The following is a 58996-nucleotide window of genomic DNA, read 5'->3' as shown; positions in this document are numbered from 1 at the left end:
ACCAGACTGCTAGGAGAATGACTTCCCAAATGCAAATCTGATTATTTCACGTTTTGCTTAAAAATCCCTGCATATGCCCAGCTGGTGTGGCTCAGTGGTTGAACGTTGAACCATGAACCAGGAGGTCAGGGTTTGATTCCTTGGTCAGGGCACATGCCTGGGTGGTGGGCTTGATCCCCAGTGTGGGGCTTGCAGGAGGCAGCTTGGATCAATGACTCTCTCTCATAATTGATGTTTCTGTCCTTCTCTCCTCCCTCCCTCTCTCTGAAATCAATAAAAAATATATTTTTAAATCTCTACAAATCTCCTTAGTGACCCCAGCACCAAGTTCAGGCACCTTAATCAGGGCAAGAAAATGCTGTAGGATTGAGTGTTCTGCTTCCTTCCTTTCCTCTATTTTCTCCAAGGGCCTACACACCCACCGGAGGAATTTGGGTGGAGATGTGGTTGTCTCAACCTGCAACCCCCTCTCAGGCCTTAAGATGGTAGCGTTGTCTCCCTCTCCTCCCGGCTGCTGGCTTCCCGTGAATGGTGGGGATGCCCTGGAGAGGGCTCTGGTCAGGGTTTTGGGTTTGTCTTCTTCGCATGTGGCCTAATCGAGCTAAGACAAAGGACTGGGTGAGGGCATCACGGAGGGCACTGTGTTCTGTGTCTCCTTACTCAGCATTGAGCCCGCTGCTCTTCCCGGGGGCGCACACTGCTGGCACGCTGGTAATAATCAGATAGGGCCCACTGATAGGTTGGCATGGTAGCAATGACATCAATCCCCATTGACCAAGCCTGTGTTGAATGGATGTGCACTGTAACCCTCGGAGTTCATGTAGGTGAAGTGCCGGCAGGGCAGTGAGGAGGCCTGGGTGACTGGTGACGGGTTTCTGTATGGAAGAGGGACTCTTGGGGGTGGGAGCGGTGCAAATGCCCTGGGGTCAGGCTGAGTGGGAATGCTGTCGCAATGGAGAATTCCCAGAATAAAGTAAAAGGGAGACAGGACCTCAGAGGAGCCAGTGAAGTGCGGTTGGAGTGAGCTTGCAGGGAGGGACCAGGGAGTCTGACGCACCTGAGCTCCCCCCAGAATCTACCCCGTTGCAGCCCCTCCCTGCCACCTGGTGGGGTGAGCCCTCCAGGCAGGGCTACAAACCTTAGGGAATTTTAGGGGTGGGCCAGGAATTTATTCACCTTGCTTTCCTCTTGTGGAGCACTCAGGAGGCAGCCGATCAATGATTCTCACCCTTGGTGTTTCTATCTCCCTCTCCCTCTCTGAAATCAATAAAAATATATATTTTAAAAAACAAACAACAAAAACACACTAACGTCCAGCTAAATACTGTGTGGTTTCATTGTCGGCCTGGGGAATTCACTTCGTTAGAATTTCCTTCTTCCTTTCTGGGCATTAAGGGACCCTTCTCCTTGAACAACCCATTTCCAGTGGATTTTAGTGACTCGTGCTGTTTGTTCTTCCTGGGAAGCCCCCCTCAACCCTGGCCTTCATCTGACGGAGGCAGAGCTCACCCCGAGAATAGCCTTCCTGGGGGGTATTTCTTGAAAACAGTTGGTGGCGGCGATTGCTTAATTGGCCTCTGCCCGAGATTGCGCACCTTCTCTCCTGGGCAGATGAGAGAATCCGTCTCTATTAAAGCCAGACATCAGACTTGCAAAACAAACTGAACAATGCCACGCACATCACTAGCATTTATTTTGCTTTGCAAACCAGTCATCTTTCACAAAAGTATGTTATGCTCATCTTAATCCGTTTTTAGCTGTCATATAAATACAGATGGACAGACTTCGAAGCTTCTCGGTCCAATACAGCAAATATCAGCAGCAAAAATGAGCAAAAGCCCCCTGGGGCCTCGGTCATGTTTCGCGAATAAGGCATCCTGAGGCCAGGAGGCTGGAAACCAGCGGCCTCTCCGCTGGACCGAGGCCTCGCGATGAACTGGTTCCCTGCTCACCTGCTCAGCTGGGGCCTTAACCCCGGCCGCTCTCCGCGACCGTGACCGGTACTGCCCCCTCGATTTTGGCGGGGACACCTGAGCCAGGCCCGATCCCCACGGATCCTCGTCTTTCATCCTGTGTCTGTTCCGTCCTGTCAGCCTGGGAGCTTTGCTGTGCGGGCTGCAAACCGGGGGGCGGGCGGGCTGGACCTGCAGGTGCTGGGACCCTGGGCCCTCCTGAGCGGGCTCAGCCACCCGAGGGCCGGGCCCCTCCCAGCCCGCCGTCCCGCTTCCTCATCCCTGACCTCCAAGGTGGCTCTCCGTCCTCTCAGGTCCTGGGGCACCTGCTGGCCTCACGGCGAGGCCACGGTGCCTGGTGTTTACTCGGGTTCAAGGCCACACGCGTCACCTGATGCTACCGCAGCGGGCTCTCCGCCCGTGGCCGCCCAGCACTTTCTTTGGTTGGGGGCCACCCGGAGCCCTGGTGCCCCCGGGACTGGCCCCTGCCCCCTGGTGACCGGCAAATGAGCTGCTGCAGCAACTACCTCAGTGGGGAGACGGCCTGGGGTGCGGGGCCTCGGAAGGGGGTCTCCGATGTGACCACAGCGGGTGCATGGCAGGAGGGGCGGCCAGGGCTCCCCTACTCTCCTCCGAGGCCAGGGAACTGGTGGCTGCGCTCGGTCCCCGCCCCGTGCAGGACCAGGCCGCCCTCAGGCACCGGGACGCCCCGGGCCCCGGCGAACGCGGGGCAGATGGACAGGGCGCCGTCGTCTGAGCCCAGGCGGAAGAAGGGGCGCAGGGGCCCCGAGAAGGACGCGCGCGGGCAGGTGTAGAGGTGCGCGCGCTCCCGCGCGTCGTAGAAGGACACGTCCCCGGCCTCGTAGTCCAGGAACACGGCCACGCGGCGCAGGCGCCCCCTCAGGGGCAGCACCCTCTCGGGCGAGGCCAGCGCGCGGTACCGGCCCTCGAACATCTCCAGGGTCCAGAAGCCGTGCCCGGGGGCCAGTGGCCCCTCGCCCCTCCGCTCCGCGCCCACCGCGCAGACGCCCACGGACCAGGCCATGGCGCGCTCCACCTCCACCTCCCAGCAGTGCCGGCCTTTGGAGAAGCTGGGGGCGCCCAGCACGCAGGGCCGGCAGGAGAATCGCTCGGGGGTGTCGGGCAGGCTCTGCCGCGAGGGCCCCCGCCGCACGCTCCTCCGGTCCTCGGACAGGAAGAGCTCGGGGTGCGCGGTCTCGGGGTCCAGGACCACGTCGGCTGCGGAGGAAGCCCCGGGTCAGGCCGCAGAGGCGGGGACACGCCCCTCCCCTGCGCTGGGATCCCGGGGAAGGGCCGGATCCCAGGCCCCGGGCGGCCCCAGGCGAGAACTCCCGACCTGCGCGTCCACCTGCGCGGGTGGCCTGGCCTCGGGTGGAGATCGGGCTCCGGGAGAGGCGGCCCCATTGCGTGCGCTGCAGGGAGCGCTCCCTCTCTCTCCGCATCCTCGGGTCCCCACCCCCCCTTTTCTCGCCAGGACCTCTGACCTGAGACTCTCCTTAGCCGGGGAACTTGCAGAGACCCCGTCCCCGCCCCACCCCAGGGAAGCCATTGGGGCCCGATCACTCCCCGCACACACGCGGGCAGGAGCCCGGATGGGTCCTTGGCGTCCGCCGGGTTAACCGGGTGGCGGCGACTTAAGTGACGGACAAGAGCTCCCTTCAAAGGGCGAAGGAGGACAAGGCCCCCAAAGCCACTGCCCCCGAGAGGCGAGCCCGGCAGAGGCGGGCCCGCTCCCACCGGCTGTGCGCTAACACCTGCGCCTAAGGGACCTCTCCCGGTTCGGGAGGTGCCGAACGGCGCTCCGCAGACCTCCCCACCTGCCCTTCCGTGACTGAACCGGCCGGCGTCCATCGTGTTAAAATGCCTTCTCCCTCCCCCATCTTGTAGGTCCAACGGTGACAGCTGTAAATTCACCCAAAGAGGAAAGGTCCGGCCCTTGCTGGCTGGGCTCAGCTGTTAGAGCGACGGCCTGCGGACTGAAGGGTCCCGGGTTCCATCCCGGTCAAGGGCAGGTACCTTGGCTCAGGCTCGAACCCAGGCCCTGGTTGGGGGGTTCGTTTGGAGGACACCAGTCGATGTGTCTCTCTCACATCGGTGTTTCTCTCCGTGTCGCTCCCTCTCCCTTTCACACTCTCTAAAGGTCAGTGGGAAAATGTCCTCAGGTGAGGATTAACAATAAATAAACAAACAAACAAGGAAGGAAAGGGCCAAGCCCCCTGGTGTCTGCTAAAACCTGGTCTCTTTGGTGCCTTTGAGCAGAGGGTGCTGAATCACACACAGCGCAGGGAGCGCATAGGGCGCTGTGGGCTCCCACTTGCCCAGGCCCATTCCTGTGGGCTGCGCCCAGCATCAGGGCTCCCCTGGGCAGGGAGGCGTTTCTTGAGGCAGCTCCTGGCAGCTCCCTGCAGCCCGCCCCTCCCCGGTTACATCTACCTCAGCCAGCAGTGTCCTCCCGCACGTACACCCCGGGTCCAAAGAGTCCCGACCCCTGAACCATAGCCTCGGGGAGGTCCGCTCTGTGCCTGACCTGCTTGCCCTCCGTAGTCAGGGGTGAAATGACACTGAAAATCGAGGGCGGGAAGGTGGCTCCTCTCCCACTCCTGGAGGCAGGACAGCAATTTCTCTGCTGTTCATATTCCCCCTGAGGACCGGGCCCAGCCCTCGGGGACACACGAGTCACTCCCAGAACTGGTTTTCAAAGCAACTGCAGGCACACTGGCTAAGACTGAGGAAAGGGTGGATCCCTCATTCCTGGCTCAGGCCTGGCTCAGGGGTTCAGCGTCGGCCCATGAACCAGGAGGTCACAGTTCCATTCCCGGTCCCGGCACAGGCCTGGGTTGTGGGCTCGATCCCCAGTGCGGGGTGTGCAGGAGGCAGCTGATCAATGATTCTCTCTCATCATTGCTGTTTCTATCTCTCTCTCCCTCTCCCTTCCTCTCTGTGAAATGAATAAAAACACCTTTTTAAAAAAACGAGGGTGGGAAGAGTTGACATCAGCCCCGGGAATTCCTGTGGGAAGAGCTGGGATGCCTCATTGGGTGGGGGTGGGATGCTGCGAGTGAACTGACCCCAGCCCAGGCCCCCCCACCCCCCCGCCCTGCCCGCACTGTGGCCCTGGTGCCCCTCAGCGTACCCGTCCCTTTGCTGGCTAGTGGGGGAGGCTCAGGAGGTGAGGGACGGCCGGGTGCTCACCAGCATGTAGGAGGCCTCTTCTCCATCCTGCAAGGGGACAGACAGTGAGCTTCCCGAGGTGACCGAGACCAGCCGGAAGCACGCGGTGCACAGGGCCATTCAGGAAATGCGAGACTTACGCAATTCTTCCTGAAGCTGCTCTGAAAAAATAAACAGAAACAACGGACGCCCTCAACCTGTGTAGTTCTCTGCACGTGAGTCGCTGGTAAACAAAGGCCTAGCTCTTTCTGTGAATACCCCCTCCCCCACCTCTCAGGAAGCGCCAGGTCCCAGAAAGGAGGTGGACCAGGTGGCTGGACTGTCCTGGCTCAGTTAGGTTTGCTTTCTTTCATTCTTTCAGCAACAGGGCGCTCTCTGCAGCCAGGTGGGTGGATGTAACATCTGAGGAAGGCGAACGGGAATTGGGGGGGAGGACGGGGGCAGGGAGCTGCGGGGGGGAGGGGGGGGGAAAGGACGGGGGCCAGGACGCAGAGCCCCAAGCCCTGACAGTCCCGTTTGTCCTCTGTCCCCCAGGCTCCTGCAGCCCAGCAGGGTCCTGGGAACGGCAGTGAAGTGCCCTCTTACTCGTTCACTGTTTGTTAGCCGTTCTTTCTCTCTTTTCCCACACGTTCTTGCCCCTGTTCCTTACGAGCCATTTCTTTCTGTTTATTTTCAAGGTCTTTTTCCAGGGCCAGAGCTTCTTTTCTCCTGCGGAGTTTCCTGATGAGACAGATGCTGCCGAGGATGATGAGGAGGAGGAGCAGAGCAGGCAGGACAACAGCCAGGGCCTCCATCCAGGGGAAGGGAGACGAGCTGGGGACCAAGGGTTCTGGAAGGGGGGCCAGAGAAGTCCCAGTGAGTGAGGCCAGGGAGGCCCGGGCTGAGAACCATCACAGGGAGGAAAATCAGATTTACCCTCAGGGAAGAGGCTCCTACTCCTGAGTTTTGAGAATATTTGATGTTCCCCTTGTGATGCGGGGAGAGGCCTCAGCTCAGCTGCTGCCCCAGCTCTTCAGGCCCCAGGACCCTCCCACTGCAGCCCCTCCCCCAGCCTCACTGGGGCTCCCCTCTGTCTGCTGAGGACCCTCATGGGCTGGGCCCCCAGAGGGCAGGGAGCGAACCTGGAATGAAGATCACAGAGTCCTTCTCCTGGCCGAGCAGCGTGTTGTTGACAGAGCAGGTCATGTTCCTCACAGAGCTGTCCGTGATCACAGCCAAGGTGACCCTGAAGAGGCCGTCAGCATCCTGGGCGTAAGCCTCCTCCAGGGCCGGCGTGACCTCACCATATGGGTCCCTCCACACTGCGTGGGGCTCGGGGTACCACCCTTCCGACGTGCATTCCAGCCGGATGCCCCCATCCTCATGGTCCTTCATCTCAATGAGGGGCTTGGAGCCCAGGCCTGGGGACCGAGAGATACGTCTAAAGCCTCTACTTCTGAAGCATGTTCCTGGTAAAGACGCTCAGAGGTCTCTAAGAAGCAGCATCGGCACCATCTGTGGGGTTTAGGACGCATGGAACTGAGCATCTCGGAGGGAAGGTGGGGGAGGGCGGTGGGTGGGAGGTGATCAACCAAAGACCTTGTATGCATATGTGCATGGCCCACGGCCACAGACAATAGGTGGGGAGGGGGTGGCCTGGAGGGGGTCAATGGGAGGAAAAGGGGATATATGCAATATTTTCAACAATAAAGGTTTCTTAAAAGCTGTAGGGATTAAACTCTCTCCCTGCTCAAGGCTCCCGCTGTGTTCTGTGTGCTTCTCAGGGCTCCATGCCCACAGCTCAGCAGGGCAAAGCCACTGGTTGGGTCCTGGGGCAGGAGGAGGCTGTCCTCCGAGGTTGAAGGGAATTCTAGGCAAAAACCTACTGGACGGCTTGACCGGCGTGGCTCAGTGGTTGAACGTCAACCTATGGACCAGGAGTTCATGGTTCGATCTCCTATCAGGGCATATGCCCAGGTTGCATATGGGGGGCATGTAGGAGGCAGCTGATCAATGATTCTCTCTCATCATTGATGTTTCTTTCTCTTCCTCTCCCTTCCTCTCTGAAATCAATAAAAATATATTTAAAAATATATTTAAAAATATATATATTAACAACAAAACAAAAAAACCTACTGGGCTGCCGGGGGCCTAAGGTTCAGTGAGTTGCTCTGTGAAAAAGCCACCGAAGGGAGTGACACGACGCACCTGCCACCACTAGGTGCATGGCGGCCTCGTCATAGGACCTGCCTCGCTGGAAGTAGCAGCGGTAGACGCCGTCGTCGTGGGCTGTGACGTTGTGAATGATGAGGGCCACCCTCCCCTTGCTAATGTCCTCGCTCACAAAGGTGGTCCGTCCGCGGTACTGTGCCATCTGCTCCTCGGGCCTCTCGCGCCCGCCCATGTACACCAGCACCGCCGGGGAGAGCCGAGCCCGGCACCACCGCACCTCCATGTCCTCCGCGCTCTTCTCAGGCGACAGGTGGCAGCGGAGCACGGTGTGTTCTCCCACCATGGCCAGGATGGGCTCATCCGGTCCCACGACTGTAAACTGGGCTGCGCGACAGAGGCACAGGCTCAGGCGGGGCACCGGCCATTGGACATCGAGGGCAGGAAAGTGACAGGGGCCTTACAATCTGGCAGACAGAGCAGCTGAATTAATTGGAAAAGTAATCCTATTATTTTAAATCTTAGAACACAGGTACTTATGTGAACACTATAAGTATCTGGTTATGTGAACAGTATATAAGTTTCTTATATGTGAGCAGGGGGTTACATTTTTCTTGTTTCCCTTTCAAGCCCTGTGTGAAGTGATTGGGGAGGTGACTCAGCTGTGAGTCCAGGGAGCAGAAACCATAAGCTGGGTCACCAGGAGCCAAAACATCATCTCAGTAACAGCATCTTATAGTCTGGGGACTGAGGACAAGAGCTGACGTCTGAGACCCCCAGGGCTGCACACAGCACCCAGCCCCTTCCCCTTTATAGTCCTGTCCCTGCACCTGTTGGGAGACAGGGCTCCATGCTTGTAAGCACCCTGTCTGCTGGGTGGGCCGCCTTCTCAGTAAACACCTTATGGGACTCAACCCTGCCTTCGTGACTGGACACAGCGACAGGCAACCGAGCCCACCTGGGGGTTTCCCGGTAACAACAGGAAGTGGCTCTTCTCGGGGACAGCTACTCCTGGGCTGAGGGGTCTGGGGGCCAGTCGCTGTGGCTGGAGCTGGGGACGCCTAGTAAGTACCTACCGAGGCGGCTAATGCTTGGTGAACAGAACACAGAGGCCCACACGGAGCTCCTGCAGACTCTGTGCTTAGAGCTGTCCTGTTCCCCAGTCCAGCCCCGGCCTGGGGGGAGGTTGGGACTGGAACTGTCCAACAGGGTAACCGCCAGCCAGTCCCAACTGAAACCTGCTATTAGTGCGAAATGCACACACAGCCCTGTCCCGTGTGGCTCAGTGCACAGAGCGCTGGCCTGCCCTGAAGGGTCCCAGGTTCCATTCCCATCAAGGGCAGGTACCTTGGTTGCAGGCTCCTTCCCGCCCGGCCGGGTCCTGGTTGGGGACGTGCAGGAGGCAACCAATCAATGAGTTTCTCTCACATGGATGTTTCTCTCTGTTTTCCCCTCTCTCTTCCACTCTCCCTAAAAATCAATGGGAAATACTTTCCCTTGAGGGTTAACAACAACAATTTGAATGAGGCCCAGCCGGTGCAGCCAGTTGTGGGGAGCACAGGACTTGGCTGGAAGGTCTGTAAGGAGGGTCCTCCGAAAGGTCAGGGCTCTGAGGGGACCGTGCTGAAGGCGCAGCCCCTACCTCGACTTTTCCAAACAAGCCCGATCCCCGGGGTGTTCTGCTAGAATCTCTGTTTAGTCTTTAAGACCCGACCCTGTAGAAGCATGTGCTTCCTCAAGGATGCCTGCCTGCTGATTGTACCCAGAGGCTAATTTGAGTTCAAGCTGTTAGGACAATAAAAGCCAAGGAGGCAGGCGAACAGGGCTACCTGGTGCGATAGCCAAGTGGTGCCTTAGCCTCTTTCACAGAAACTGTGTTAGAGCATCTGCCCATCCATCGCTCAGGGTCTTCCGGCCCCGGCAGCCAATCAATGATTCTCTCTCATCATTGGTCTCTCTCTCTCTCTCTCTCCTTTCCTCTCTGATAAAGTTTGAATTATATTTTGGTTACTTGGAGGTTATGTGCCTTTGAATTGGGGGCGCTGGTGTGAACTCAACGGATAGGTGCACGAAGGTGTGAGCACACACAGAGGGAAGTGTGGCAGCCCCCACCTGAGACCAGCCCCACCTGAGACCAGTGCCCACCTGAGACCAGTGCCCACCTGAGACCAGCCCCACTTGAGACCAGTGCCCACCTGAGACCAGTGCCCACCTGAGACCAGCGCCCACCTGAGACCAGCGGCCACCTGAGACCAGTGCCCACTTGAGACCGGCCCCCACCTGAGACCGGCCCCCACTTGAGACCAGCCCCACTTGAGACCAGTGCCCACCTGAGACCAGTGCCCACCTGAGACCGGCCCCCACCTGAGACCAGCACCCACCTGAGACCAGTGCCCACCTGAGACGAGCGCCGACAGGCCGAGGAGGGGGAAGAAGAGCAGGGGGTCCGGCGGGGAGACGTGCAGGGAAGCCGCCGGCTCCATGGCACCGAGGACCAGTCACCCCGGGGAGGCGGGGAGGCGGGGGCGCAGGCCCGGGGCGCAGACCTGGGGAGTCGCCGTCCTGATCAGCAGGCGTCCCTGCAACTCGTGTTGGTGCCATCAGAGCCCCCACGTGTGTCCTGGGCACCCCCTTCCTCTCCGGGTCAGGGTCGCCCCACAGCCGGACCCAGAACGTTCCATGGCCGGAGCCAGGAACCTCCCTCCGCCGGGCCAGGCTCACGTCTCACCAGAGCTCGGCTTCCCCAGAGTCACCGGATAGCTTTCTCCGCCCTCCCCTCCCCCTCCTCCCCTCCCTGTCCCCCTCCCTCTCCCCCTCCTCTTCCTCCTCTCCTTCCCCTCCCCTTCCCCCTTCCTGTCCCCCTCCTCCTCCTCCGCCCTCCCCTCCCCCTTCTCCTTCCCCTCCCTCTCCCCCTCCCTCTCCCCCTCCTCCTCCTCCTCTCCCTCCCCCTCCTTCCCCTTCCTGTCCCCTTCCTCCTCCTTCCCCCCTCCCTCTCCCTCCGCCTGTGCGCCCCCAGGTGAGGCCGCGCGGAGACCCGGGAAGCCCCCCTCCGGGACCCGCCCTCCCAACCAGGTGACCTCCCGCCCCGCCCCCACACGGAGCGCAGCGCCCGCCGTCCCACCTGTCGGACTTCACGGCGGCATCTCCTTTCCTCCGCGGACGCTCAATGACCGGGTCGGGTTCTCCCTCTGTAACCCGAGAGCAAACCGTCCCGCACGCGGGGAGGAAAACTCCCTCTTCCCCCAACCGGGGCCCGGGGCTTGGGGGGCCGGGGAGCCGGGAGACCGGGGTGAGGGGGTGGCGGGGTCCGGGGGTCCGGGGGACTGGGGGTCCGGGGGTCTGGGGAGCCGAGGGGCCGAGGGGCTGGGGGGCTGAGGAGCCGGGGGGCTGGGGGACTGTGGGTCCGGGGAGCCGGGGGTCCGGGGAGCCGGGGGACTGGGGGGCCGGGGGGCTGGGAGGCCGGGCGGCTGGGACCTGTGTCCTCTGGGACCGGAGTCCCAAGATTTCCAGGGACTCTGGGTCAGCCAGCCAATGGCGTCCCGAGTCCGTTCGTCATCGGTTGCTGGGTAGAATAAGGAGCAAACAGGCATAACTGCGAATCGCTTTTTGAGATGATCTGGCCTTTTAGTTCCTTTTTCTCTCTTTTTAAAAAAATGTGTTTATTGATTTTGGAGAGGAAGGGAGAAGGAGAGAGACACATGGAGAGGGAATCACTGACCGGGTGCCCCCTGCACGCCCCCCACCAGGGATGGAACCCTGACCTCCTGGTTCACAGGTTGACCTCAACCACTGAGCTGGCCTCTCTGAAATCAATAAAAACAAAGTTTAAAAAAATGCAGGTACATTTACTGTTCATTTTAGAAACTTTCTAAGAGAACCATCAACTCTTCAACAGAAAGCATCACATGACAATTTTGTACATTCCAAGACTCTTAGAACGCCTGGTCTCAAAACCCTTGTTTTTTTGTGATCCATCAATCCTAAACTATGACAACATGCCCTTACCCAATCCTAATCATCTCCTGTCCTGCCCTGCCTAGCTAAACATCAAAGTCTCAAGTAATACCCCGACTTTGTCCTGCTGCCTCTGAGCCACTAGAGTAGCTCTGCCAAGTTCCTTTCCTTCCAGGAATGTAATTTGTGCTTCAGTCTTGCCATACTCTGTGGACGGTGGCGTCGCTGCTATGAAGACGGAGGCCTGTGTACACGTGTGTGTGGTTGGGGTTGGAGGTGGGCAGGGGTTGAGGTGAATGTAACCACCTTCTCCCCAAAGCCAAGTGATAGATCCTCCCTTGCCCCAACTGGTGGGTGGGGTATGAAGTAACCGGCAGCCTGGAAATACCTGAGTATCTAACCCGGCACCTTCTATGGATTATACATGGAACCACCAATCAACACCTACCAAATACCCTCAGCCAGTGGTTCTCAACCGTGGCTGCACATTAGAATCACCTGGGAATCTTTTTTAAAATCCTGATGTCTGGGCCTCATCCTATGGAAACTCTGTTTCTTTGTTACTAATGCTGTGGCCCCCACCCCATAACAAAGAAACAGAATTTCCGGAGGCTGGGGCCCAGACATCAGGATTTTAAAAAGATTCCCCGGTGATTCTAATGTGCGGCCAAGGTTGAGAACCAAGGTTGAGCCTCCACTACCTTCTCTCTCATTCTGGTGCTGAAACCTGGGATGAGAGACCAGTCAGGAGCCGAAAAACGAGGATTACAGGCTTCATTAGGGGAAAGAGACCTGCCAGGCTGTCTCACAAGGGGAGGACAGCAGCTCGTGCAGAGGTGGGCACTCCTTTTGAGGGGTGGAATGGGAAGGAATGGGGGCTTAGTGTACTTGGCATGCTGATTGGTGGCTTAATGTATGGTCCATATAGGACAAGGGCTTAGGGTATTTGGCAGGTGTGGATTGGTGGTTCAATGTATAGTCCATACAAGGTGCCTGGTTAGGTACTCATGTATTTCCAGGCCGCAGATTACTTCATACTCCACCCACCAGTTGGGGGAAGGGAGGATCTATCACCAAGTAATCTCTTTAGAGCAGGTGGGCTGGGGGACTCGGAGAAGGGCTGGGGGGTAGAGAATGAGCCAGCAGCTGCTATGGAGACCTTGTGACTCTTGGAAACCATGGAGTGAGACAAGAGGAAGCAGAGAGGAGGAAGCCCTCTCTTTCCCTGCGGAGGTGGCTCCCGTGTCGCAGACCACGGCGGCCAGCAAAGGATCCCACCTGCCGGTGGATGGTCTGGTGGGTCCAGCACCCCCACACTCACCTGATGCTCCTTCCTGGGCCCACAGACCCCATTCGGGCCACTGTGTACATTTCTTGTAGAATAGTCTTCCCAAGGCACATTTCATACCATTCCCCACCTGTGCCTAAATGCTTTCTCTGGAGCCTCCACTACCTTCTGACTCAGTTTGACACAGCAGTCAGCACACAAGCAACAGTCCCACTAGCAGTGACTCCTGGACTGGACTCTGGTCCCCATTCCCTTCACCTGAATTGTTCCCTCACATCTGCCTCCTGGGAAAACAACTGCAGATGCTCCCAGCCTGGAGGGTCCCCAGCTTCTTCTGAGAGCCAGAGAGGAATGGCAACCTTGGTCCCACCCCTGCAGGAAACTCAGTTCTGCCAACAACCAGAATTAGCAAGAAACAGACCGTTCCCTGGACCCTCCAGAAAGGAGCCAGCCTGCAGACACCTGGATGTCAGCCTGGCCAGAGCCACGCTGGGCTTCCCACCTACAGACATGTGAAGTAAGGAATCTACGTTGCATTAGGTCATGAAATTTGCGGTTTTTATTACAGCAGCTTACAAAGCTAATACAATAAGGATTTTGTGAAAATGTGGTGCGTAAGCTGTGGGGGTGAAAATCTAGAAGAAGCTCAGATGCAGAGTGAAGACCATTAACCAATTTATTTAACAAATGTAACCTGACCACCACCTGCCGGGTGGAGGGGACACAGTGGTGACCAATCACAGTGGTGGTGATGGAGTGGCTTTTCCCCAGGACCCAGCAGTTACAGGAACCTCCGGGAACATGAACACATGCTCAGCGTGGAGGGTCCCTTTCCTGGAGATGGGGCTACAATGTGATAAAAATTCCACTGCAGTTCACCTGGCTCCCTTCCCCCAAATTCATGCCTCACACATGAGCTTTAGGGATGAAGCTGGAGGGTTGGTTCAGCATCATGATCACAGGTCTCAAGCTGGTTAAGAATTTGGCCTCTAGTCCCTTCTCAGCCTCGGGTGATGTGGTCACTGTGAATTCGTTCTGTGGACGACGTCATCGTGGACAGCCAGCCAATGGAGCAGTGGACCATGGCTCTGACAGTCCCCCTTGAAGGAACCAGGTGGGGTCTGGCCTTCAGAGTCACCTACAGTGACCTTCTCCCTGGGGCCCTGGGAAGGAACCTCAGGCTGCCCAGGACCCTGCCCAACAGGAACAACTGGCTGCAAAGGAACAGACTGGAGGTAGAGGGAGGGTCAGAGGTCAAACACCTCCCAGCAGCACTAGTTTCTGCATGAATTACATGTCACTTCCCTGGGCCCTGCCTCCCTTTCCACACTTTCAAAGAGGCCACCTCATAGGGGTGTTGTGAGGATTGGTGAGTGAGATTCACATAAAGCATTGAGCCCAGCATCCACCACAGTCTAAGTTATCTGTGAATGTGAGCTATGGCTGCAGAAAGGGAGCTGAGTCACCTTTGGAAAGGTAATTAACTTCCAGCACCCTGGCCTCCTCATCTGTCATGTGGAAAACTTGAAAGATAACTAGTAAAGTGCTTCACTCAGTGAGTTTTTAGTGAATATGTTCCTGATGTAAGTATGTTCCTGCTGTGAGGTTTGGCTGTTAAGCAGGCCCTCAGCTCAGGGCTGGGCAGGGGGAAGCAAAGACTTTACTTCCACCTGAGGGTCCTCATTGCCATTAGCTGATCCTGAGGCTACTGGGGTCTCCAGGGAAGGGTCAGGCAGTGGGTCAGACACAAGGGAGCTCCCCACTCATTCTTCTGCTGGGCAAATGGTTAAGGCAGTGGGCTCCTCTGAGAAAATCCTGAAAAGAGGCAAGATAGGCCCTGAGAAGGAAGCCTGTGAGAAGGTGTGGATGTATGATGCATCGATGGCATCATAGAACGAGACCTCCCCACTCTCATAGTCCAGGAAAACCCCCACTCTTTTAGGAGGGTTGGCAATTGTGAGTTTGCTCCAGGGGTCGGTTTGAGCCTGGAAGTCATGCCCATTCAACAGTGCTATAGTCCAGAATCCATTTTGGGGTGATATTTTAACATCACGTTTTCTCTCCACATTCTCCCTACACACCCCCAATTGCCACTGTTTCCTGTCCCCCACCTCCACCTCCCAGAAGTGTCTGCCTGAAGTGAAGCTCTCACGGCCCAGCACACAGAAATGATGCTGAAATCTCCTGGGGTTGTCTGGCAGGCTCTGCCTTTGTTTTATCCTCTTCAGGCTCCTCTGGTCATCAGAAATAAGGAGTTTGGGGTGCGCGGTGTCCGGATCCAGAATCACGTCCGCTGCAGAGAGTTCCAATGGTGTGGGGTCAGACATGGTTTCAGGATCTGAGAGCCTCAGGCTCCAAGGTTTGGGTCTGGCTGGTGAGATCTGAGCCCAGAGCCTGGCGTCCCAGCTGCCCTGAGTGTGACCCTCAGCAAAGCCAAGAGACACCAAAGGGCCTGGTGTTCAGTGAGGAAGGGAGGGTGAGGAGGACTGGGGTCTGCCTAACCTGCCATCTCAAGTGGCCACCTTCCTTCTATCTTCCTCCTGTTTCCTCCCCAGAAGGACTGTGCCCACCTGTGCTGCAGAGTCACATGGATTCCAATTCCAGCCCTTGCTCTACCCTCCTGAGCTGGACGACTTCCTTTTCTGCACGGTCTCTTTTCACACACACACACACACACACACACACACACACACACACACACACAATGTAATGTGGCAAGTCTCAATGTGATGTCTGTAAAACAGGAATAAAAATACTCATCTCCAGGGTAGAATAAAACAGAATGTGAGCTGTATGTAGCCCAAGGCCAGGCATGGAGGAAGCATCTGGTATGGTCATAGTGACCAGGTCTCTGCTGTGCTGGGGTCATGCTGGGCTCTATGTGACCCTCACTCCCCACCTGCCCTTCCCTCTTTGCCCAGGAGTCGTCCTCCTTGGGCAGCATCACTGGGCTGTCTTGCCTCTGGTCACCTGTTGGCTTTGGCCAAGGGCAGGTACTGGCTAAAGACTGGAGGGAAGGAAAGAGAGGCACAGCCCCGACTTCCCCACTTCCTGTGATGGAGAAGCTCTAACAGAGCAGCCTCCTCTCAGGCAGCCTCTCCCTGAGCCACAGCCTCCTCAGGGCTCCAGTGACTGCTCCCCATTCCTCTGCCTTGGATCTGGGGGTGGTGGCAGCTCCCACTGCTGTGAGCCTGGGGCACTGCTCTTCCTTGTGGTTTCCCTTAATGCCACCCCTGCCTCTGGAGGTAGGTCCTTCCCTAAACCCTCTGTAATCACTGGGTAGATGTGGCTGAAGCCACCCAACTCCATCTCTGTGTCTTGAATTTCCTTCATCTCTTCATGCTGTGACCTTTGACCAACATCCCTGTCCTTAGCAGGCACACCAAAGCCTTCAGGGTGATGGTGATGTGTGTTCCTTAAAATGTAGCCATAAACAGTTCTGTTAGTAACACTAGAACGACATGACAATGGAGGTCAACACCAAACATGATGGTATCGATTATAAAGAACCATCCACCACAAGACCCCCAGGAGGTATGGCTGGTGCTGCCACACTCTTTGTCCTTCTGTCCTGTCAACCATTAGTACCAGAGTTGTGTGTTAAAAAAGTACTGTAACAGGTCCATGAGTGGTGAATAGTCTGTGCAGACTGACACGTAGTCTGTCTGTCCCAGCCCAACACCCCTGTGAGTAAATGACTCTATAATACAGTCTCATATAATCTAAGGAGTTGCCTATATCACTTTTAGGTCTTAGGCATCTTTTCCTGACTGTGGTCATTATCGTCAGACACACACCCATCAAGAACAGGCCATGGCTTCCCTCTTAGAGTTTTGACCAACACACACCCATCACCTTGTCTAGTCTTATCTCCACCCTCACATAGTAGGAATGACCACCATCACCTCAAAGGGACTCAGGGACATGGAACATCTTGAGGAGCCTCAGGGCAGGAGGGGCAGCAGCTGGGCCAGGTCACCTCCTCCCTCTCCCTCCAGTCCCTGGCCCCAGCTCCACCCCTCATGCCTCCTTCTTCCCACACAGACCCGGGGAAGCCCAGGTCAGCAGCTGTCCCTGGCTCTGTTGGCAGCAGATGGGCACACTGTGGGGACCTCATGTTACCCACACAGATGTCTCTCAGTCAAGAGCTGGAGAAGAAAGAGGGATCCAGGCCCCTGTGTTGTTGTCCGAGGGAACAGTGATTCACTCACCAGGTTGGTAAAGGGCCATCTTCCAGTCTGAAAGGAAGGAGACACAAGTAAAGAAAGGTCATCATTTCTGTTCTCCCCCCACCATCCTCCTCACTGAGCCTGTTCCCTCTCCATCCCACCAATATCTAGTTTCCTTCCTCCACAGCTCTGAGGAGGAAGCAGAAAAGCTCTCAGAATGTTGGGCTTCCCTCCATCACGGTGGGGCTGTGGGTGATGGGGCCAGGCTGTGTCCAGGTGTGGGCGTCTGTGTCAGCAGGTGAGGGGACGCTGGAGCTGGGAGGTCCTCTCTGGGTGTCCAGGGAGGCGGGGTGGTTGTCCACAGAACATGAGCTCTGAGCAGGGTCTGATGACCCCTCACCAGCACAGAAAGGGTTGAAGGGCTTTGTACACAAGTGCAGGAACCAGAGAGCAGAGTCACTCACCAGCATAGGCCTGAGACCTGTCACCTGCAAAGGAAGACAGGCAGGGTCACCTCAACCGTCATTTCTGAGTCCTTCCCTCTCTCTTCCTTTTGACCCCCCACCTCCCGCTCCCTCTGCCTGTTGGGGGCCAGATGTAAGCTAGCAAGGTCCTTGCACCTGAAGGGGCTAGCAAGGCTGGGACTCTTACCCACACAGTTTTCACAGACTTGTTTGTATGGCAATTATCAGTAGAATGAGGGCAATCTTTGTAGAATGAGAACAGCCTTTCATGGCTTAAAAAGAAGTCTGTAACTATTTACTGAGATTTGCTGTACTGAGAACTTGTCCTTCTGTTCTGTTCTGTCCCTCCCTTAGAGATTAAGAGGAACAAAGAATACATTCCTCTTGACAGACCTCCTATTCAGTGTGTTGTGTATAAATAGGATTGTATAGCTAATAAACTTGCTTCAGTTCCTCGAGAGCTGGAGTCCTCCCGACCCCGCTTTCCTGTCTTTCTTTCTTTTCTCAGTTCCCACCTCCCTACCTCAGCCAGGCTCAACCTGTCAGGCTGGCCCTGACATCTGCCTGTTCAGTTCCCTGCTCCCCCCTCCTCTTTAAAGTCACCTGCACCTAGTGACCTGCAGGCACTGAGTGGGGCTTTCCCAGCTGCACCTGCAGGTCTGTCCCGTACGTGTCTGTACAGCAGTCACCTTTAACTATCGTTTCACTTTCTGAAGTTTCAGTTACCCTCTGTCACCCACAGATGGAAAACACTAAATGGAAAATTCCAGAAATAAGCAATTCATAAGTGTTAAATTGCACATCATTCTGAGCAGTGTGATGACACCTGTGCCATCTGTCTCTCACATGCCAACCTGAGAACCATCTCTGTGCCCAGCATGTCCACCCTGTGACCCTCCCATGAGCCACTTAGTCACTGAGGAGCCGGCTCTGTGGTCAGATCGGCCTCAGCATCACAGGGCTGGTATGAAAGTCCCCTGATGTTACTTAATAATGACCCATCATTGCAGTGCTGCTGGCCATTGGGGTGTGGCAATGAGAAGCCTTCCTTTAAGTGAGGAGAAAGCTACTATGCACAGGGTGTGGTGCTGTCCGTGCGTCAGGCACCCACTGGGTCATGGATCACATGCACCTGGCATAGGAAGTGACTGTTTTTCTTCTGTACCTGGCATAGGCTTGCCGTGTGCATACGTGTATGCATATGTGTGCTAGAACCCATCCTCCTCAATCTGCATGATTTCCTTCCAATTTCCAAAAAGAATTGGGTGACTTTATGAAAAAATTTTTGATACTGCTTTTCAGCAGTTATGACAAATCTGGGACAACTGACACCAAACTCTCCTCTTTTGAAGAGAATGTTCTCTCTCCTTCTGGTTTCCTCTCAGCAGCCTATAGATTCTGTACAGGAGCCAGGGAGGGAGGACTCCCATCCTGAGTCCATCTCCCCTCTCCTTTCTGGGGTTCCCTGGACATCCGGGTGCGAGCGGCCTGGTGGAGAGAGCCTGACCCCTTTCTCCAGGGAGGAAACCCTGCCGACTTCCCCCATCAGCGTCCTCATTCCTTCCCTTGGGCGGTCAGGGGTGAGGAAGGGGCTGGACAGGTCCCAGCAGAGAGTCTCAGAGGCAGGTTCAGGTCTAGGTACTCACGCGCCATGATCTGCTGCTTTGTCCACCCTGCAGGGGAAACGGGAGGGGTTGGTGAGGCCGGTAACCAGGGACCCCAGAACCCGTGTGGTGGGGGATCAGGACTTACTGAGCACCAACTCCAGCGTCTCTGGAAATAAGCAGAAAGAGAAGGTGCTGTCATGAGCACCAAAAGGGGAACCCGCGCTGTGGGTGGGCCGCCTGGGGCGGGGGACCCACCATCCGCAGCCAGGCCTCACCTTTGGCGCTTCGCTCCCGCCACTTGTCAGCCAGCGCTGCTTCTTTCTCAGCTCGCTCCCTCTCATTCTCCTGGCTCAAGGCCTTGATTCTCTTCTGCTGTCGCCAGAAAAACCCCACCTCGACCAGGATCCCCAGCAGAGCCACAAGGGTCATCCCCACGATCACAATCACCGGCCAGAGCCACACCATGTAGGAGAAGGGGCCTGCGGAGGGAAAGCGCGGGGACTCCGGGAGGGGAAGCGACATTTCTCTTCCCAAAGTGCCCAGAACTCTTCCGCCACACAGACTAGTGTCCGAATGTCTGGCTCTCACATGGGAACAGTTAGAGAATAATGTACAGACAGCCACTGGCGTCTCCTCTCCCCCCCTCCCCCGTGTATCAGCGGCTTAACCTGCTGACTCAGAAGGTGACCTTTGGGGCTGGAGGGTGACCTGAACCAGTGACCTAGCCCTTCTGTCCTCAGTGTCCTCCTCGGCAGAGCATGAAGTTAATGCTCTAAAGTCCCAGACACGATGTCAGTGCCACGCGAGAGTTTATTCATTTTAAAAACATAAACATCCTCGAGACCCAAGATGGCGAGCATGGGGACCGCAGGCTGCAAGATAGTGAGTGTGAGAGCGGGAGGGAGGGCGTGGAGGGCGGGAGGGTCTGGGTGTGAGAGGGAGGGACAGCTGTGTTCCACGGGACTGCGGGGACTGGGGGACCGGGCTCCCCAGCGGGCAGCCTCTGCTGCTGCTGAAACCTCTCCCGAGCGGCCGGCTCTGCCGCAGAGTCTGTGCCATCTTGAAGGGGAGAGCGGCTGTGATTGGGAGCCCAGCCTCATCTCCACCCGGGAGACCTCGGGTACCGCCCGGGACCGGACAACCACATCGCCCAGGGGCCAGCTGCCTCAGCTGCCAACCCACGAACACCAGGACTCCAGCCTCCCCGGCCACGGGCATCTGAAAAGTTTGTCCAGGGGGGAGACTAGCTGGCAGCCGAATACACGGTCGGGTCCTGCGCCTGCTCACAGAGCAGATGGAAGGAACAGCTGCATCAATAACACCCCCCGGGATTGGAGAATTAAATACAGCTGGAGAGACAATCCGTGGACAGAAAGGTCAGAGATCGCCTAGAGCAGCAGTTCTCAACCTGTGGGTCGCGACCCCTTTAGGGGTCAAACGACCCTTTCACAGGGGTCGCCTAAATATATCCTGCATATCAGATATTTACATTACGATTCATAACAGTAGCAACATTACAGTTATGAAGTAGCAACGAAAATAATTTTATGTTTGGGAGTCACCACAACATGAGGAACCGTATTAAAGGGTCGCGGCATAGGAAGGTTGAGAACCGCTGCTCTAGAGAGAGAAGTAAGCTCTGCCTCTTCAGATTCATCTGGGTGTCTGTTGTTTGGGTGTCTGTTGTTTGGGTGTTTGTTGTTTGCATTTTTTAGATTTGTTGTTGGTTTTTTGGAGTTTTCTCCCCATATACATATAATTTTTCCTCTGTTTTTCCTTCTCTTTCTTTTCTCTATTACATTTTTTTCCTTTTCTCAATATCATTTTTGCACTCTTTTCTCTACCCTAATTCTGTTTTCTCTGGTGGTCACCTTTATTTGGGGTTATTGGTATGGTGAATCCAATTGTGTTTGATGCCCTATGTGTTGTGTCTTGTGTTGTATTTTGTGCCTTTAAGTCAATGCAGGAGAGAGAGAACTACATAACCAGACACCCTAAGAGGTGTGAACATGGGGAGACAAAGAAACAGCCCCCATACAAAAAACAACAACAACACAAGGAATCACTGGGAAAGGAAGTAAATGAAATGCAAACAACAAACACCCAAACAACAGACACCTGGATGAATATGAAGGCAAGCAATTTGTCAGAGAAAAAATTCAGAGCAATGGTCATAACAATGCTGAAAAGGATAAAGTAGAAATTCAACAATATGTGTAAGAATCAAGAGGAAATGAAGAAGAACCAAGAGGAAATGAAGAATGACATCACTGCAATAAAGAACACAATAGAAAGCATCAACAGTAGACTAGAAGAAGCAGAAGACTACATCAGTGAGCTAGAAGACAAGAAAAAAAATACCCAAGCAGAGCAGCAACTGGAAAAAAAAACTTAAAAAGCAGGAGGAGAGCCTAAGGGAACTTTGGGACAACACGAAATGAAACAATATCCACATAATAGGGGTGTCAGAAGGACAGGAAACTGAGCGAGGAATAGAAAACCTGTTTGAAGAAATAATGACAGAAAACTTCCCTGATATCAGGAAGAAAAAACTCACACAAGTCTAAGAAGCTCACAGAGTCCCAAACAAGATGAACCCCAAAAGGCTGACACCAAGACACATGATAATGAAATTGGCAAACACCAATGACAAAGTAAGAATCTTAAAGGCTGCCAGAGAGACACAGAAGTTACCTACAAGGGATATCCCATCAATCTATCAACTGGTTTCGCAACAGAAACACATCAGACCAGAAGGGAATGGAATGAAATATACAAAGTCATGAAAAGCAATGGTCTGAATCCAAGAATACTGTACCCAGCAAGGCTATCAATCAAAGTTGAGGGTGAAATCAGGAGCTTCACAGACAAAAAAGAACTAAGGGGATTTATTACCATCAAACCAGCAATGCAAGAAATGCTAAAGAGTTTGCTGTCAAAAGAAGAAATAGGAAGGGAAGAAGGAACACTGGCATAAAGAATAAAAACAGCAACAAACCAGTACCTATCAATGATAACTTTAAATGTAAATGGATTAAATGCCCCAATCAAAAGACATAGTGTAGCTGAATGGATAAGAAAATATGACCCATATATCTGCAGTGTATAGGAGACCCACCTCAGAACCAAGTATTCACACAGACTGATGGCAAAGGGATGGAAAAAGGTTTTTCAGGTGAATGGAAATGAAAAAAAAATCTGGGGTAGCAATACATATATCTGACAAATTAGACCTCAAAGTGAAGGCCATAACAAGAGATAAGGAAGGCCACTTCATACAAAAGGGAGCAATTCAACAAGAAGATATCACTCTGGTAAATATATATGCACCCAATATAGGAGCACCCAAATACATAAAAAACTTCTGGAATATATCAAGGGAGAGATTGACAGCAATACAGTCATAGTAGGGGACTTTAATACCCCACTAACACCATTGGATAAATCCTCTAGACAAAAATCAGCAAAGAAACATCAATCCTAAATGACTCACTAGATCAGATGGGATTAATTGACATCTTCAGAGAATTTCACCCCAGAACCACAGAATATATATTCTTCTCAAGTGCACAAGGGTCATTTTCAAAGATAGACAACATATTAGGGCACAGGCAACGTCTCTTCAAATTCAAGAAGATAGAAATCATATCAAGCATCTCAGATCATAATGGCATAAAATTATAAATCACCTACAATAAAAACAATTAAAAATATCAAACACCTGGAGGCCAAATAGCATGCTATTAAATAATGATTGGGTTATCAAAGAGATCAAAGAAGAAATAAAAAGCATCATGGCAAGAAATGACAATGAAAACACAACGATCCAAAATCTATGGGACACAGTGAAAGCAGTCTTGAGAGGGAAGTTCATAGTTCTACAAGCCTCCCTCAAAAAACAAGAAAAAATGGTAATAAATTCTCTAACCCTACAACTCAGTGTTCAAAAGAGAGCAACAAGAAAAGCCCAGCATAAGCAGAAGGAAGGAAATATAAAGATCAGAGTGGAAATAAATGACATAGAGACCAAAAACACAATACAAAAGATCAACAAAACCAAGAGCTGGTTCTTTGAAAGGATAAACAAGATTGATGAACCTCTAGCCAGACTCACCAAGAAGCAAAGAGAGAGGACCCAAATAAACAAAATCAGAAATGAAAGAGCTGAAGTAACAACCAAGCCCATAGAAATACAAAGGATTATGAAAAAAATACAACAAAATGGACAACCTAGACAAAATGGACATGTTTTTAGAAAAATACAAGCTCCCAAAACTCAATCAGGAAGAATAAAAAAACCTGAATAGTCCAAGAACCACTGAAGAAATTGAAGCACTGATCAGAAATCTTCCAGTAAACAAAAGCCCTGGTCCAGATGGCTTTACAGGGGAGTTCTACCAAGCATTCAAAGAAGAACTAAAACCTATCCTCCTCAAACTATACCAAAAATTCAAGAGGAAGGCACACTTCCAACCTCTTTCTATGAAGCCAGTATCACCCTAATTCCAAAACCAGGTAAAGACACCACAAAAAAAAAAAAGAGAACTACAGGCCAATATTCGTGATGAACATAGATGCTAAAATCCTCAACAAAATTCTAGCAAATCGGATCCAGCATTACATTAGAAAGATCAAACAGCATGACCAAGTGGGATTTATTCTGGGGATGCAAGGATGGTACAACATCCACAAATCAATAGATGTGATACATCACATAAACAAATTGAGAGATAAAAATCACATAATCAAATCAATCGATGCAGAAAAAGCATTTGACAAAACTCAACACCCTTTCTTGATAAAAAAACTCCCAGCAAAGTGGGAATAGAGGGATAATACCTCAACATAATAAAAGTCTTATATGACAAAACTACAGCCAACATCATACTCAATGGGCAAAAACTAAACTCATTTCCCATAAGAATGGGAAAAAGACAGGGATGCCCACTTTCACTACTCCTGTTTAATATAGTACTAGAAGTGCTAGCCATAGCAATCAGACCAGAAGAAGAAATAAAAAGCATCCAAATTGCAAAGGAAGAAGTAAAACTGTCCTTATTCCCAGATGACATGATACTGTACATCAAAAACCCCAAAGACTCCATCAAAAAACTACTATACCTAATAAATGAATTTGGCAATGTAGCAGGATACAAAATTATAACTCAGAAATCTATGGCCTTTTTTTAAATATATATATTTTATTGATTTATTACAGAGAGGAAGGGAGAGGGATAGAGAGTTAGAAACATCGATGAGAGAGAAACATTGATCAGCCGCCTCCTGCACATCTCCCACTGGGGATGTGCCTGCAACCAAGGTACATGCCCTTGACCAGAATCGAACCCGGGACCCTTCAGTCTGCAGGCCGACACTCTATCCACTGAGCCAAACCGGTTATGGCTCTATGGCCTTTTTATACACCAATAATTAACACACAGAAAGAGAAACTAAAAAAAATTCCATTTACCATTGCACCAAAAAAATTAAGATACCTAGGAATAAACTTAACTAAGGAGGTAAAAGACCTCTACTCAGAAACTACAGGACATTGAGAAAAGAGGTAGAAGAAGACATAAACAAATGGAACAACATACCATGTTCATGGATTGGTAGAATCAGCATCATTAAAATGTCCATACTACCCAAAGCAATCTACAGATTCAATGCAATCCCCATTAAAATACCAATGGCATTTTTTCAAAGATCTAGAACAAACTCTCCAAAAATTCATCTGGAATAAAAATGGACACCAAATAGCCACAGCAATCCTGAGAAAGAAGAACAAAGTTGGAGGGATCACAATACCAGGTATCAAGCTACCTTACCAAGCCACAGTTTTCAAAACTGCCTGGTACTGGCACAAGAACAGACATATAGACCAATGGAACAGAAGAGAGAACCCAGAAATCAACCCAAGCCATTATGTTCAATTAATATTTGACAAAGGAGTCAAGAGCATACAATGGAGTCAAGGCAGTCTCTTCAATAAATGGTGCTGGAAAATTTGGTCAGATACAAGCAAAAAAAATCACCAACTTACACCATACACAAAAATAAACTCAAAATGGCTAAAGGACTTAAATGTAAGATGGGAAACATAAAAATCCTACAAGACTACATGGGGAGCAAAGTAGCAGACATATGTCATAGCAATATCTTTACTGACACAGCTCCTAAGGAAATGGAGACTAAGGAGAAAATAAACATATGGGACTACATCAAAATAAAAAGCTTCTGCACAGCAAAGGAACCATCAACAAAACAACAAGAAAACCCACTGCATGGGAGAACATATTTGCCAATGCTATTTCAGATAAGGGTTTAATCTCCAAAATTTACAGAGAACTCATACAACTTAACAAAAGGAAGATAAACAACCCAATCAAAAAATGTGCAAAAAAACCTAAGTAGACACTTTTCAAAAGAGGACATACAGAAGGCCGAGAGACATATGAACACATGCTCAAAGTCACTAATTATCTAAAAAATGCAAATCAAAACAACAACGAGGTACCATCTCACACCTGTAAGAATGGCTCTCATCAAAAAATCTACAGACAACAAGTGCTGGTGAGGATGTGGAGAACAAGGAACTCTTGTGCACTGCTGGTGGGAATGCAGACTGGTGTAGCCACTATGGAAGACAGTATGGAGCTTCCTCAAGAAGTTAAAAGCGGAACTCCCATTTGACCCAGTGATCCCACTTCTAGAAATATATTCCAAGAAATCAGAAACACAAATCAGAAAGGATATATGCACCCCTATGTTCATAGAGAACAATTTACAATAGCTAAGATTTGGAAACAACCTAAGTGCCCATGAACAGATGAGTGGATTAGAAAACAGTGGTACATCTACACAATAGAATACTACGCTGCTATAAAAAAGAGGGAACTTTTACCATTTTCAACAGCATGGATGTATCTGGAGAGCATTATGCTAAGAGAAATAAGCCAGCCAGAGAAAGATAAATATCACATGATCTCACTCATATGTGGGATATAATGATGAACATAATTTGATGAAAAATAGATCCAGATAAACTGATGAACAAAAACATATCCAGAGACAGAGAAACATTGATCAGACCATCAAACCGCAAAGGGAAGGTAGGGAGGGTGGGAGTAAGGGGGAGAGATCAACCAAAGGACTTATATGCAAGCATATAGACCTAACCAATGGACACAGAAAAAAGGTGGGTGAGGACATGAGTGGGGGGGATAGGGAGTAACGTGGGGATATGGACACATATGTAATAACTTAATCACTGAAAAAATTTAAAAAAAGAAAACATAGATCCAGAGACAAACGGCAGGGGAGGTGGGGGGGGGGGTAGAGAGCAACCAAAGGACTTGTATGCATGCATATTAGCATGACCAATGGACACAGACACTAAGGCGGTGGGGGCTTGACGGGGTGGGAATGGCTGGGGCGGGGGGAGTCAATGGGGGGGGGAAGGAGACATATGTAAAACTTTAGACAATAAAAAAACAAAGAAAAAAATTACATTACATTGAAATAATAATAATGCCTGTACTGGAACCTGTTAAATATATATATATATACTAGGGGCCCGGTGCACGAAATTCGTGCACTGGGTGTGTGTGTGTGCGGGGGGAATGTCCCTCAGCCCAGCCTGCCCCCTCTCACATACTGGGAGCCCTCAGGCGTTGACCCCCATCACCCTCCCATCGCAGGATCGGCCCCTTGCCCAGGCCTGACGCCTCTGGCCTAGGCGTCCAGCCCGGGCAGCAGGGACCCACAGCTGCAGCGGCCCCGCGATCGTGGGCTTCGCTTTAGGCCCAGGCAAGGGACCCCTAGCTCCTGGGACTGCCAGCTTCGACTGTGCCCAGCTCCCATTGCTGGCTCCACCCCTACTTCCTGCTATCACTGGCCAGGGCGGAAAAGGCACCTGATTCTCCAATCATGGCTGGGGGGCAGGGCAAAGGCAGCCCCAGGGCCGCCTTTGCCCTGCCCCCCAGCTCTTAGCTCCCCCCTGGGTTTCCGATCACTGTCAGAGGCAGGGGGCTTCTTCCTGCTTTCCCTTTCGCCTCCCTGCATTGTGCCTACATATGCAAATTAACCGCCATCTTATTGGCAGTTAACTGCCAATCTTAGTTGGCAGTTAATTTGCATATAGCCCTGATTAGCCAATGAAAAGGGTAGCTCGTACGCCAATTACCATTTTTCTCTTTTATTAGTGTTGAGATATATATATATATATATATAAAATCTTCTTATTTGTCTTGCTTACACCACAGGCGGCATCTATGCAAGCTGCTCCACAGCTTGTTTTCTCAGTGCATCGTGGGTCCTGGGGACCTTTCCCTCTCAGCATGGGAGCACGTCTGTGTTTCCTCCCACAGGGCAGCCTCCCCTGCACAGGAGCCCCCATGGGTGGCATGTGAACTGTCTGTGACTTTTGTTATTATAACTGATGCTCTAAGAAATAACTTTGTGCCCTGGCTGGTTTGGCTCAGTGGATAGAGCATTGGCCTGTGGACTGAAGGGTCCCAGGTTTGATTCTGGTCAAAGGCACATGCTGGGTTGTAGGTTTGGTCCCCAGTGTGGGTAGTGCAGGTGGCAGCCCATGATTCCCTCACATCATTGATGTTCCTCTCTTTCTCTCCCTCTCCCTTCCTCTCTGAAATCAATAAAAATATATTTTTTAAAAAGAAATAACTTTGTCCACCAGTTATTTCACACAATCCCGAGGTGACCTTTCAGATAAATTCCTAGAACTGGGATTTTGGGTCAATTAATAAGTAGTTTGGGTTAAGATTGTTCTATTGACCTCCAATATAAGCTGTGTCAATTTATAAAAAAATATACCAACTGATACCAACAAACGTCTAAGAGTGTCTGTCTCCCCACAGTCCTGCCATCAGTGATACCAACTACATGGTTTGTTTGCTGCCCATCTCACAGGTGGGAACGTCTCCCTGCTCAGTGAGACTGGACATCCTTTCCCGAGGTATTTCCTCCTGGGAACCATTCATTCCTGTACTGAGCTGTTTCATGTTTTGAGGAGCTCAGCCCTTTCTCCAGGACGTGTCTGCACATACTTTCCCCACTTTGTCATGTGTTTGCTGACCTTTACCATTTGCCCATCCCCATCGCCTGTCCCAGGTGGAGGCAGCAGGGATGCTCAGAAAATGTCTGTGACATCAATAGCTTCAAGGGGCCAAGGGCACCCAGGTCCCTGCTCTGAGCCTTATGCTCACTGCACAGACCCAGGTCAGCAGCAGACACTCAGGCCTCCTTCTCTCAGTGGCCACAGCTGAGCTCAGTGTGGGGCCAGGCACTCACCTGCAATGGAGACCCTGGCTGTCTTCTCCTGGCTGAGCAGGGGGTTTCTGATGACACAGGAGACCCCCTTCACAGAGATGGCTTTCAGGATCACAGATGATGTGACTGCATACAGACCCTCTCCATCTAAGGTCCCAGGCCCTGCCAAGGCGGGCAAACTCTCTCCCCCTTCACCTCTCCACTCTACGAGGGGCTGTGGATACCAGCCTGCAGAGATGCACTCCACACGGATCCGTCCATCTTCATTGTCCTTCATTTTAATGTGAAGATCAGAGCCCAGGGCTGGGGAAGGAAGAGTGAGCCTGAGTCATGGGGAGGCCTCTGTGTTGGTGAGGGTCCATCAGGAACGGGGGCTCACTCCACTAGATCACGCAGGCAGGGTTCACTATGGAGCTGTTTACCACGTGTGCTGTGCAGGGGAGACTGTTCCATGAGGTGACCACTGCCTGACCCTCATGGACCCTCGAGCTCAATCCAGCTGGATCTGGGCCAGAACAGAGACTGCTTCCTGTGGATCCCCTCAGAGACACCTGTACCCTCCCCCTGCCCAGTGCTGGTTCCTGGAACTGGCCCTCACCCGCCTTAGGCTTGTAACTCATTCCCCTTATCTGGGCGGGTCATGCCCCAGTCCCCTATCTATCCTGCCTGCCCTGTGTGAGCTTTAGGCTTTGCCAGGTGGTGGGGAGGATATGCACGTTCTATTGCTGCCGCCCACGCTGTTCCTGGTATGAGAGTCACCGTGGTGAACTCTTGATATCATTAATCTAGAGTTTACAGCCTCTTTTTTGAGTCTTTGGACTCAGGGGAATTTTTACTTTGTGGTTATGGAAGGGGAAAGACTACATAGGAGAGAGCTGACCCAGGGCCTGGAGCAGTGACCTGTCACCACCATTTCACTCTTAAACCAAGCCGGTCTGGGGGTGGGAGGAAGCCTTTTGAAGACTTGGAAGAACCCAGTCCTGTAGAGAGGGATTTCTTAAGAGGATCTGTGGTCTCAGGAAGGGACTGTATTTGGCTGAGGAGGCCCTACAGGGAGAAAGCCAGGACCTCCCACCCACACCTTTCTTCTGACCAAGGCAGGGCTGTGCCCCGAGAAAGAGAAATGATGTTGGACATAAACAATGTCATGGAACAGCAGCATCAGACAGGATGCTTTGTCCCTGTGATGGGTCAGGACAAATCAAGACCACTCAGTCATCAGGTCTGAACACAGAATAACACATGAACAGTGTCCAGTCCACAGCAACCAGCAATCATCCCCTGTCCTAGGTGTGAGTGATCAGTTACCCCCACACCATCCTGACAGCATCTGAACCAGAGCAAAGCCCTCCTTCCATAAACCCTCCCCTAGTTCCTTGTCAGCCCAAAGTTACACCAAGTCTCCCTGACACCCCCTCATGGGGACACCCCATGTTTCCACACTGTGTTCTCCTCACTGCAACTAGTCCTGAGCTCAACTTGTTCAACTGCAGGTGTGACCCTGGGGCCCTTGGTTGGAGGAAATGGCAGCACAGGTGATGTTCCTGCAGCTCAGCCTCCCTGGACCCACAGCAGCGATCACCTGGGGAGCCCAGGTCCACTGCCTGGAACACAGCTGAACCCACTCAACTGTGTGCCCCCCACGAGGGGAGGTTTTTTCAGCCTTCCTGCCCCGACCCCAGATCCCTGCTGAGACCCTGGTGGCTGCAGGAGGGACGTCTTCACTTGGTTCAGGAGGAGCCCTTCCTGCAGGAAAACCTGTGTCTGTCAAGGGCCCAGAGAAGCAGAGGTGGAGGAGGGAGCAGCTGCTGGAGTGTAGGCAGGAGTCTGTGAGGTGGGCTTGGAACCTGTGTCCCCAGGCCCCACAGAAGAAGGAGCTCAGAACAACCTCAGGCTCACCTGCAACCTTCAGCTCCACCTGGGCTTTTTCAAAGAAATCGGCATCTTGGAAATAACACTGGTAGGTTCCACTGTCAGAGACTCTGACCTTGTGAATCCGCAGAGCAGCCTTCCCCTCAGTGATGTCCTCTCTTAAAATCGACGTTCTCCCTCGATACTCTGCTATCTCTGTTCCTTCTTTGCCCTGTGCATATGCATGCACCACCTGCCTGAGGCCGGATCGCACCCACATCAACTCCATGGACTCAGCACTCATCTTCGGGGACAGGTGACAGGGCAGCTCAGCGACTTCACCCACCATGGCCAGGATGGGCTCAGGGGGTCCAACCACAGCAAACTGAGCTGGTGAGCAGAAAGGGGTGTTCCATCAGAGGAAGCTGGAGGCCAGAGGGTAAGGGGGTGTCCCAGGCAGGGAGGGTGAGGTAAGAAACACCTGGACAGGGACTCAGTTCTGACAGATGTACAGTGTGGATGGGCCTCCCAGGTGTGGGGAGGACACCAAGGTTCTGACTGGGCATATAGGTAACAGCTCCAGGTACATAAATGCAGATGGTCCCTACCTGAGCAGGGCGTGAGCAGCTGGACCAAAGTGAGGCAGACAGGCAGGTGGAGCAGATGGAAGGCCAGTGACCTCACCATTGTGGGCTGTTGTGCAGACACAGAGACACCAGAAGGAGCTGGTAGAAATGACGACCTGGAGGAAGATGGAGAATCCACGTGAAGACCTCTGCCTCCCCAGGGCTGACCCCCAGAGCAGCCACCATCACTGGTGACCCCAGAGCCTCCTATGAAATGTCTGTTTGGGAGTCTCTTCGCCTTTGACTCCAACATGGAAAACCACCCTAAAGTCTGTAACCTTAAGTGTCCGTCCCTCGGCCCTGGCCACCTGGGAGTCCTGGGCTCTGTGTCCAATGTGCTCACAAGCATCCACTTGCCCACACTTCCCTGCAACAGACTCTCCGTGCCTCCAGCGTCTCACTCTGATTAACGCAGGGACCCCCTCTCTGAGCCCCGATTCCACTGGGGCCCCTCAGTCTATGCTTCACACCACAGCCCGAATGCTCCTGCCTCCCTCACTTCATGCCTCTCCTCAGCCTCCAGGGGCTCCCACTGCACTCAGAGCAGGAGCTGGTGTCCTCTGCTCCCTGCACTTCCTAAATTATCTGAATGTTTGAAATTTTAAGATCTCAGACAGAGGAATATATTTTCAGGTATGGTTATTGCATTTTATTCCTTGTTATAACCGATTTTAAAATGAAAAGACTCATAAAGAGAAAATTTATATAATTTACAGTGTTAATGCTATACTTTGCTTCATATGAATGTAAATATTTCTGGACCGATTTTGCAGATTATCTATACTAATAAAAGGGTAATATGCTAATTAGACTGGGAGACCTTCCCGGAGACCTTCTGGACGTTCTTCTGGACAAAGCCATGGCTGTGGGGCCGAGGTAGAGATGGTTAAAGGCCAAGAGGGGAGGGCAGTTGTGGGTGATCAGGCTGGTGGGGGGTGGGGCCGTTGGGGGTAAGCAGGCCATCAGTGGGGGTCAGTTGGAGGTGATCAGGACAGCAGGGGAGGGGGGACAGTTTGGAGTGAGCAGGCCAGCAGGGGGGCTGTGGGGGGTGAGCAGGCCAGGGGGGAGGGAAGGTGGGGGCAAGCAGGCCAGCAGGGGGGGCAGTTGAGGGTGATCAGGCTGGCATGGGGGGGCATTTGGGGGCAAGCAGGCAGGCAGTGCGGGGCAGTGGGGGGCGAGCAAGCTGGCAGGCAGAGTGGTTAGGGGCAATCAGGCAGGCAGGCAGGCAGGCAGGCAGGCAGGCAGGGGAGCAGTTAGGAGCCAGCAGTCCCAGATTGCAAGAGGGATGTCCGACTGCTGGTTTAGGCCCGATCCCTGTAAACTGGCAGTAGGACATCCTTTGAGGGGTCCCAGATTGGAGAGGGTGCAGGCTGGGCTGAGGAATACCCCCTCACCCATGCACGAGTTTCGTGCACTGAGCAGAATAGATGCACGGTGGATAGAGCATTGGCTCCGTGGTTAGAGCGCTGACCGTGCAGAGGTCCAGTGCATGAATTCATGCACCAGTGGGGTCCCTAGACCTGGCCTGGATCGGGCTGAAACTGGCACTCTGACATCCCCCGAGGGGTCCTGGATTGTGAGAGGGCGCAGGCCAGCCTGAGGGACCCCCACCAGTGCATGATCGGGGCCAGGGAGGGATGCAGGAAGTTGGCCAGCTGGGGAGGGACCCTGGAAGGGCTCCACGGCATGTCCGGCCAGTCTTGCTCAGTCCTGATTGGCCAGACCTCAGCAGTAAGCTAAGCTACCAGTCGGAGGATCTGCCCCCTCATGGACAGTGCACATCATAGATACTGGTCGACCAGTCGACTGTCTGCCCCCTGGTAGTCACTGCATGTCATTGTGAGCAGTTGAGTGGCCCTAGCATATCATTAGCATATCATGCTTTGATTGGTTGAATGGATGACTGGACACTTAGCATATTAGGCTTTTATTACATAGGATTTCTCAGTGTACTACTTGGGTTATATATTTTACAGGGTGTCTCAAAGAAATATGTACACACTTTAACAGTTGATAGCTCAATTTTGAAAATTAAATGTATTTTGCCCTAGCCAGTTTGGCTCAGTGGATAGAGCATTGACCTATGGACTGAAGGGTCCCAGTTTTAATTCCAGTCAAGGGCACATACCCTGATTTCAGTCTCCTCCCCGGTCGAAGCAAATGCATGAGGCAAACAGTTGATGTCTTTCTCTCACATTGATGTTTCTCTGTCCTTCTCTCTGTCTTCCACTCTCCCTAAAAACAAATGAAAAAAAAAAAAATCCTCCAGTGAAGAGTAAAAAAAAAAAAGAAAATTAAATATATTTTAATAAACACTGCCTTAATAATTATTCAAAGGTATGTATACATCTGGGGGATATATATCAGATGTCTTAAGAATGTTTTATTCTTTGACCCACAAATTCCACTTACAGAAATTACTCTTAAAGAAATAGAAAACCGCTGAAACCGGTTTGGCTCAGTGGATAGAGCGTCGGCCTGTGGACTGAAAGGTCCCAGGTTCGATTCTGGGCAAGGGCATGTACCTGGGTTGCAAGCATATCCCCAGTAGGAGATGTGCAGGAGGCAGCTGATCGATGTTTCTCTCTCATCGATGTTTCTAACTCTCTATCTCTCTCCCTTCTTCCTCTCTGTAAAAAATCAATAAAATATATTAAAAAAAAAAGAAAAGAAAAAGAAAACCAGGCATTAACAAAATGTTTTATGTTTAATTCTGCTCATCATAGTAAAATCTTTAACAACAAAATATAGACAATTTAAATACCCAAATTGGATCCAAGGTTGTTATAATTATAACAAATATCTTTATTAAACACATGATTCCTAAACCTACAGCTAAGATAATACTCAATGGTGAAAAGTTGAAAGCCTTTCCTGTAAGGTCAGCAATAAGACAAGGATGCCCACTCTCACCACTCCTGCTCCCACAGTATTGGAAGTCCTGGCCACAGCAGTCAGACAAGACAGAGGAATTAAAAGCATACAAATCAGAAAGGAAGAAGTAGAACTCTCACTATTTGCAGAGGATGTGATGCCATATATAGAAAACCTGAGGACTCCACCAAAGAAAACAAAAACAAAAACGATTAGAACCAATCAATAAATTCACTAAGGTTGCAGGATAGAAAATCAGAAACCTTTTGCATTTCTATACAGTAATAATGAATAATCAGAAGGAGAAAATTCAAAAACTTCATTTACAAGTTTACCCAAAAAGTATAAAATACCTAGGAATAAATTTAACCAAAGAGGTGAAAGACCTAGAGTCTGAAAACTATAAGACACTGAAGACAGAAATTGAAGAGGATACAAATAAATGGAAGGATAGGATATACATGCTCATGGGTGGGAAGGATTATTATTAAAATGTCCTTACTGCCTAAAGCAATATCCACATTCAATGCAATCCCTACAAAACACCAATGGCCTTCTTCTCAGAAGTAGAACAACAAATTGTAAAATTTATGGGAACCACAAAAGACCCGAATAAGCAAAGAAATCTTGAGAAAGAACAAAGCTGGGGTATCACCCTCCCTGATATAAACTATACTACAAGGCTACATGAATAAAAACAGCATGGGACTGACATGGAAACAGACACATAGTTCAATGGGACAAAACAGAAAGCCTAGAAAGGAACTCTCACTCATATGGTCAATTAATCTGTGACAAAAGAGGCAAGAATATATGACGTGGTAAAGACAGTCTCTTCAAAATGGTGTTGGGAACTGGACAGATACACGCAAAAGAACGTTACTGGATCACTTTCTTACACCTTATACAAGAATGAACACAAAATGGATTAAGAATATAAATGTGAGACCCGAAACTATAAAACTAGAAGAAAACATGGGCAGTGAATTCTCTGACATTGCTCTTAGTAATGTCCTTTTAGACACGTTTCCTTGGGCAATTGTCACTAAAGAAAAAGAAACATGGGATCATATCAAACTGAAAAGTTTTTGCACAGCAAAGGAAACCATCAATAAAACAAAAAGACAACCTACTGAATGGAAGAAGATATTTGCCAATGATATGTCCCATACAGGATTAATATCCAAAATTTATAAAGAACTCTTACAACTTACCACCAACAAACCAAATAATTCATTTTTTAAAATGGGCAAAGAGTCTGAATAGACATTTTTCCAAAGAGGAGGTACAGATGGCCAACAGACTTATGGATTGCAAACCCCTCTACTGTCAGACAACATGCTGTTTATCCATTCTCCAACTCTTGTACATGTATGCAGTTCCAGATTTTTCTATATTACAAATAATTCTGTAATGTACATCATTACCTCTGCATCTTTAAGACACACACCTTGCAACCTACCCCACCGTTCTTTTAACATTATTTCTGTAAATGATGACCTCTCACTCGTATGTGGCTGCACATAAACCACCTGTTTGCTTCAGAATTCCAGCAACCAACTTCAAAAGAAGGAGACTCCATCCTTCAGACTTCCTGCTCCGGGAGGTTTGCTGACCTTCAGCCAGTAACCTGCACAGACCGTGTTGGCTTCCACTAGTCCCCTCAATGGAGAACCCTCAGCCTCCTCCTTTTGTTCCCTTTGTTCTGGTTCCCCCGCCCACCACTTCATTCCCCCCCTTACAAACACCCTGCCCATGTCCAGTTGTTAAGATGGTCTGTGCAGCATGAGTCCACCATCTTCTCACGCTGTGGGGTCTGGCAGAAACTACCTTCCCTCCACCAGCCCCAACCTCTCCATTATGGGCTTTCCAGGGGCAGGCAGCCAAACCTGGGTTCCCTATCAACCTGTCCTTTGGAACCTCTTAGATCACATTCCCAGAGAGAAGCAGGAGAGACTGTAAGAGGCCTTTGCTATGCAGCTGAAAGGCTCACTGATTCCCATTCTCTCCCTCCCACAGATTTCCCAGTTCAGGCCTTACCTTGCCCTGAGTGCGTACCCCCACCTGAGTCCTCACAGCATCACACTCCTTCTCTGGGTGAGGACCGCCCTACAGGCTCTCAGCCTCTCTCCTAAGCAGCCCTGGGGCCCTGGCTTTTATCAACTCCCTCCACTTACCCTTGGCACTCCCAGTTGAAAACCACAGAATAAAGGCACCTGATAGGTCTTCATTACAGCTGAGTCTCTGATCTGGAACAGAGGGTGGGGGAAAGAATGCTTGCTCAGGACAAAAACAGTGTACAAACCCTCTTTGAAAGCAGGTTATTAAAAAAATGATGATGATAATAACATTTACTCTGTACTGGCTGTGTGATCAGTGGGGTGCTCTACGTGTCTCCACCTGTTGCTAGTGGAGGGGGGCTCAGGGTGCCCGGGGAACAAACATTCCCTGAGGCCCCACAGGAGGATGAGGTACTGGGGAAGCTTTATTTCTGTGGAACCAAACCCCTGAGTTTCCAAGGTCCCCTCTCCCTCCGTCCTGCCATGAAAAAGTCCCATGTTGTCTCCAGCAGAACAAGGATTGCAGCCATTCCCAGAGTTCCTGCTCCATATTTGCACAGTCCTTCCAGCACCTGGCTGGGGGAGCTTGGGTTTCCAGCTGCAGCCCATTGTGTGTGGGGGCTGCAGGGTGCGCTAACACGGGTCACTAGCAAAGAGGAAACAAAAGTTCAAGCAAGAGCAACAAAAAAGAGAGACTTCTTTGGTGACTCTGTATTCCCAATGTTGATGGGCTTGCATTGGGGTCCACCCTTTTAGCCAACGACCTCTGTTCCCAGATTAAACTGACAGGCAGGCCCCTTCCCTCCATCACCCGACTTCACTGCACATGTGCCATCTTCCCTTTGTGGAGCCCTCCCCAGTGACTTCCAGGGAATAGACTGGCTCCCTGGGGAGTGTCAAGTTGCAGCTTCCTGGTGAGGCTGCCCAGATGACCTTGCTTGTTATGACTGGCCTCCCCTTTGCTCCTTCCCTATTATCTTTTAAAAATGTATTTTCTTGATTTTTTACAGAGAGGAAAGGAGAGGGATAGAGTGTTAGAAACATTGATCAGCTGCCTCCTGCACATGCCCTACTGGGGATGTGCCCGCAACCAAGGTACATGCCCTTGACCAGAATCGAACCTGGGACCCTTCAGTCCACAGGCCAACGCTCCATCCACTGAGCCAAACCAGTTAGGGCTCCTTCCCTATTATTAATATGAAGGACCAGCTTGTTATGAGGGCAGCAAGTACATGTGTGTTACACAGGATTCTATTACAATCATGCCTAAAAACAGCAATCATGCCTCAAAACAAACACTGAACATCTCAGGAGATTATATCAACATTATTTTTCTCCTTTGTGGGTCTACAGGGGGGGAACTGGGTGTAGCTGGGCTGGGTGGGCTCGCCTGTGATTGGCTGACCGGAGCTGGACTTTAGTTAGTAAGTTGGGTTCTGGTCAGTCCCATGGGTCTCTTCATTCTGGGACCAGGAGCTACAGGACAGGTGCTTCATTTCGGACTCCCCCTCCCCACCTCCTTCTCTCTCTCCTCCCCCTTTTCTGGTTCCCATCAGCTCTCCTTTCTCGCCCTCCCACCTCTTCCTCTAACTTCCCAGATGAGAATCCTCAGGCCTCCCCTCCCCTAGTGGCCACAGCGCATCACTGCACCCCGTGCTCCTGGGCAAGGAGCCCATCTCTCCCTCCACCAGGTTTCCAGATCTTTGATTAATAAAATCTCAAACCTTTTTCTTCCTCTGTGACCCACAATACAAAATACATTTCATATTGTAGCTCAGGACACGCACACTTATATATACTGCATGCTCTCATAGTTCCATTCGTGTGTATTGAAATTTGGTCTCTACGTAATACATTGATTTCCTGCACCATCAATGGCCCAGGACCTGCAGGTGGAGAACTGCTCCATGACGGTTCTCTTATGGCAGAAACATTAGGCCCCAAGTCCTGTGGGCTCTGCTTTTGTTGTCCACAGACGGGACTTGGACCCTCAAACCTTTACCTTCATGTTAGAGTTTTTGACATGGATTGTGGAATAATTTTGAAAGAGAAAAATGCACTTCTCTTCATGTTCATGTTGAAGACCCTTTCACTGGGCATGAGGCAGCGCAGAGAGTTTTCTGAGGCAGAAGGTTAAATACTTGGGCTAAGGGTTCTTGCCCACCCTCCCCATCTCTGTATCAGCCCACACCACACACCCATGGCAATCCCTGTACAGCTGCACGTTGGTTCCCTAGGTCTGTCTGGTGCACAAAGTGCCACAACTGGGCAGCTTCAGCCCCAGAGCGTTGTCTTCTCAGCTTCAGCTCCGGATCCCCACAGGGTAGTCCAGGATCTGCCCTAGTGTTGGGGTTCCTGGCAGGCTAGGCTTTCCCTGGTTTGTCTCCACCTTCATTCTCACCTGGTTCTCCTGTGTCCCATGAAGAAGCTGGGTCAGCCCTGAGGTCTTGCTAAATGCAGCCGATGATGGGAATGCCACTAGGTCAGTGCTTCTCAACCTTGGCTGCACATTAGAATCACCTGGGAATCTTTTTAAAATCCTGATTTCTGGGCCTCATCCTCCGGAAATTCTGTTTCTTTGTTATGGGGTGAGGCCACAACATTAGTAACAAAGAAACAGAATTTCTGGAGGATGAGGCCCAGAAATCAGGATTGTAAAAAGATTCCCAGGTGATTCTAATGTCCAGCCAAGGTTGAGAACCACTGCACTAGGTGATCAGTGAGAAGGTCCTCTCTTGATTTAACTCAGCTGTGATATCATCACCCCTGGAAAGCCTCATTTCTGAGCTGTTTTACTGCATATTTTAACTACACACGCGTGAGGGAGAGAGAGACAACTGACATTACTGAGGGTGGTAGGTGTGGGAGAATGGGCTTGAGGCTCTGAAGGCCTCAGCTCTCCAACCACCACCCTGGGGTGACCTGTCAGATTGTGTTATTGGCTTAAACAATAGAGATTTTCTCAGTTAACAAAAAAGTCCTGAGTTTAGGAGGCAGAAGCACTCTGCAGCCCTCCTCCTTTTGGTCTTTCCTGTTCTAGAGACTCAGGGAAACTGAAACTTATTGGGTGACATGTCCCAATCCTATGAAATTCAAATGGCAGCCAATACATGAGGGTTTACTAGAAGAGCCAACCCTTCCATCTAAGATTGTGCTACAGGAGGGGCTGTGGAGGAGACCCCGGGGTCCGCACAGCCAAAGTATTAACACCGGCGCTTGACAGAGGAGACATTTCTAGATCCTAAGTCTACTCCTGACTAATTTCTAGGTAGAAGACAAATAAATTGCTTCAGCATGAAAAATGCACTGTTACTAGCCTTTTTGAGATCATCTGGCCTTTTTATTTCCTCTTTCTCTTTTCAGAGGCAATGGTGTGTGTGTGTGTGTGTGTGTGTGTGTGTGTGTGTGTGTGTGTGTGTGTGTGACTGAGTTTGGGGGCAGACATGTGTTGAGGTGAACATAAGTACCCTCTTCCCAAAGCCACTCAGTGAGAGTCCTCGGGAGACTGAGTGACAGGCCAAAGCCCTTTCTCTCTCTCAGGTGGCAGCAAACAGGACCATGGCAGCGAACACAGGCTCCAGCTTGCCAGTGGATGGTCCGGTGGGTCCAGCACCCCTATACCCACCCAAAGCTCCTTCCTGGGCCCACAGACCCCAATTGGGCCACTAGGTATATTCCTTCTAGAATAACCTTCCCAAGGCACATTTCATACCACTCCCCACCTGTCCCTAAATGCTTTCTCTGGAGCCTCCACTACCTTCTGACTAATTTTGACACAGCAGTCAGCACACAAGCAATAGTCCCACTAGCAGTGACTCCAGGATTGGACTCAGTTCCCCATTCCCTTCACTTGTTCCCTCACATCTGCCTCCTGGGAAAACAACTGCAGATGCTCCCAGCCTGGAGGGCCCCCAGCTTCTCCTGAGCCAGCAAGGAATGCAACCTCAGTCCCACCACTGCAGGAAACTCAGTTCTGCCAACAATCAGAATTAGCAAGAAACAGACTGTTCCCTGGACACTCCAGAAAGAAGTCAGCCTGCAGACACCTGGATGTCAGCCCGGCCAGAGCCACGCTGGGCTTCCCACCTACAGACATGTGAAGTAAGGAATCTGTGTTGCATTAGGTCATGAAATGTGTGGTTTTTATTAGCAGCTTACAAAGCTAATACAATAAGGATTTTGTGAAAATGTGGTGGGTAAACTGTGGGGGTGAAAATCTAGAAGAAGCTCAGATGCAGAGTGAAGATATTAACCAATTTATTTAACAAATGTAACCTGACCACCACCTGCCGGGTGGAGGGGACACAGTGGTGACCAATCACAGTGGTGGTGATGGAGTGGCTTTTCCCAGGACCCAGCAGTTACAGGAACCTCCGGGAATGTCAACACATGCTCAGCGTGGAGTGTCCCTTTCCCAGAGATGGGCTACAATGTGATAAAACTTCCACTGCAGTTCACCTGGCTCCCTTCCCCCAAATTCATGCCTCACACATGAGCTTTAGGGATGAAGCTGGAGGGTTGGTTCAGCATCATGATCACAGGTCAGAAGCTGGTTTGGCCTCTAGTCCCTTCTCAGACCCTATGCTGCGGTCACTGTGAACTCATTCTGTGGACGACGTCATCGTGGACAGCCAGCCAGTGGAGCAGTGGACCATGGCTGACAGTCCCCTTGAAGGAACCAGGTGGGGTGTGGCCTTCATAGTCACCTACAGTGACCTTCTCCCTGGGGCCCTGGGAAGGAACCTCAGGCTGCCCAGGACCCTGCCCAACAGGAACAACTGGCTGCAAAGGAACAGACTGGAGGTAGAGGGAGGGTCAGAGGTCAAACACCTCCCAGCAGCACTAGTTTCTGCATGAATTATATGTCACTTCCCTGGGCCCTGCCTCCCTTTCCACACGTTCAATGAGGCCACCTCACAGGGGTGTTGTGAGGACTGGGGAGTGAGATTCACATAAAGCATTTAGCCCAGCACTCACCACATTCTAAGCTATCTGTTACTCTGAGCTATGGTTGCAGGAAGGGAGCTGAGCAAACTTTTCACCTTTGGAAAGTTATCTTCCTGCACCCTGGTCTCCTCATTAATCATGTGGAAAAGTTGAAAGTTAACTAGGAAAGTGCTTCACTCAGTGAGTTTTTAGTAAGTATGTTCCTGCTGTGAGGTTTGGCTGTGAAGCAGGCCCTCAGCTCAGGGCTGGGCAGGGGGAAGCAAAGACTTCACTTCTGCCTGAGTGTCCTCAATGCCATCAGCTGAGCCTGAAGCCACTGGAGTCTCCAGGGAAGGGTCAGGCAGTGGGTCAGGCAGAAGGGAACTCCTCACTCCTTTTAGTGCTGGGCAAATGGTCAAGGCAGTGGACTCCTGTGTCAAAATCCTGAAAACAGGCCACAGAGGCCCAGAGAAGGGAGTCTGTGAGAAGGTGTAGATGTGCAATCCATCGATGGCATCATAGAATGAGACCTCCCCCCTCTCATAGTCCAGGAAAACCCCCACTCTTTTAGGAGGTTTGACAATGGTGAGTTTGCTCCAGGGATCCGTTCGAGCATGGAAGGCATGCCCACCCAAGAGTGCTATTGTCCAGAATCCATTCTGGGGTGTTATTTTAACATCACGTTTTCTCTCCACGTTCTCCCTACACACCCCTAAATTCCACTGTTTCCTGTCCCCCACCTCCACCTCCCAGAAGTGTCTGCCTGACGTGAAGCACTCACGGCCCAGCACACAGAAACGATATTGAAATCTCCTGGGGTTGTCTGGCAGGCTCTGCCTTTGTTTTATCCTCTTCAGGCTCCTCTGATCCTTCGAAATAAGGAGGTTGGGGTGCGCGGTGTCGGGATCCAGAATCACGTCCGCTGCAGAGAGTTCCAATGGTGTGGAGTCAGCCAAGGTTTCAGGTTCTGAAAGCCTCATGCTCCAAGGCTTGGGTCTGACTGGTGAGACCTGAGCCCAGAGCCTGGGGTCCCAGCTGCCCTGAGTGTGACCCTCAGCAAAGCCAAGAGAAACCACAGGGCCTGGTGGTCAGTGAGGAAGGGAGGGTGAGGAGGACTGGGGTCTGCCTAACCTGCCATCTCAAGTGGCCACCTTTCTTCTATCTTCCTCCTGTTTCCTCCCCAGAATGACTGTGCCCACCTGTGCTGCAGAGTCACATGGACTCCAATTCTAGGCATTCCTCTGCCCTCCTGAGCTGGACGACTTCCTTTTCTGCAGTTACTTTACACACACACACACACACACACACACACACACACACACACACACACACTATGTAATGTGGCAAGTCTCAATGTGATATCTGTAAAACAGGAATAAAAATACTCATCTCTAGGGTAGAATAAAACAGAAAGTGAGCGGTATGTAGCCCAAGGCCAGGCATGGAGGAAGCATCTGGTGTGATCATAGTGACCAGGTCTCTGCTGTGCTGGGCCATGCTGGGCTCTATGTGATCCTCACTCCCCACCTGCCCCTCTCTCTTTGCCCAAGAATCCATCCTCCTTGGGCAGCATCACTGGGCTCTCTTGCCTCTGGTCACCTGCTGGCTTTGGCCAAGGGCAGGTACTGGCTGAAGACTGGAGGGAAGGAAAGAGAGGCACAGCCTCGACTTCCCCACTTCCTGTGATGGAGAGGCTCTAACAGAGCAGCCTCCTCAGGCAGCCTCTCCCTGAGCCACAGCCTCCTCAGGGCTCCAGTGACTGCTCCCTGTCCCTCTGCCTTGGGCCTGGGGGTGGTGGCAGCTCCCACTGTTGTGTGCCTGGGGCACTGCTCTTCCTTGTGGTTTCCCTTAATGGCATTCCTGCCTCTGGAGGTAGGTCCTTCCCTAAACCCTCTGTAATCACTGGGTAGATGTGGCTGAATCAACCCAACTCCATCTCTATCTTGGATTTCCTTCATTTTCTCATGCTGTGACCTTTGACCAACCTCCCTGTGCTTAGCAAGCACACCAAAGCCTGCAGGGTGATGGTGATGTGTATTCCTTAAAATGTAGCCATAAACAGTTCTGTTAGTAACACTAGAACGACATGACAAGGAGGTCAACACCAAAGGTGATGGTATCGATTATAAAGAACCATCCACCACAAGACCCCCAGGAGGTATGGCTGATGCTACCACCCTGTTTGTCTCTTTGTCCTGTCAACCATTAGTACCCAAGTTGTGTGTTTAAAAAAGTACTGTAATAATCTGTGCAGACTGACACCTATTCTGTCCGCTCCAACCCCACACCCCTGTGAGTAAATGACTCTATAATACAGTCTGTTATAATCTAAGGAGTTGCCTACATCACTTTTAGGTCTTAAGAACCTTCTCCTGACTGTGGTCATCACCATCAGACACACACCCATCATGGCTTCCCTCTTGGAATTTTGACCAACACACACTCATCACCTCCTCTAGTCTTACCTCTACTCTCACATAGTAGGAATGGCCACCACCATCGCAAAGGAAGCCTAGATATGGCACAACTTGAGGAGGCTCAGGGCAGGAGGGACAGCAGCTGGGCCAGGCCACCTCCTGCCTCTCCCTCCAGCCCCTACCCCAAGCTGTACCCCTCATGCCTCCTCCTTCCCACACAGACCCGGGGAAGCCCAGGGCAGCAGCTGTCCCTGGCTCTCTTGGCAGCAGATGGGCACACTGTGCGGACCTCAGGTTACCCACCCAGATGTTCCCCCAGTCAAGAGCTGGAGAAGAAAGAGGGAGCCAGGCCCCTCTGTTGCTGTCCCAGGGAACACAGTGACTCACTCACCAGGTTGGTAAAGGGCCAACAAGGAAAGGTCATCAACTCTGTTCTCCCTCCACCATTCTCCTCACTGAGCCTCTTCCCTCTCCTTCCCACCAATATCTAGTTTCCTTCCTCCACAGCTCTGAGGAGGAGGCATCCAACGTCTCAGAATGTTGGGCTTCCCTCCATCACGGTGGGGCTGTGGGTGACGGGGCCAGGCTGTGCCCAGGTGTGGGCATGTGTGTCAGCAGGTGAGGGGACGCTGGAGCTGGGAGGTCCTCTCTGGGTGTCCAGAGCGGCAGGGTGGTCGTCCACAGAACATGAGCTCTGAGCAGGGTCTGATGACCCCTCACCAGCACAGAAAGGGTTTAAGGGCTTTGTACACAAGTGCAGGAACCAGAGAGCATGAGTCACTCACCAGCATAGGCCTGAGACTTATGATCCACAGAGGAAGAAGGCAGAGTCACCTCCACTGTCATTTCTGAGTCCTTTCCTCTCTCTTCCTTTTGACCCCCCACCTCCCGCTCCCTCTGCCCGTTCAGTTCCCTGCTCCCCCCTCCTCTTTAAAGTCACCTGCACCTAGTGACCTGCAGGCACTGAGTGGGGCTTTCCCAGCTGCACCTGCAGGTCTGTCCTGTACGTGTCTGTACAGCAGTCACCTTCAACCATCGTTTCACTTTCTGAAGTTTCAGTTACCCTCTGTCACCCACAGTTGGAAAATATTAAATGGAAAATTCCAGAAATAAGCAATTCATAAGTGTTAAATTGCACATCATTCTGAGCAGTGTGATGACACCTGTGCCATCCGTCTCTCACATGCCAACCTGAGAACCATCTCTGTGCCCAGCATGTCCACCCTGTGTCCCTCCCATGAGCCACTTAGTCACTGAGGAGCTGGCTCTGTGGTCAGATCTGCGTCAGCATCACAGGGCTGGTGTGAAAGTCCCCTGATGTTACTTATTAATGACCCATCATTGCAGTGCTGCTGGCCAGTGGGGTGTGGCAATGAGAAGCCTTCCTCTAAGTGAGAAGGAGAAACCTACTATGCACAGGGTGTGGTGCTATCCGTGGGCCAGGCACCCACTGGGTCTTGGATCCCATGCTCCTGGCATAGGAAGTGACTGTCTTCCTCCTGTACTTGGCATAAGCTTGCCGTGTGCATACGTGTATGCATATGTGTGCTAGAACCCATCCTCCTCAATCTGTATGATTTCCTGCCTATTTCCAAAAAGAATTGGGTGACTTAACGAGAAAATTTCAGGCACTACTTTTCAGCAGTTATGATAAATCTGGGACAGCTGACACCAGCCCTTCCTCCTTAGAAGAGAATGTTCTCTCTCCTTCTGGTTTCCTTTCAGCAGCCTATAGATTCTGTAGAGCAGCCAGGGAGGGAGGACTTACATCCTGAGTCCATCTCCCCTCTCCTTTCTGGGGTTCCCTGGACATCCCTGTGTGAGCAGCCTGGTGGAGAGAGCTTGACCCCTTTCTCCAGGGAGGAAACCCTGCGGACCTCCCCCATCAGCGTCCTCATTCCTTCCCCTGGGCGGTCAGGGGTGAGGAAGGGGCTGGACAGGTCCCAGCAGAGAGTCTCAGATGTGGGTCCAGGTACTCACGCGCCAGGTACTGCTGCTTCATCCTCCCTGGAGGGGAAACGGGAGGAGTCGGTGAGGGGGTAACCAGGGACCCCAGAGCCCGCAAGGCGGGGGTTTGGGGGTTGGGACTTACTGAGCTCCTCCTGCAGCTTCTCTGGAAATAAGCAGAAAGAGAAGGTGCTGTCATGGGGATGGCAGGGGGGACCCGCGCAGTGGGTGGGCGGCCTGGGGCACCGAGGTTCCAGTCACCTGTAGCCAGGCCTCACCTTTGGCGATTCGCTCCCACTGGCTCAAGGCCCGGATTCTCTTCTGCTGTCGACACCATGAGATCACCGCCCCGACTAGGATCCCCAGCAGAGACAGAACGGTCACCCCGAAGGCCGCCCGCCACGGTTTCGGGCTGGAGAAGAAGGGGCCTGCGGAGGGAAAGCCTCAGCTGCTCGCTGGAAGGGTCCTGGGGTTTCCAGGAGGGGAAGCGACATTTCTCTTCCCAAAGTGCCCAGAACTCTCCCGTCACACAGACTAGTGTCCTAATGTCTGGCTCTCACATGGGAACCGTTAGAGAATAATGTACAGACAGTCACTGGCGTCTCCTCTCCCCCCTCCCCCGTGTATCAGCGGCTTAACCTGCTGACTCAGAAGGTGACCTTTGGGGCTGGAGGGTGACCTTGAACCAGTGACCTAGCCCTTCTGTCCTGAGTGTCCTCCTCGGCAGAGCATGAAGTTAATGCTCTAAAGTCCCAGACACGATGTCAGTGCGATGGGAGAGTTTATTCATTTTAAAAACATAAACATCCTCGAGACCCAAGATGGCGAGCATGGGGACCGCAGGCTGCAAGATAGTGAGTGTGAGAGCGGGAGGGAGGGCGTGGAGGGCGGGAGGGTCTGTGTGTGAGAGGGAGCGACAGCTGTGTTCCACAGGACTGCGGGGGCTGGAGGACCGGGCTCCCCAGCGGCAGCCTCTGCTGCTGCTGAAACCTCTCCCAGAGCGGCGGCTCTGCGGCAGGGAGCGCACCATCTCGAAGGGGAGAGCGGCTGTGATTGGGAGCCCAGCCTCATCTCCACCCGGGAGACCTCGGGTACCGCCCGGGACCGGACAACCACATCGCCCAGGGGCCAGCTGCCTCAGCTGCCAACCCACGAACACCAGGACTCCAGCCTCCCCGGCCACGGGCATCTGAAAAGTTTGTCCAGGGGGGAGACTAGCTGGCAGGTGAATATATAGACGGGTCCTGCGCCTGCTCACAGAGCAGATGGAAGGAACAGCTGCATCAATAACACCCCCCGGGACTGGAGAATTAAATACAGCTGGAGAGACAATCCGTGGACAGAAAGGTCAGAGATCGCCTAGAGCAGCGGTTCTCAACCTTCCTATGCCGCGACCCTTTAATACAGCTCCTCATGTTGTGGTGACCCCCAGCCATAAAATTATTTTCGTTGCTACTTCACAACTGTAATTTTGCTACTGTCATGATTCGTAATGTAAATATCTTTTATGCAGGATGTATTTTCATTGTTACAAATTGAACATAATTAAAGCAGAGTGATTAATCACAAAAACAGTATGTAATTATATATGTGTTTTTCCGATAGCCTTAGGCGACCCCCAAAGGGGTCGCGACCCACAGGTTGAGAACCACTGACCTAGAGAGAGAAATAAGCTCTGCCTCTTCAGGTTCATCTGGGTGTTGTTTGGGTGTTTGTTGTTTGCAGTTTTTGGATTAGTTGTAACTTGTTGTTTGCAGTCTTCTCTGGGTGTTTTGTTGGCATTTTTTTTGGATTAATTGTTGTTGTTTTTTGAGTTTTCTCCCCATATACATATATATTTTTCCCTTCTTTTTTCTTCTCTTTTTCCCCCCTCCTTTACATTTTTTCCTTTTCTCAATATCATTTTTGCAGTCCTTTCTCTCCCCTAATTCTCTTTTCTCTGGTGGTCACTTTATTTGAAGTTATTGGTATGGTGAATCCATTTGTGTTTGGTGCCCTGTGTGTTGTGTCTTGTGGTGTTGTGTTTTGTGCCTTTAAGTTAATGCAGGAGAGAGAGGACACCATAACCAGACACCCTGAGAGGAGCGAACATAGGGACACAAAGAAACAGCCCCCATACAAAAGAAAAGAGGAATCACCGTAAAAGGAAATAAACGAAATGCAGGCAAGCAATCTGTCAGAGAAATAATTCAGAGCAATGGTCATAAGGACACTGAAAAGGATGGAAGACAAATTAAATAATATGTGTAAGAATCAAGAGGAAATGAAGAAGAACCAAACAGAAATGAAGAATGACATCACTGCAATAAAGAACACAATAGAAAGTATCTACAGTAACTACAAGAAGTGGAGGACAGCATCAGTGAGCTGGAAGACAAGGTAGGAAAAACTACCCACACAGAGAAGCAACTGGAAAAAAAAACTTAAAAAATAGGAGGAGAGCCTAAGGGAACTTTGGGACAACACAAAATGAAACAATATCTGCATAAGAGGGGTGTCAGAAGGAGAGGAAACTGAGTAAGAAAAAATAAAACCTGTTTGAAGAAATAATGTCAGAAAACTTCCCTCATATCAGGAAGAAAAAACTCACACAAGTCTAAGAATTTCACAGAGTCCCAAACAAGATGAACCCCAAAAGACCGACACCAAGACACATTATAACTAAATTGGCAAACACCAATGACAAAGTAAGAATCTTAAAGGCTGCCAGAGAGACACAGAAAGTTACCTACAAGGGATCTCCCATCAGACTATCAACTGATTTCTCAACAGAAACACATCAGGCCAGAAGGGAATGGAATGAAATATACAAAGTCATGCAAAGCAATGGTCTGAATCCAAGAATACTGTATCCAGCAAGGCTATCAAAGTTGAGGGTGAAATCAGGAGCTTCACAGACAAAAAAGGACTAAGGGAGTTTATTACCACCAAACCAGCCATGCAAGCAATTCTGAAGGGTCTGCTGTCAAAAGAAGAAATTCGGAAGGGAAGAAGGAACACAGGCATGAAGAATAAAATGGTGACAAACAAGTACCTATCAATAATAACTTTAAATGTAAATGGATTAAATGCCCCAGTTATAAGATATAGATTAGCTGAATGGATAAGAAAATATGACCCATATATCTGCTGTCTACAGGAGACCCACCTCAGAACAAAGGATCCGCACAGACTGATGGTGAAAGGATGGAAAAAGTCTTTTCAGGCAAATGGAAATGAAAATAAAAAAGCTGGCATAGCAATACTGATATCTGACAAATTAGACCTCAAAGGGAATGCCATAACAAGAGATAAGGAAGGCCACTTACTAAAGGGAGCAATTCAACAAGAAGATATAACTCTGCTAAACATATATGCACCCAATACAGGAGCATCCAAATACATGAAAAAACTTCTGGAAAATATCCAGGGAGAGATTTACAGCAATACAGTCATAGTAGTGGACTTTAATACCCCACGAACACCATTGGATAAATCCTCTAAACAAAAAATCAGCAATGAAACATCAATGCTAAGTGACTCACTAGATCAGATGGAATTAATTGACATCTTCAGAACATTTCACTCCAAAGCCACAGAATATACATTCTTCTCAAGTGCACAGGGGTCATTTTCAATGATAAACCACATATTGGGGCACAGGCAAAGTCTCTTTAAATTGAAGAAGATAGAAAACATATCAAGCATCTTCTCAGATCACAATGGCAGAAAATTAGAAATCAACTACAATAAAAACAATGAAAGAAATCAAATACCTGGGGCTAAATAGCATGCTATTAAACAATGATTAGGTTACCAAAGAGATCAAAGAAGAAATAGAAAGCATCATGGCAATAAATGACAATGAAAACATAACAATCCAAATATATGGGCACAGCTAAAGGAGTATTGAGAGGGAAGTTCATATCTCTACAGGCCTACCTCAAAAACCAAGGAAAAATGGAAATAAATTATCTAACCCTACAACTCAAAAAGTTAGAAAGAGAGAAACAAGAAAACCCTGGTGTAAGCAGAAGGAAGGAAATAATAAAGATCAGAGTGGAAATAAACGACATAGAGATCAAAAACACAATACAAAAGATCAACAAAACCAAGAGATGATTCTTTAAAAGGATAAATTAGACTGATGAACCTCTGACCAGGCTCACCAAGAAGCAAAGAGAGAGGACCCAAATAAACAAAATCAGAAATGAAAGAGGTGAAGTAACAACTGATCCTATAGCAGTGATGGCAAACCTTTTGAGCTCGGCGTGTCAGCATTTTGAAAAACTCTAACTTAACTCTGATGCCGTGTCACATATGGAAATATTTTGATATATGCAACCATAGTAAAACAAAGATTTATATTTTTGATATTTATTTTATATATGTAAATTCCATTTAACAAAGAAAAATCAACTAAAAAAATGAGTTCGAGTGTCACCTCTGACACGCATGTCATAGGTTCGCCATCACTGTCCTAGAAATACAAAGGATTATGAAACAAAGCAATGAACAGCCTATTCCAAAAAAAATGGACAACCAAGACAAAAAGGACATATTTTTAGAAAAATACAAGCTCCCAAAGCTCAATGAGGAGGAATTAAAAAACCTGAATAGGCCGATAACCACCAAAGAAATTGAAATACTGATCAGAAGTCTTACAGCAAACAATAGCCCTGGTCCGGACGGCTTTACAGGGGAGTTCTACTAAACATTCAAAGAAGAACTAAAACCTATCCTCCTGAAACTATTCCAAAAAATTCAAGAGGAAGGCACACTTCCAAGCTCTTTCTATGAAGTCAGCATTAACCTAATTACAAAACCAGATAAAGACACCACAAAGAAAGAGAACTACAGGCCAATATCCTTGATGAACATAGGTGCTAAAATCCTCAACAAAATTCTAGCAAATGGTATCCAGCATTACATTAGAAAGATAATACACCATGACCAAGTGGGATTTATTCCGGGGATGCAAGGATGGTACAATATCCACAAATCAATAAATGTGATACATCACATAAACAAATTGAGAGACAAAAATCACATAATCAAATTAATTGATACAGGAAAAGTATTTGACAAAACCCAACATCCTTTCTTTTTTAAAAAAAATATATTTTATTGATTTTTTACAGAGAGGACGGGAGAGGGATAGAGAGTTAGAAACATTGAGAGAAACATCGATCAGCCGCCTCCCGCACGCCCCCCACTGGGGATGTGCCCGCAACCAAGGCACATGCCCCCGACCAGAATTGAACCCGGGACCCTTCAGTCCGCAGGCCGACGCTCCATCCACTGAGCCAAACAGGCCAGGGCTCAACATCCTTTCTTGATAAAAACTCTCAGCAAAGTGGAATAGAGGGATAATACCTCAACATAATAAAAGACTTCTATGACAAACCTACAGTCAACATCATACTCAATGGGCAAAAACTAAACTCATTTCCCCTAAGAACGGGAACAAGACAGGGATGCCCACTTTCACCACTCCTGTTCGATATAGTACTATAAGTGCTAGCCATAGCAATCAGACATGAAGGAGAAAGAAAAGGCATCCAAATTGGAAAAGAAGAAGTAAAACTGTCCTTATTCCCAGATGACACGTTACTATACAGTGAAAACCCCAAAGACTCCATCAAAACACTAGTACACCTGATAAATTAATTCAGCAATGTAGCAGGATACAAATTAACACCCAGAAATCTAGGGCCTTTTTATACACCAATAATAAACTCACAGAAAGAGAAACGAAAAAACAATTCCATTTACCATTGCACCAAAAAAATTAAAATACCTAGGAATAAAGTTAACTAAGGAGGTAAAAGACCTGTACTCAGAAAACTACAGGACATTGAAAAAGGAGATAGAGGAAGACATAAAACCAATGGAGCAACATACCATGTTCATGGATTGGTAGAATCAACGTCATTAAAATGTCCATACTACCCAAAGCAATCTACAGATTCAATGCAATCCCCATTAAAATATGAATGTTTTATTCCAAAGATCTAGAACAAACTCTCCAAAAATTCATCTATAATAAAAAAGACCCTGAATAGCCATAGGCAATCTTGAGAAAGAAGAACAAAGTTGGAGGGATCAGAATACCAGATAGCAAGCTGTATTACCAAACTACAGTTCTCAAAACTGCCGGGTACTGGCACAAGAATGGACATATAGACCAATGGAACAGAACAGAGAGCCCAGAAATCCACCCAAGCTATTATGCTCAATTAATATTTGACAAAGGAGGCAAGAGCATATAATAGAGTCAAGACAGCCTCTTCAATAAATGGTGCTGGAAAATTTGTCAGATACAAGCAAAAAAATGAAACTAGATCACCAACTTACACCATACACAAAAACAAACTCAAAAATGGCTAAAGGACTTAAATGTAAGATGGGAAACCATAAAAATCCTACAAGGCAGGAAAGTAGCAGACATATGTCGTAGCAATATCTTTACCGACACAGCTCCTAGGGCAATGGAGACTAAGGAGAAAATAAAATTTTTATGGGACTACATAAAAATAAAAGCTTCTGCACAGCAAAAGAAACCATCAACAAGACAACAAGAAATCCCACGGCATGGGAGAACATATTTACCAATGCTATTTCAGATAAGGGTTTAATCTCCAAAATTTACAGAAAACTCATACAACTTAACAAAAGGAAGATAAACAACCCAATCAAAAAATGGACAAAGGACCTAAGTAGACACTTCTTTAAAGAGGACATACAGAAGGCCCAGAGACATATGAAAACATTTGCAAAGTCCCTAATCATCTGAGAGATGCAAATAAAAACAACCATGAGGTACCATCTCACACCTGTCAGAATGGCTATCATCAAAAAATCTACAGACAACAAGTGCTGGTGAGGATGTGGAGAACAAGGAACCCTTGTGCACTGCTGGTAGGAATACAGACTGGTGCAGTCACTGTGGAAGACAGTATGGAGTTTCCTCAAAAAACTAAAAGCGGAACTCTCATTTGACCCAGTGATTTCACTTCTAGGACTATATCCCAAGAAACCAGAAACATCAATCAGAAAGGATATATGCACCCCTATGTTCATAGCAGCACAATTTACAATAGCTAAGATCTGGAAACAGCCTAAGTGCCCATCAGCAGATGAGTGGATTAAACAACTGTGGTACATCTACACAATGGAATACTATGCTGCTGTAAAAAAGAAGGAACTTTTACCATTTGCATCAACATGGATGGACCTGGAGAGCATTATGCTAAGCGAAATAAGTCAATCACAGAAAGATAAATATCACATGATCTCACTCATATGTGGGATATAATGATCAACATAATTTGATGAACAAAAATAGATCCATTGACAAATGGCAAGGAGGTAGGGGATAGAGAGCAACCAAAGGACTTGTATGCATGCATATCAGCATAACCAATGGACACAGACACTGAGGCAGTGGGGCTTGGCTGGGGTGGGAATGGCTGGGGTGGCGGGAGTCAATCAGAAAAAAAGAAGACATATGTAAAACTTTAGACAATAAAAAAATAAATTGCATTACATTGAAATAATAATAATGCCTGGACTGGAACCTCATATATGTACAAAACATAAACATCTTCTTATTTGTCTTGCTTACACCACAGGCGGCATCTACGTAAGCTGCTCCCCAGCTCAATTCTCAGTGCATCGTGGGTCCTGGAGACCTTGAACTCTCGGCATGGAGAGCACGTCTGTGTTTCCTCCCACAGGGCAGCCTCCCCTGCACAGGAATCCCCATGGATGGCATTTGCACTGTCTCTGACTATTGTTATTAGAACTGATGCTCTAAGAAATAACATTGTGCCCTGGCTGGTGGGGCTCAGTGGATAGAGCATTGGCCTGTGCACTGAAGGGTCCCAGGTTTGAGTACGGTCAAAGGCTCAAGCCTGGATTGTAGGTTTGGTCCCAGTGTTTCTCTCATCAATGTTTCTAACTTTCTATTCTTCTCCCTTCCTCTCTGTAAAAAAAAAATCAATAAAATATATTTTAAAAAAAGAAAAGAAATAATTTTGTCCATCAGTTATTTCATGCAACCCTGAGCTGATCGTTCAGATAAATTTCCAGAACTGGGATTTTGGGTCAATATATAAATAGTTTGGATTAAGATTGTTCTACTCTCCTCCAATATAAGCTGTGTCAATTTATACAAAAATATACCAACTGATACCAACAAACGTCTAAGAGTGTCTGTCTCCCCACAGTCCTGCCATCAGTGTTTCCAACTACATGGTTTGTTTGCTGCCCATCTCACAGGTGGAGACGTCTCCCTGCTCAGTTTGACTAGACATCCTTTCCCGAGGTATTTGCTTCTGGGAACCGATCATTTCTGTACTGAGCTGTTTCATGTTTTGAGGAGCTCAGCCCTTTCTCCAGGACGTGTCTGCACACACATTCCCCACTTTGTCATGTGTTTGCTGACCTTTACAATTTTCCCATCCCCATCGCCCGTCCCAGGTGGAGGCGGCAGGGATGCTCAGAAAATGTCTGTGACATCAACAGCTTCAAGGGACAAAGGGCACCCAGGTCCCTGCTCTGAGCCTTATGCTCACTGCACAGACCCAGGTCAGCAGCAGACACTCAGGCCTCCTTCTCTCAGTGGCCACAGCTGAGCTCAGTGTGGGGCCAGGCACTCACCTGCAATGGAGACCCTGGCTGTCTTCTCCTGGCTGAGCAGGGGGTTTCTGATGACACAGGAGACCCCCTTCACAGAGATGGCTTTCAGGATCACAGATGATGTGACTGCATACAGACCCTCTCCATCTAAGGTCCCAGGCCCTGCCAAGGCGGGCAAACTCTCTCCCCCTTCACCTCTCCACTCTACGAGGGGCTGTGGATACCAGCCTGCAGACGTGCACTCCACACGGATCCCTCCATCCTCAAAGCCCTTCATTTCAACATGAAGAACAGAGCCCAGGGCTGGGGAAGGAAGAGTGAGCCCGAGTCATGGGGAGGCCTCTGTGTTGGTGAGGGTCCATCAGGAACAGGGGCTCACTCTACTAGATCACGCAGGCAGGGTTCACTAAGGAGCTGTTTACCACGTGTGCTGTGCAGGGGAGACTGGTCCATGAGGTGACCACTGTCTGACCCTCGTGGACCCTCAAACTAGATCCAGCTGGATCTGGACCAGAACAGAGACTGCTTCCCATGAATTGCCTCAGAGACTCCTGGACCCTCCCCCTGACCAGGGCTGGTTCCTGGAACTGGCCCTCACCCACCCTAAGCTTGTAACTCAATCCCCTTATCTGGGCAGGTCATGCCCCAGTCCCCTATATATCCTACCTGTCCTGTGTGAGCTTTAGGCTTTGTCAGGTGGAGGGGGAGGATATGCATGTTCTATTGTTGCAGCCCACGCTGTTCCTGGTATGAGAGTCACCGTGGTGAACTCTTGATATCATTAATCTAGAGTTTACAGCCTCTTTTTTGGGTCTTTGGACTCAGGGAATTTTTATTTTGTGGTGGTGGAAGGGGATAGACTACATGGGAGAGAGCTGACCCAGGGCCAGGAGCAGTGAGCTGTTACCACCAGTCCCTAAACTCTTTTTTTTTTTTTTAAATATATCTTATTGATTTTTTACAGAGAGGAAAGGAGAGAGATAGTTAGAAACATCAATGAGAGAGAAACATCGATCAGCTGCCTCCTGCACATCCCCCACTGGGGATGTGCCCGCAACCCAGGTACATGCCCCTGACCGGAATCGAACCTGGGACCTTTCAGTCCGCAGGCCGACGCTCTATCCACTGAGCCAAACCGGTTTCGGCCAGTCCCTAAACTCTTAACGCAAGAAGGTTGAGGGGTTGGAGGAAGCCTTTTGAAGACTTGGAAGAACCCAGTCCTGTAGGGAGGGATTTCTTAAGAGGAGCTGTGGTCTCAGGAAGGGACTGTAGGTGGCTGAGGAGGCCCTGCAGGGAGAAAGCCAGGACCTCCCACCCCACCTTCCTTCCTTCCTGTGCAAGGCAGGGCTGTGCCCCGAGAAAGAGAAATGATGTTGGACATGAACAACTTCATGCAACAGCAGCATCAGACAGGATGCTTTGTCCCTGTGATGGGTCAGGACAAAACAAGACCACTCAGTCATCAGATATGAACACAGAATAACACATGAACAATGTCCAGACCACAGAAACCAGCAATCATCCCCTGTCCTAGGTGTGAGTGATCAGTTATCCCCACACCCTCCTGACAGCACCTGAACCAGAGCAAAGCCCTCCTTCCATAAACCCTCCCCTAGTCCCCTGTCAGCCCAAAGTTACACCAAGTCTCCCTGACACCCCCTCATAGGGACACCCCATGTTTCCCCACTGTGTGTTCTCCTCACTGCAACTAGTACTAAAGTCAACTTGTTCTACTGCAGGTGTGATCCTGGGGTCTTGGTTGGAGGACATGGAAGCACAGGTGATGTCCCTGAAGCTCAGCCTCCCTGGAACCACAGCAGCGAGCACCTGGGGGGCCCAGGTCCACTGCCTGGAACACACCTGAACCCAATCAACTCTGGGCCCCCCACTGAGGGGAGGTTTTCTCAGCCTTCCTGCCCCAACCCCACATCCCTGCTGAGACCCTGGTGGCTGCGGGAAGGACGTCGTCACTTGGTTCAGGAGGAGCCCTTCCTGCAGGAAATCCTGCGTCTGTCAAGGGCCCAGAGAAGGAGAGGTGGAGGATGGAGGCAGCTGCTGGGGTGTAGGCAGGGGTCTGTGAGGTGGGCTAGGAACCTGTGTCCCCAGGTCCCACAGAAGAAGGAGCTCAGAACAACCTCAGGCTCACCTGCAACCTTCAGCACCACCTGGGCTTTTGCAAGGAAATCGCCATCTTGGAAATAACACTGGTAGATTCCACTGTCAGAGACTCTGACCTTGTGAATCCGCAGTACGGCCTTCCCCTCAGCAATGTCCTCTCTTAAAATCGACGTTCTCCCTCGATACTCTGCTATCTCTATTTCTTCCATGCCATGTGCATACGCACGCACCACCAGCCTGAGGCCGGGTCGGACCCACATCAGGTCCATGGTCTCAGCGCTCATCTTCGGGGACAGGTGACAGGGCAGCTCAGCAACTTCACCCACCATGGCCAGGATGGGATGAGGGGGTCCAACCACAGCAAACTGAGCTGGTCAGCAGAAAGGGGTGCTCCATCAGAGGAAGCTGGAGGCTAGAGGGTAAGCGGGCGTCCCAGGGTAAGAAAGACCTAGAAAGTGACTCAGTTCTGACTGGTGTACCGTCTGGCTGGGCCTCCCAGGTGTGCTAAGGAGTCCAAGGTTCTGACTGGGCATTAAAGGTAACTGCCCCAGGTACATAAATGCAGATGGTCCTTACCTGAGCAGGGCGTGTGCAGCTGGACCAAGGGGAGGCAGACAGGGAGGAGGAGCAGATGGAAGGCCAGTGACATCATTGTGGGCTGTTGTGCAGACAGAGAGACACCAGAAGGAGCTGGTAGAAATGACGACCTGGAGGAAGATGGAGAATCCACATGAGACCTCTGCCTCCCCAGGGCCAACTCCTGGTACAGCCACCATCACTGGTGACCCCAGAGCCTCCTCTGAAATGCCTGCTTGGGAGTCTCTTCACCTTTGACTCCAACATGGAAAACCACCCTAAAGTGTGTAACCTTAAGTGTCCGTCCCTCGGCCCTGGCCACCTGGGAGTCCTGGGCTCTGCTGTCCAATGGGCTCACAATCTTCCACCTGCCCACACGTCCTGGACAGCCTGTCTGTGTTCCAGCAACTCACTGTGATTAACACAGGTCTCCCCTCTCTGAGTCCTGATTCCACTGGGGCCCCTCAGTCTCTCCTTCACACCACAGCCTGAATGCTCCTGCCTCCCTCACTTCACCCCTCTCCTCAGCCTCCAGGGGCTCCCACTGCCCTCAGAGCAGGAGCTGGAGTCCTCTGCTCCCTGCACTTTCTAAGTTATCTGAATGTTTGAAATTTTAAGATCTCAGAGAGGGAATATATTTCCACTTATTTTGGGGGATAGTTATTGTTTTTATTCTTGATTATAAACTATTTCAAAATAAAAATAAGTAAAATTTAAATAATTTATAATGGGAACCACATACTTTGTTTCATATGAATGTAAATAGTTCTGGACAAATTTTGGAATATATATACATATATACATATATATATATATATATATATATATATATATATATATATATATATATATATATATGCCTTAAAATGTTTTATTCTTTAACCTCTTCCAGAATTACGTCTAAAAAAAATATCAGGCATTAACACAAAGTTTTATATTGAATGCTGTTCATCATAGTAAAATCTACAGTACCAAAATGTAGGTACAATTTAAAATCCCAAATTGGATCCAATTTTGTAATAATAACAAAATTTTATTAAAAACATAATTCCTAAACCTATAGCCATGATCATACTCAACGGTGAAAAGCTGAAACGTTATTCTCTAATCACTAAGGTCAGGAATAAGACAAGGACGCCTACTCTCTCCACTCGTGCTCCCACCGTATGGGAAGTCCCGGCCACAGCTGTCAGACAAGACAAAGGAATAGAAAGCATACAGATCAGAAAGGAAGAAGTAAAACTCTCACTATTTGCAAAGAGTATGGTACAATATATATAAAACCTGAGGATTCCACCAAAAAAACCCACCAGAACCAATCAATGATTCAGTAACATTGCAGGATAGAAAATCAGCAACCTGTTGCATTTCTATACAGCAATAATGAATACTCAGAAGGAGAAAATTTAAAAATTTCATTTACAAGTTTACCCACAAAGCATAAAATATCCAGGAATAAATTTAACCAAAGAAATGAAAGACCTATAGACTGAAACTATAAGACACTGAAGAAGGAAATGGAAGAGGATACAAATGAATGGAAGGATAGGATACACCATGCTCATGGGTTGGAAGGATTAATGTTGTTAAAATGCCCTTACTGCCTAAAGCAATATCCACATTCAATGCAATCCCTATTAAAACACCAATGGCCTTCTTCTCAGAGATAGAACAATTCATCCTAAACTTATATGGATCCACAAAGACCCCTAATGTCCAAAGAAGTCTTGAGAAAGAACAAAGTTGGAGGCATCCTACTCCCTGATATCAAACTATACAAAAGTGTCTACACTAATAAACAGCATGGCACTGGCATATAAACACCCAGTTCAATGGGGGCAGGCAGAGAGCCCAGGAAAGGATCTTCACTTATACAGTTAACTAATCTGTGACAAAGGAGGCAAGAATATGCAGTGGGGGAAAGACCGTCCTGTTGATGTTCTTTGTGAACGGTGATGCTGAGATGAGCTTGGCGTGCAGGATTAAGTTTAGAGAAGCAGAGGGCTACTCACAAAGAACATCAACACAGTCCTTTCAAAATGGTGCTGGTAAAACTGGGCAGATACATGAAAAAAATGTAATTGGCTCACTTTCTTACACCAAATTAAGAATAAACACAATATGGATTAAAGATTAAATGTGAGACCCAAAACTATAAAACTAGAAGAAAACAGAGGAAGTGAACATCTGACATTCCTCTTAGTAATATATGTTTTCGATATGTGTCCTCAGGCAAGGGCATGAAAATATACAATAATCAAATGGGACCATATGACACAAAAGGACAACCTACTGAAGGCAAGAATATATCAGCCAAGGATACATCCAATAAGGAGTTAATAGCCAAAATTTATTTTAAAAAATCATACAATTTAACAGCAAAAAACCTGAATAGACATTTACCTAAAGAGCAGGTACAGATGGCCAACAGACAAATGGATTGGAAACCCTCTACTGTCAGACGATGTGATGTTTATCCATTCTTCAACTGTTGTATACGTATGCTGTCTCATATATTTTTATATTACAACTAGAGGCCCAGTGCACGAAATTCATGCAAGAGGCTTGGCACTCGCAGCCCCGGCTTCATCTGGAAGGTCCTCCGGAAGGTCGTTGGGCCATCTGATCTAATTAGCATATTATTATTCTAGAGTACATATAATTCTATAGTGAACATCTTTTCATATAAATCTTTAAGCCACACATCTTGTAACCTACCCCACCATTATTTTAACATTATTTCTGTAAATGTGACTGCACATAAACAGCCTGTTCGCTTAAGAATTCTAGGAACCAACTTCAGGAAAAGCAGACTCCAACCTCCAGACATTCCATCTCCGGAAGATTTGCTGACCTTCAAACAGTAATCTGAATAGACTGTGTTGCCTTGCACTTAGTTCCCTCAATGGAGAAC

At 49.8% G+C, this 58996-nt stretch overlaps 2 protein-coding genes, 1 long non-coding RNA gene and 1 pseudogene across 5 annotated transcripts; 1 reads left to right on the top strand and 3 right to left on the bottom strand.

Annotated features, from left to right (window-relative positions):
- Positions 1-1671: 1671 nt before the first annotated feature.
- LOC132220819 (butyrophilin subfamily 2 member A2-like) lies at positions 1672-10042 on the bottom strand. 3 transcript variants are annotated; one of them, XM_059674450.1, is made up of 7 exons: positions 9691-10042; positions 7332-7679; positions 6266-6544; positions 5794-5973; positions 5285-5305; positions 5166-5192; positions 1672-3191 (listed from the first exon to the last, which is right to left on the bottom strand). In XM_059674450.1, exons 1-7 carry the CDS (start codon positions 9773-9775, stop codon positions 2575-2577), a joined length of 1557 nt encoding a protein of 518 aa, XP_059530433.1. In that variant the 5' UTR covers positions 9776-10042; the 3' UTR covers positions 1672-2574. The 3 variants fall into 3 exon arrangements, with proteins under 3 accessions (XP_059530433.1, XP_059530435.1, XP_059530434.1); XM_059674452.1 differs by having other exon boundaries at positions 7332-7759; positions 9691-10040; XM_059674451.1 differs by lacking the exon at positions 5285-5305 and having other exon boundaries at positions 5773-5973.
- A 3143-nt stretch (positions 10043-13185) lies between these two features.
- Positions 13186-30658, bottom strand: LOC132220868 (butyrophilin subfamily 3 member A3-like). The gene is given in 9 exon segments (XM_059674527.1): positions 13186-14827; positions 16746-16772; positions 17168-17191; positions 18814-18840; positions 18920-18940; positions 19050-19253; positions 28087-28368; positions 29965-30306; positions 30525-30658. Coding segments are annotated over 9 exon segments (1668 nt in total). The 5' UTR covers positions 30604-30658; the 3' UTR covers positions 13186-14165.
- On the top strand, positions 13882-40633 carry LOC132220877 (uncharacterized). Its single transcript, XR_009449879.1, has 2 exons — positions 13882-14010; positions 40529-40633. It is a non-coding gene; the product is annotated as an uncharacterized LOC132220877 (long non-coding RNA).
- Positions 39474-58702, bottom strand: LOC132220870 (butyrophilin subfamily 3 member A3-like; annotated as a pseudogene).
- Positions 58703-58996: the final 294 nt, after the last annotated feature.

The sequence above is a fragment of the Myotis daubentonii genome, chromosome 18, assembly GCF_963259705.1.
Source record: "Myotis daubentonii chromosome 18, mMyoDau2.1, whole genome shotgun sequence".
Lineage (NCBI taxonomy): Eukaryota > Metazoa > Chordata > Mammalia > Chiroptera > Vespertilionidae > Myotis > Myotis daubentonii.
This window is presented reverse-complemented; position numbering and strand designations above follow the sequence as displayed.

What these genes read in the sequence shown, in the direction of transcription:
- LOC132220819 (XM_059674451.1), bottom strand. Translation starts at nt 9,775, where the DNA reads ATGGAGCCGGCGGCTTCCCTGCACGTCTCCCCGCCGGACCCCCTGCTC. An exon ending in TAAGGAACAGGGGCAAGAAC is followed by an intron (nt 5,193 to 5,772) that starts GTGTGGGAAAAG and finishes GTCCCCTTGCAG; the next exon opens with GATGGAGAAGAGGCCTCCTA. An exon ending in AAGAGGCCTCCTACATGCTG is followed by an intron (nt 3,192 to 5,165) that starts GTGAGCACCCGG and finishes CTTCCTCCGCAG; the next exon opens with CCGACGTGGTCCTGGACCCC.